General features: G+C 45.8%; 2 long non-coding RNA genes across 2 annotated transcripts; one reads left to right on the forward strand and one right to left on the reverse strand.

The window, feature by feature from the left end:
* Positions 1–2,473: 2,473 nt before the first annotated feature.
* Positions 2,474–30,714, forward strand: LOC142818700 (uncharacterized). The gene is made up of 3 exons (XR_012896296.1): positions 2,474–2,668; positions 3,234–3,580; positions 30,491–30,714. It is a non-coding gene; the product is annotated as an uncharacterized LOC142818700 (long non-coding RNA).
* On the reverse strand, positions 21,151–25,552 carry LOC142818701 (uncharacterized). The gene is made up of 2 exons (XR_012896297.1): positions 25,380–25,552; positions 21,151–21,299 (listed from the first exon to the last, which is right to left on the reverse strand). It is a non-coding gene; the product is annotated as an uncharacterized LOC142818701 (long non-coding RNA).
* Positions 30,715–72,089: the final 41,375 nt, after the last annotated feature.

Here is a 72,089-nt window from a genome sequence, read left to right on the forward strand (position 1 = left end):
AGGCTTATTAGTATTATTATTATTTGATGTTTCAGCTAAAATGTTTCATTCCCTTCCAAGAACAAGAGAAGGGAAACTATGTTTTGCCCATGTTCAAACAAACAAATCTTTAAAAAAGCTCCTTCCCCTATGTTTTGGAGCAGGAAATCTGGTGGGGGTGGGGAGGGTGTTGTGCTTTTTCACCATCCGTGTGAAAATTTCCCCAAATGTGTCCAGTGTAAGTGCCTCAAAAACAAAAATCCATTTGCACATGTTCAGAATCTGGTCACCAAGTGTTGCTTTTGTATTAGACACCCAGCTGATGTAATCAACCTAGCCCTGTTGATTTTAATGGAGCTATGCCAGTTTACATTAGTTTAGGGACTGGCACATAGATTTAAATAATAATCCCTTTAAAGCAAATGCAGCTTTTACCAAGGATTTCAATGGAAGCAGGATTAGCCAGATTTCAATGGGACTACTCATTTGGGCATACATTTGCAGAATCTACTACTACTATGTGCTGTAGTTAAAGACTTTTTAATGGCAACCTATATACAGTCCTATGAAACTGGCACAGAAAGGGGTGAAAATCCTTCTTTGACCTTTTTTACCCACTAGCAACTCTGCATAATTTCTTTTTATGACAAGGTATAATAAATTAAGCCTATGAAATGAAGGGGAAAGCTAACCCAGACCTTCTGGGATGGAAGAGTTGGAAGGTTTGGCCATACATAAAAAAAAAAAAAATTGGGAGAGGCTCTAAAATTTTGAGGATTTGGCATGAGCTTGGTTAATTCACCGAATATCTAAAATAAAGCCATGAATTTGTATGCAAGTCAGAAGTGGAGTCGCTGTTTGTCTTGTGGATAAGCCGGATATTGCAACACTTTGGCACATCTAAAAAGACTTAAAAGTTGAGATGCAGGATATAACAATGTTGTCAAATTGCCGGGTAAAAATCCAAGTGTTCTCCTGTTAAGCTGGATCTGTCTCTCTCTCCCTGAGAACACTGTGAACATTCTGTAAAAGACCATGCCATGTACCGCAGGGAAGAGATTTGACCCAGTTTTACAAATTGCTTCATGTCAGGCAGCGTCCTTTTTATTTACTTGGTCAGCAGCTTTCCTGAGCTCACCTGCAGCTTCCACGTTAGTCTGTAAGGGTATGTCTACACTAGCTCATTAGTTCAAGCTAGGTAGGCAAATGAGGGCAATCGGAGTTGCAAATGAAGCCCGGGATTTAAATATCCCAGGCTTCATTTGCATCTTCCCGGGCACCGCCATTTTTAAATCCCCCTTAGTCCGAACTCTGTGCCGCGGCTACATGTGGCACGGAGTAGGTAGTTCGAATTAGGATCTCTAATTTGAGCTACCGGTACACCTCGTTCCACCTTGAGGTGGAACGAGGTCTACTGGTAGTTCAAATTAGGTGTACCGGTAGTTCGAATTAGAGATCCTAATTCGAACTACCTACTCCGTGCCACATGTAGCCGCAGGCACGGAGTTTGGACTAAGGGGGATTTAAAAATGGCGGCGCCCAGGAAGATGCAAATGAAGCCCAGGATATTTAAATCCCAGGCTTCATTTGCAACTCCGATTGCCCTCATTTGCCTACCTAGCTCGAACTAACGAGCTAGTTTAGACATACCCGAAGGTGCCACAGGACTCCTTGTCGCTTTTGCAGATTCAGACTAACACGGCTACCCCTCTGATACCTGCAGCTTCAGTCCACTCCTGATACCTGATCAAAATGTCTTTCATCTTCCCAAAAGGCTTCTGGGAAAATGTCCTCTTTCCTGGAATAGAGGTAGGCAGAAGATCAGAGAAAAAACTGCAGATCAAGATGAAATGAAAGTAGAAGTGGAGTGAGCAGGCAAGGCGTTGGGGAAGGGGCAGGATAGGTCTTAGGCTCCACTTAACTTCTGACAATGATTTTGGACAGAAAAATGTGGAGGACCACTGGTGCACACCCTTAGTTCAGTGCTGCTCTTCATGTGTGTTATGCTACAGACTCATGAGTGTGGCTTTGGGGTCCATTCCCTTCCCCCCACTGCATCAATTCTCTCCAAATTACCAAGGAAAGTGGTGGCTTCTGATGTCAATGAAGACCAGATGCCTTGCTGGAGTGTGCTTTGGCTCACAACTCGCTGCTGCCCCAGATAGGAGGCCTGTGATATGCAGGGGGTCATATTAGATGATCTAATCAACTCCTATGGCCTTAAAGTCTGCAAAGCTGTGCAGAACTGAGTGTGGCACTGAGCAGCCTCTGATGTTCCCATGTGTAGCCTGCTTGATCTCAAAACTAAACATGGGTGAGTGGGGGGGGACCCAGGGGAGCAGCTCAAACATGCAAAGAGGCTGGCCAGGGACAAGACATTAGCCTTACAAGGCAGGAGTGGGTGTGGCAGTGACATCACAAAGGCCTTTTGCAGCACCTCAGTTTATTGGTTAAAGGAGGTTGGGAGGCGGTGACCTCACAGAGAGTCCATGACAACGGGCAGGTGGGACAGGCTGCAGGGCAGGGATGATCTTAGAGACCCCCAAGACTTTTCCTCAGGGGGTCTCCTGGAGGTCTGCCCTTGAGGACTGAGAGAATTCAGGGTCCCATACATGAGCACAAGCCTGTTGGGAGTTTTCTCCTTTTCCATGACTAACTGAGCTGGATGAAAGATGACCCTGAGGAGAAGGTAAGAGTTTCCGAGACATAGCATGATCCACCTGGTGCTGGCTAAATTAAACACACACAGAAAACACCAGGTTAGGGCCCCGCTCCAGGGTCTATTCTCAGGTACTAGAGATTTAGACAATTTATGTCATTGCATATTAATACAATAATGATTAAAAGTTCAAATAATATGAAAATACCTATGTACTTCCATTTATTTTGTAGAAGTGTAATGTTCCTTACAACATATACAAATAAGGTTGAAATATGCCCGTCCATTTAAAACCAAGCACCATAATGAAGTCCATAATTGCATGCACTGCAGTGTAAAATATAGAGATATGCTCATGCGTCATGCATAGTGGGCTAACGGCCGTTTTGACCGTGTTAATGACCTTTATGTGGTGCAATGTGGTTTTATTTAAAGTTTTATAGAGATAAAGATGTTAATTCTTAATGCCTATGCCACAAATTCCCAAACAAAATAGACATACTGTCCAAGTGGCCACGGATGCCTGCTCCATAGATTGTCTCAAGCAATTCATTTTCTGGACTGCCACTATTTATCATTTTCCTAACTCCCGTAGGAACATTGCTAAAATTGCTGAACAGTTTTGTTCATCTGCCTCCAATATTCAGAACTTCTACAAGTGGTAGAATTTTTCTGTGCCCTGCAGCCACAACTGGGTTTTTTTTTTCTGAAAAAAAGAAAAGAAAAGAAAAGAAAAGAAAAGAAAAGAAAAGAAAAGAAAAGAAAAGAAAAGAAAAGGACATCCTTTCAAAAAAGATCCCAAAAACGCCTTTCGAAGTGTTGTGCAGGAATCGACTTTACCCATCAATACAATACAGCTGCCTCCGGTGTGGAAGGTGTGATTTATAATCTGCCTTACATGCCTCTTTTCCTGCTATCCTCTACTTCCAAACATCTTGGCATGTAAGTTACACTTGTTTTGCATGTGCCAAATCAGGGCAAGCTACGTTGCTACGTACACCTGGTTTATGATTCATTGGTTCATCAATTACATTTTGATCTCAGTGGTGGTGTGATTCCAGAATACCCATTAACTCACCCCCATTAACGTTTGCATCATTATAGAATTCAGCCCAAAGTGTTCCAGTGGAGCTGTGGGTTTTTTTTACACCTTAATTGAATCACCTGCCCATAATCCAGGCCACCTTTTCTCCATGTTTTGTACTCATGAAGACCTCCCCTTCTCCTGGCTAAACTTAAAAAACAACTAACAGTTTTGCAGCACTTTAAAGACTAACAAAACATGTAGCTGGTATCATGAGCTTTCATGGGCACAGCCCACTTCTCTCTACCAGGGCTGGTCCGAACCCTTTTGGCGCCCTGGGCGCATGGCGCATGCGTGGGCCCGCCCCCCCCAGGGTGCACGGATATGCCCCCAGGGCGCACGGTGCATGTGCGGGCCGGCTATGGTCACTGGCGTGCAGCCCGGGGCCCACCTCCGGGGCGCACGGCACATGTGTTGCCCAGTCTGGCCCAGCCAGTGCTGCTGGCGTGAACGTCAGGCCATGCAGGGCCCCGCACATGGGGGGAAGGGCGCTTCTGGCTGGTGCCGCGGGGCCGGCGCTGTGGGAGTTGGGCGTGCGGCACCTGATGGCAGCTGTAAGGGATGCCGCGGGCCCCTTACAGCTGCCATCAGGCGCCCCCCATCGGTTGGCGCTCTGGGCAGCTGCCCGGCTCGTCCATGCCTCAGTCCGGCCCTGCTCTCTACATGGGCTCGTGCTGATTTCTACCGAAGGAAACATGACAAAACGCATGGACTTTCCCACTTCTGACAGCTCTTCCCCTCCCATCCCTTTCTTCTCCTTTGTCCTTGTCAGAGGCCGAAGTCTCTGGTCTGTTCTCTTCCTCTGTCCCTTCCGCTTGCTCGAGCACCTCCATTCTAGCTCCTGGTCTCCCTCACACCCATTCTCATGCCTTCCCTTATTCTTCCCCTTAGCCTTTCACTCCTCGCTGCTCTTCCCCTTACATCCCAAGCAAGCTTTGGTTTCTCCAGTCTTAAAAGCATCCTACCGATGCGTGAGGATATGGGGAGGAGCACATGCCCCCAAATAGCATGGCGGGGGGAAGAGGCCAGCCAGCAGCTGATGGGGGAGACTAATAGGGAGTCCGTACCCCCACACACACTCACTGGCAGCAGTGGGGCAAATGGAACAATGGCCCCAGCTCGCTGTGCTCCTCCGTCTGTGTTGCTCAGGGGAAGGGACGGGACCACCCTGCGCTCGCTCACAGGAAGTGGAGTGACAGGACCAGAGGAACAAAGGAAGCTGGGGCAGCACTGTGTCACTTGCCCCACTACTGCTGAAGAGTGTGGGGGTGGGAAGCCCTGCTGCTGGTGTTGGCCCCCAGCCCCTCTTGCACCCTGAGCTACATTGCTTGGGAGGGGGAGGGGGCCGAGCAAGGGCAGGGAGGGGCTGAGTTGGGTGGGGCATCAGTTGGAGGGGGTTGTCCCAGCACTTCTCCTGTCTGGGGGTCATGTGGCCCCCACTGTCCATCTTCACCAGTTGCCTTCATAGGCTGGGTATTATCTTTGTCTCATACGCGTCTCATACTGTCGTCTTAGCCAGGCTAAGTCTGGCAGATTGGAGAGACCCTGGGGACTGGAAAAGAGGAAATACAGCAGGCAACTACTAAGAGGGGGGAAGTGCAGACTAGTTGGCTGAAGTTTGGTACCGGGAAAGGTAATGGAGCAAATAACCAATGAAGCACTTTGTAAGCCCCTAGAAGGTGGTTAGTAAAAGTCAACATGGATTTGTCAAGAATAAATCACATCAAACTAACTTAATATCCTCTGGTAGAGTAACAAGCCTTATGGACAGGGGAAACAGTAGATGTGCTGTAGTTTGATTTTTTTAGTAACGTTTTTGATACTGTCTCACATGACCTCATAAGGAAGCTATGGAAATATAGCCTACATGGACGTATTGTAGTGTGGGTACACAAATGGTTGGAGAATATCAAAGGTCCACAGTTAAGCTGGAAGGGCATATTGAATTCTGTTCCATATCTTCATAGACGAGTTGGATAATGGCATGGAGAGTGCACTTAGACTGTGGATGAACTCAAGCAAGGACAGTTTGCAAGGACTTTGGAGGATAGGACTAGAATGCAAAATCATCCTGACAAGCTGTAGGGATAGCCAGTGGTTTGGCATTGGCCTGCTAAATCCAGGGCTGTGAATTCAGCCTTTGAAGGGCCATTTAGGGATGGTACTTGATCCTGCTGTGAGGGCAGGGGACTGGACTCAAGGTCCCTTCCAGTTCTATGGAGGTAAGTATATCTCCATAAAATGATCTGAAATAAAAAGGATGAAATGCAATAAGGGAAAATGCAAAGTACTCCACTAAGGAAGGAGTAAACACCAATACAAAATGGGGAACGGCTCCCTAGGAAAAAGTCGAGCAGAAAAAGATCTGGAGATTCTAGTGGATCACAAACTCAATACGAGTCAGCAATCTAAGGCTATGCCTACACTACAGAGTGGTTTTTTTTTTTTTTTTTTTTGGAAAAACAGCCATTTTTCTGAAAAAACTCATGGAGCAGCCACACCTCAAGCACGTTTTTGCACAAAAAAATCAAAAGAACAGAGGGGTTTTTCTGCATAGGTATTCCTCATTCTATGAGGAAGAACACCTTTTTTGCAAAAGAGCTCGTTCGCAAAAATGTGTGTGGGGATGTGGAAGAGGGTCTTTTTGTGCAGAAAGAGGAAAAAGCATAGGTGCTCTGATGGCCATTCTGTGCATAGCAATCGGAGCTTACTTCCGAGAAAGCATCCATGCAGTCTGGAGGCTCTCTTTCGCAAAAGCGCATTGCTTTTTCAATGCGCTTTTGCAGTGTGGACGCGCTCTTGTGGAAGAATTTTTTGCAAAAGTTCTCTTCTGATAAAAGCTTCTTGCACAAGAAGCCTACAGTCTAGATGTAGCCTAGCAGTGTTGCAAAGAAAGCGGACTCTGGGTTGTATCAGCAAGAGTGTTGTACATAGGACAGGAGATGTCACTTTTCCACTCTACTCTGCACAAGTTAGGCCTCAGATGGACTATATCTAATTCTGGGCACCATATTTTAGGAAGATGTGGACAAATTGGAGAAAGTCCTGAGGAGAGCACCAAAGATGATTAATGGTCTACAAACCATCATCTATGCGCAAGACTGGATAAAGTGTGTTTGTCTAGTCAAGAAAAGAGAAGACTGAGGGGAGGGACATAAAAACAGAATTCAAGTACGTCAAAGGTTGTTGAAGATATGGTGATAAATTGATCTCCTTGACAACGAAGGACGGGTCAAGAAGAAATGGATTATAGCCATGGAGATACAGGTTAGACTTTAGTTCAATTTTCTCAATTGCAAGAGTAGTTAAACATAGGAATAAATGGCCTAAGGAGGTGGTAGATTGATGAGTGGGTCTATATTTTAATCCCGCTCCTTCTGTATTGTTTTCTGCATTTTTATCCCACTTCTACCTGCAATATCTTTGAATCCCACTGTGACAAGCTGGTCTGGTCACACCACTCCCCAGAGAAACCATAGAGAGGTCCTCCAAGTAGGCAAGCATGGCAGCAGCTAAACCAGTTAGTCAGGGGCCAGGTAGGCCTACAAAGGGAGCTACAAAACAGAGCAGCAGTCACTTCAGAGCAGAACTTAAGGAGAGCAGAGCTCTGCTCATCTGAGAAAGTGGGTTTTCCCTGCCAAAGCTCGTGATACTATATATAGAGATATATAGATATATTTGTTGGTCTGTAACTTTAAAAACAATCATAGAATCATAGAATCATAGAATAATAGGACTGGAAGGGACCTCGAGAGGTCATCGAGTCCAGCCCCCCGCCCTCAAGGCAGGACCACGCTCCGTCTACACCATCCCTGACAGATGTCTATCTAACCTGTTCTTAAATATCTCCAGAGAGGGAGATTCCACCACCTCCCTTGGCAATTTATTCCAATATTTGACCACCCTGACAGTTAGGAATTTTTTCCTAATGTCCAATCTAAACCTCCCCTGCTGCACTTTAAGCCCATTACTCCTTGTCCTGTCCTCAGAAACCAAGAGGAACAAATTTTCGCCTTCCTCCTTGTGACACCCTTTTAGATATTTGAAAACCGCTATCATGTCCCCCCTTAATCTTCTTTTTTCCAAACTAAACAAGCCCAGTTCATGAAGCCTGGCTTCATAGGTCATGTTCTCTAGACCTTTAATCATTCAATGAGCAGTCTTGTGGCACCTTAAACACTAACATGGCTATCCCTCTGAGTCTTACTAACAAAACAGAAATTTTAGGGGGGAGGGGGGAGATTTGACAAGGTAAGGAAACTGTTTCCCTCTGCTTGTTTCATTTAAATTAAGTTGGTTAAAAGCAGCATTTTTCTCAGCCTAGTAAAGTTTCAAAGATGTACCAAGCCAATGTTCAGTTGTGAGCTTTTGAAAGAACAACCATAATGTTCTGTTCAGCATTATGACCATTTCAGAGTTATGAACAACCTCCTTTCCTGAGGCGTTCGTAACTCTGAGGTTCTGCTGCACTGCACTCTGGGGGTTTTGCCCATCTAATACCCTTCTGAAACAAAGTACATTTTACCCACTCCCGCTGTTATCGCAATGGGTCCTCGGGGTCCACGGGATCCTAGTCCTGCTGCGAGGTTCTAGGTCATGACACTCAATATTTGCTATCTCTAGATCTAATTCGCCTGTTTACTTCAGATCATTATCTTGTGCGTTGCTCGGTAGTGGAGGTTTCCTCCCTTTTCCTTGTTGATGATTACCATGCTCTCTGGTCTGTGTTTATAACGTGTGCTTACTAATAGTGTGGTGGCATACTGCTGCCAAGCTTCTTCTGCTAACAATAAGAAAAGGGAAAATTGATATTTATGGAGACTGCAGGGGTTGGCCGGGCTCTTGCTCGTGACTTTTATTGCAGCTGACTGCAAACTTTTCAAACACGAGGATTTGTATCTCATTGTGGAGTGCTGGTTTCCATTTCAATCTGGGTCCCATTATTAGGGCTTGGTTTACATTCGGTAACACTAGCCATGTGCAGAGCCACACAAACAAATATGAGATTTATGGCTGTAGCTTTCATGGACGGTATGTAAATCTCCATCCGTTTGAAGTGAGCTTGGAGGAGAATGAACACAAGACTTGGTCAGGTCAAAGGTCCATCTAGCCCAGTGTCCTGTCTTACAACAGTGGCCAATACCAGGTACCCTAGAGGGAGTGACCAGAACAGGGTAACCATCAAGTGATCCCTCCCCTGTCACCCATTTCCAGCCTTTAACAAACAGAGGCTAGGGTCAACATTCCTATCCGTCCTGACTAATAGCCATTGATGGACCCTGTTACCCCCCAAAAATTCTCACTGGAGACCATCCAGGGTTACACTAGTATGGGTTTATTTCCATACTAAAGAGGAGAGAGCAGCCACTAAAGGTTTAAACTAAAGAAGATACAGAGCTCTCTCTCTCTCTCTCTCTCTCTCTCTCTCTCTCTCTCTCTCTCTCTCTCTCTCTCACACGAACATGCACACCTCCGTTCATTCACTCCACACCCATTCATTCCTGCCCTTAGACACTCACACACTTACACAGGCATATAGGTTGTAGAAGGAGCCAAGGCATGTAGATCCTGGAGGGTCTTTCTGCTCATCATGGCAGGAGGCGAGACACTGGAGAGGAGTTTCTCAGGAGCAGGGGAAGGAACAGAGTGTCTCACATGTGGCCCCTCTCCTTAAATAGTATCTGATTAGCTCCTGTGACTCATTCACCTCATCATCAGGGAGCATGCCCAGACTTCCCTTTATCCAGCAAAAGCAGCAGTCTGTGATGACTCATCATCATGTGCTCCATTGTTCCCAGTCTTCTTCAAACACAAGCACTCTCACACTCAGGGGAGAATGCAGTTTAGAGCAAGTTACAGGCAAGGCGGCTGAGAGTTACAAAGATTACAAAGTTGCAGCTTACAGTAAGTTTCTAAGAGTTAGAGTTTGACAAAGATCACAATGAGTTACAAGGTTTGACAAAGATCGCAATGAGTTGCAATTTAAAACCTTAGATCTTACAGTTTAGTGTAGTTTCAGAAAATGCATGTTTATAAATCAAGTAAGCTCAGGCAGAGGCTTTTTTATACAATGGACCTAACCTCCATGAGTGTATCTAGTTCTTTCTTGAACTCTATTCAAGTCCTGGTCAACATCCTCTGGCAAGGGTCCAAACTTTAGTCCTCCTGAACAGGTATCATAACAACCCCCTCCTCCACAGGGGCAGCCTAGTAAAAAGCTCAGCTTACTTTCCCACCCCTGACGATCCTGTCTGGGCGAGGACAAGCAGTACTGGAGAGGAGCACAGTGGGAAGCTGGCATTTCTAGACCTTCTCTGGGGTGAAATGAAGAACCCTGTCTGAAAGACTATTCAGTCCAGCACCTTTCCTGAACAACTGTTGTTAATTTGAGATCTCGTGATGGCTTGGCATTGTGGTTTTCAGCTTGATGGTATTCTCTGGCTTGTTACATGCCCACAATGACAGTTCCCAGTCATCACCATGGAATGTTGGAATTCCCAGAAACAGACCAGGAACAGGCCACAAAATTTCCTTTAAGAAGAAAAGCCAACCCTTTTAAGAGCTAGTCTTTGCAAAAGCCATGTTCTTATCTTCTGAACAGATGCCTTGAGGATACAGGTCTGATAATGGCACAAGAAGCAATGGACTTAAAAACTAAAGCAAGGCAGCTTTGGTTGGACATTAGGAAAAACTTCCTACCTGTCAGGATGGTTAAGCACTGGTATAAATTGCCTAGGGAGGTTGTGGAATCTCCATCACTGGAGATATTTAAAACAGGTTAGACAGACACCTGTCAGGGATGATCTAGATCAGGGCTACTCAACTTTGGAAGCCCCGGGGGCCAGAATGATACTCACAGCACATGCCAAGGGCCACAACTTAAGTATGGTTGCGTATACATGCAAATATATGCAAATAGCTTCTTTCACACTGATGGGCATGAATACAAAGATTAAGGCAAGACTACACAATACACAGGCCCCATGTAAGTCAGTTCTGCTGATATTTATAAAATGCAACATTTACCCAATTTCCACCCATATAACAGCACTTTTACTGGGCAATGACGGTCCAGGAATTTAACTACTAAAATGTATATCAACAGAAGACTGTTATATTGACTCACCGTTGTGGAGCGTCTTCCCAGGGGAGGCCATGTTCAAAGGATCCCATCTGCGGGCCGCGTGTTGAACCCCATGTAAACCCAAACCACATAGCGGGCCGCAAACAAATGGGCCACATGTTGAATAGCCCTGATCTAGATGGTGTTTGATCCTGCTGGGAAAGCAGGGGACTGGACCAGATGACCTCTCGAGGTCCCTTCTAGTTCTAGTGTCCTATGATTCTATGATTCATGCTGAGGAGATAGTTTGGCTGGATGTGTCTTTGTACACAGTTTTAATCTTCCGAATTCAGAGAAAGGATATTGACATTGTTTTTACAATGCTGCTGCTGTGTTCTGCCTCACTAGAGTTCCTTTCAGTTTATGCTGGTGTAATAACAATACCTAGCTCCTATATGGTGCTTTCAGTGGTAGATCTCAGAGGGTGTGTCTAGACTATAGGTTTTTTTTTTAAAAGTGGCCTTTTTTTGAAAAAACTTCCCCTGCGTCTAGACTATCACCACGTTCTTTTGAAATTAAATTGAAAGAACGTGGCGGTTTTTTCAACCGCGGTAAACCTCGTTTTACGAGGAAGAATGCCTTTTTTCAAAAGTGCTCTTTCGAAAAAAAGGCATTCTTGAATGCAAACAGGGCTTCTTCGAAAGAGACATCCAGACTGCCTGAGTGCTCTCTTTCGAAAAAGCAGATCGCTTTTTCAAAAGAAGTGGTTGTAGTCTAGATGCTCTCTTTCGAAAGAGGCTTGAAGTCTAGACGTAGCCAGAGTGTTTTACAAAGGGCAGTAGTATGAGACACAGAATTCAAGAACACAAAGTTATGATCCACTTTCCAGTAATGTGGGAGACCAGGAGTGTCTAGAAATGTGGTACATGGCAACTCCGTGAAAGCTTTCATCTAAAAGCTGTTTGTTGGCTCTGAAGTTGGTATATTGCCCTGATAGACTTCTCTTGGGACGAAGTGACTCATAGACTCATAGACTTTAAGGTCAGAAGGGACCATTATGATCATCTAGTCTGACCCCCTGCACAGTGCAGGCCACAGAATCTCACCCACCCCTCCTAGAATAATCCTCTCACCTATATCTCAGATATTGAAGCCTTCAAATACTTTGAAGGCCCCAAGATGCAGAGAACCCTCCAGCTGTGATCTGTGCCCCATGCTACAGAGGAAGGCGAAAAACCTCCAGGGCCTCTGCCAATCTACCCTGGAGGAAAATTCCTTCCCGACCCCAAATATGGCAATCAGCTAAACCCTGAGCATGTGGGCAAGACTCACCAGCCAGACACCCAGTAGACCATGCATGTAGACTGGGCTCAGTAGAAGCTTCATCTGTCATGTAGGAAAGCAACAGGGAATTGTGGTGCTTCCCATGGGTTGTGGCCTCCCCGGGCTTGATCTCTCTGTACATTTTAGCAACAGGCGTGTGTTCCCTGGAGCATCCAGACTTTGTTCACAGAGCTCTGAGACTGACTACTCCCAAAGGAATGGTACTACTCAGCATACAAGAATCCACTCTGGATCCTGCTCTAAGTAATATAAAGTAGTTTGGATAGATGATATATATCTCATCTATCTCTATATAATGGGATATATGGAGATTATATATAAATATATAATATATAATGGAAACAAGAATCTGTTTTTCCTCAAAGAGCAGAGATTCAAGTGACAGCGGGTAAGAATATTGGCAACAAATAATTACAACTAAAACAAAATCAGAACGTACTTTTGAGAGCCTGAACTTAACTCGCAAGCTAGTCCCTTCTCTCTGACAAGATAGCGTAGCCCCAGCCTTACCCTCAGCATTTCCAGCCATGCTGGCGGGGGTCCCCTTTCGATCAGATTAAGCCCTCCCCCCCCCCCCAGCTGGACGTCACAGACTGAAAGATGCCAGGGGGCATGTCTACACTCGGAAATGATTGTGAAATAAGTTATTTCAAAATAAAAACTCCCAAAATAACGATTGTGAAATAAGCTTATTTCTCATAACAAGCAGGAGTTATTTCGAAATGACAAGCCCGCTATTTCAAAATAGGCTGGGTAGTGTGGACAGTCACCTTGTTATTGCTGAATAAGGGGAGTGATTTCAAAATAACTCCCTAGTGTAGACCCCAGGGCAGGGTGTCTCTTCACATCCCCGAATGAACCCAAACAGACTTTTGATGTTCACCTGAAAAGAGAGTTGTCGTCCCCCTTCCTGTTTACCTTTTCCTGTGAATTTTCTTACCCAGTCTCCACCAGCTCTGCTTTAGCAATTGACTTAGTATCCCAAAAGGCGTCTATCATGAGATCTACAAAACCTAGTAGTCCACCAGGATGATAAATGTCTTCCACCCTCTGTCTGGAGAACTGGAGAAGCACCTGCAGACATGTCACCTGTGACTTGTTTTAACCAGACACAGAGAACCTTGTTTTTGTGCATATACCTAAGGCCTCACACATTTTCTGTATGTGCGCCTCATAATGATTATGGTAATAGGATCGGGTTCCATATGAAGAGAGATTAAAAAGACGTGGACTTTTCAGCTTCGAAAAGAGGAGACAAAGTGAGGTTATAATAAAAGTCTATAAAATCATGATTGGTGTGAAAAAAGTGAATAAGGAAAATTATTTACTTATTCCCACAATATAAGAACTAGGGATCACCAAATTAAATCAATAGGCAGCAGCTTTAAAACAAACAAAGGAAGTTTTTCTTTACTCAGTGCACAGTCAACCTGTGGAACTCCTTGCCAGAGGATGTTGTGAAGACTAGGACTTTAACAGGGTTCAGAAAAGTGCTAGATAGATTCATGGAGGTTAGGTCCATCAATGGCTATTAGCCAGGATGGGTAGGAAATGTGTCTGTAGACTCTGTTTGGAAATGGGTGACAGGCAAGGGATCAAGTGAGGATTACCTGTTTTGTTCCCTCCCTCTGGAGCTTCTGGCATTGGCCACTGTCAGCAGGCAGGACACTGGTCTAGATGGACCGTTGGTCTTATCCAGTATGGCCGTTCTTATGTTCTTATGACCAGTGAGATATGTAGGCTTTCATTAGACACCCGACACCTTTTGGAGAACCCATGGGATCCCTGTTCCCCCGTGTACCTCTGTGTCATGTGTCCATTGGCATTAAGAGGTCTTTGGGACACAGGAGTAGCTGGCTTTGATCTAGGATTTGTCCTTGGCTGAGTTGTTTAAGGAAAGATTGATGAGCGAATAGTTTATTCTCAGCCAATTGAGATTTGGAAAGGTTTATTTTTCTGCTGCAATAGGACACGTTGTCAGTTTGACAGACGGTTCCGAGGCTGCTGTTTGCTGTGCTAACCTAAACAGTGGTGTTAGATCAGTCCCTGCTATTCCTGCATTTTGTTTGCTGCTTTTGAGAATGAGGCGGTATGATGGGGCGTCTGCCCAGCACTGGCCTAAGAAGGGTTAATTCCAGTCCTAGGAGAGGGCTGGGGCTGTGGAACAGGCAGCTGCAGTAGACAGCAGCCAATTAGGACCCAGCTGAGGACTGTATAAATAAAGGCTCCTGAGAGGAGAATCATTCACTCTTACTCCAGCTGGGGAGGAGGAGGGACCTGGCTTCCTGAGGCAGAGCAGAGTTGGGGAGGTCTGGCCTGACCCCATTCCCAGACCGCAGGTTGTGTAGATAGCTGGTAAATATAATTGACCAGATTCTCCAAGCCGATGCGGCTGGGGTAATCATTTATAGCCACTGTGCCTGCCCTCAGGTGGTTTCCATTTTACATCACAGATACATTGCACAAGGTGTGGGGAGGGCAGCATCGGGCTGTGGAGCTACGTGTTTGGAAAATGTTCTGGCCTCCTTCAGCCTGACGCTGGCTTAGATGAATTGAAGACAATCTTACAAAAATTAAGAGCCACAAATTGCACAGGGAAGAAGCTCTAGATTTTTCAAATAATGGGTCGAGTCATGCCTGTGGACCTTCCATCCACACCATCCAACTCATGTGTTTGCTTTGGTTTTCTCTGACTGCTGGTTGAAGGCGCTCACGGACACAGCTGGATGGTGCTCATGGACACAGCTGGATGGTGTTCTTGGACACAGCTAAATGAGCTTCAGTCCTACAAAAATATGAGAAACTCTGCTGCGTAGTAGGAGACAGGATGAGGTGTGGCCTGTGGGTCTGAGGTCTAAAGGAATCTGGAATCTTGAACTTGCACTAGGCTTCCTCTAACCCATATTCTCCTCAGTTCTCATCAAGTCCTGAGATTTCAGTGGGACCCCAGGTGATAATGGCGTGCACAGATGTCTCTGCAAGATTGGGATGAAAAGTCTATTCTCTACTGCCCACAAGGAAACCATGCAGAATTCACCGGGAAAGTCTATTTTCCCGCCTCTTGCCATAAAATACTTTTCAGACTATTCCATCCTAAGCAGGGTTCTTCTCTGGGGCTGTGACTCATCTATTCATGGCTGTTGGCATCTTCAACTGGCAGCCAGAGGAAACGGATGAAATCAAATGCTCCTGAAAACAAACCCTGGTGACAACTGTAGGGATGACAGAGTTAATAGGAGGGAGTGGAGCCTGAGTTTGCGGAAAAAAAATCAAACATTTGCTTGCTGGTCGTAATTTATTGCACAAGGGCTATATTTTTACTAGGGGACCTCATAAATAATACTTGATTTAACATTTTCAAGGGCTGAATGAGGAATTTTAAGGACCAGTGTGGAGGAAACAAGGTTTAAGGTTCACTCCCTTTAATTCCTTGCTCTTCGCACACTTGGCTCCCCTACCATGTAGAAATAAGTCATAGCTTGAGGGACCACTAGCCACTGGTCTATACCAGACACTGGTATCCTGTCCTCCTGACGATCACGTTCAAAGGTGACGTTAAGCCGATGTTATTTGTGGTACTCTGGGCACTTGTAGGGCCACTTTGGAGAAACATGCACTGGATGAGAGGCACCCTATGGACACCATGAGGCCTTCTCAGCTGGTGTCAATCAGTGTAGTGCTATGCTGGTGTAGACACCAGCTGAGAATCTGGCCCTCTGTTACATCAGCTTAGACTCTGGTGCTGTGTTCGGGCTTGTCTACATGAGCACTCACTTCACAGCCTGTCCCGGTATAAATCAGCCTTGCACTAGTCTGCTGCGTGCAAAGGGGCTATGCACTAATGTGTGCTTTAATTTACTCCCTGTTCAAAAGTGAGGAGAATCAAGGCACAGTAGTGAGCAGACGTGTGCTGCAGTGGGTACCACAGGGACACCTGGTGCAGGGCAGGCTAGTGTGGGGCAGACTACAGCCTGGCTTGCTGTGAAGTGAGTGTCTATTTTGACAAGCCCTTACACTCCAGGGCCAAGTTCTCAGCTGGTGTAAATCAGGGTAGCTTTAATGAAGCCAATGGAGCCGCTCCCATCGGCAAAAGAGGAAGCATTGATGCAAAGTCACCCTTGATATTTAGTTTATACCACATCACAGATCACCTCTGAACCTGGTCTACTTATTTTAAGGGACTCTGTGTTAGTGTCGCTCTGCTACTAAGGTGCTAGGCGACTGGGGAGGAGTTGCAAACATAAGTAACAAAGTGCAAGGAGATGTAGACTAAAGATATGTCTACACATCTCACCTCAGATATCTCTCTGTCACTGATGTGAACTGATTTCAGTGGGGTTTACACCAGCTGAAAATCTGGTCCACATTCTCTTCCTTCCACCATTCTCTAGCGTCTAGGCTTCCTCCTATGGAATTTGCACCCCTTTATAAATCATCTCTGAGTTTGTCCTTCATCGAAGAGGTTCATTGCAGAATCAGAATCCTCTCCCATAGCACTACTACAGGCAAACCCCTCGAGCTCCCTTCTGGCACTCGTAAGGTCTGCAATTGTCCCACCCCACCTATTCCATGAGAACAGGTGGGGTGTGCAGCATGCGTGCCGTGGGAACAATCTGGTGGAGTCCATGTTTCCACTATGATGGCTTAGGAAGAGCCCCAAGGTAGCCCCATGGCTGACTCTTGGAAAGATGGTGGTGGCTATGTAAGGAAACTTGGTCCTGTGATTGTTTAGCTGCTACACTGATTTAAGCAATAGAAACCAGGAGAGATGGATTGAGACTAAAATATCCTATTCCTCCAAGTGCCCTTCTTCAGTCAGAAAGGCCGAGATTTTCAAAAGAATAGAAGAACCTGAGAACAGCCATACCGGGTCAGACCAAAGATCCATCTAGCCCAGGATCCTGTCTTCTGACGGTGGCCAATGCTAGGTGTCCTCAGAGGGAATGAGCAGAAAGATAATCATCCAGTGAACCCTCCCCTGTTGCCCATTCCCAACTTCTGACAGAGGCCATTCCTACCCATCTTGGCTAACAGCCTTGACGGACCTATCCTACATGAGTGTATCTAGCTCTTTTTCGAACCCTGTTAAAGTCCTGGCCTTTGCCACATTCTCTGGCAAGGAGTTCCGAAGTTTGACTGTAGGTTGCGTGAAGAAATAAAAGAGCCCAAGGTAGTTAGGCACTCAGTTCCCATTAACATCTAATAAAGATCTGGGCACTTAACTGTAAGTCTTCTTTGAAAACAGTGGCCAAAATCTTGGTGGGAACCACCAAGCCAGCAGCCAGTCACAGTAAGTTAAGGTATGTCTATACTACCACCCTAGTTCGAACTAGGGTGGTTAATGTAGGCAACCGGAGTTGCAAATGAAGCCCAGGATTTGAATTTCCCAGGCTTCATTTGCATGTTGCCGGGTGCCGCCATTTTTAAATGTCCGCTAGTTCGGACTCCATGCCTGCGGCTACACGCGGCACGAACTAGGTAGTTCGGATTAGGCTTTCTATTCCGAACTATCTGTACACCTCGTTCCATGAGGAGTAATGGTAGTTCGGAATAGGAAGCCTAATCCGAACTACCTAGTTCGTGCCGCGTGTAGCCATGGGCACAGAGTCCGAACTAGCAGACATTTAAAAATGGCGGCGCCCGGCAACATGCAAATGAAGCCCGGGAAATTCAAATCCCGGGCTTCATTTGCAACTCCGGTTGCCTACATTAACCACCCTAGTTCGAACTAGGGTGGTAGTGTAGACATACCCTTAGTTCTAAGATGTCTTGGACATTTCAGTGGACGGATGGCTCCAGGGGTTGGGATTGGATATGACATGGTCCATCTCCGAGTCGTAGTTTAAAGCTGGGGTGGATCCGAAGCTTCTCCAATCTGTTTGGTCACCTGTGTGAAATGAGTCTTGATCTGCTTTTTAGTGCAGGGTGCTGAGCACACTTAAACCACCCTCTGACTTGGAGCCTCGTTAGCAGTCTCATCGAAGGCTCTGAATAGGCTAGGTGCCCAGCCTGCCAGAGGTGGGACAAGGTTGAGGCACATGAGCATGGGGGAAGCTTGCGATGTTCCTGCCTATGTTGTACTTCTTCTGTGGGCAAAGAGAATGCTGCAGTATCCACTGCTAGTCACCATCCTGGACATCACTTGTAGCTGAACTGGGGGGAAGAGGGGTGGTACCAAGTCATTGTCCCTGTGCTTTGCACTTAGTGTGAGATTATTTAAGGACTTTGCAAAGCCTCCTAAGAAGTAGACTGGTATTGTCTCCTCTTTACACTCAGCACAAAGAGCCAAGTTTACAAAGATCTCTAGGCACCTAAAGATGCAGATAGGTATCTAGAGGTACATCCAAAGGCAGGCTAGGTGCCTGCCTCTCACTGACATTCAATGGAGTTAGGTGTCTACTTGACTTAGGCACATCTGTAAATCAAGTGCAAGCTTCATTTGGCCCCCTTGTGCACATGCATTAGGATGAGAGCTGGGCAGGAAATATTTTCCCCTCTTGAATGAATTCTTGAGATTCCACCCCGTCCCCCCAAAAAGAAATCTCCCTTCTAGAATTTGGATGAAAGGTTGATCTAATTCCCCCCCCCCCCCCACCCCCCACAAAGTGATTAATCTGGAAAAAATCAGATTGGGCTGATTCAAATTTTTTAAAACTAGCTTTTGTCCGCCATTTAAAAATAACGTGCACCGTTTTCTTAAATGAAAAGTTGCTTTGAACTCGAACTGAAACTTCAAATTATCAGAAGGATACTTGGACGAATTCAAAACTTTTTTCAAAATGTTTTCGAGTGTCCCTGATTTGCTGAAACTGACCCTTTCCTGCTGATAGTTTTGGCCAGATGAATTGGCTTTTTCCATTGACAAAAAAAGTTCTGTTGGGGAAATTCCTACACACTTGAATTATGTTACTGTCTGTAATTATATAATTACCTACTATTTCCCCCCAAGACTCATGCCTCATTCAGTGAGTGAAGGGGAAGGGGCAGTGCAGGGAATTCTCCCTGGAACTCAAATTCTGAAGCAAGCCACTGGGGGCGAGTCCCGTAACAACCCCAGCAAATCAAACTCCAGGGGTTCAGTTCTGGAATTCAATGCTGAATGTGAGCAGATGCCTAGGATCCTGTAAAGCTTCTGAGATGGAACTAGAAGGGAGCAGAGAGGTATGAAAAATGTACCACATCTCAAACAGCCCAAACATGTTCTTTTGGGGCTCGATTTGAATGTTGGATGAAGGTTTGATTTCTTATTTTGTGTGAGCTGGTTTGCATGGCTATTGGAGTGGCATTCTCAAAGCCTTAATAATTAGGTGACAAGTTTCAGAGATGGAGCTGTGCTGGTCTGTTTCAGCAAAAACATTGAGGGGTCAAGGGCCACAAGAGTCCTCTGGGTTTCTTTATTAATAGTTAGATACTCAATCCAAGGCATCTTGTGCCTGCTTTTTCAGAGGTGTTGATCACCAATAACTCCAGAAGAACATAGTCAGAGCTGTGGATGCTCAGAACCTCTGAAATATAACCACTTTTCCATGGAGGCACTAAAAGATCTTACGAGACAGCAGGGGTCGCCAACCCCTCTCCTTAAGGTGTATAGGCACCTCTCTACCACCAAGCAATCATAGTAGAGTTGTCAATATGAGAAGCTCAATTCTGACAGATGAAGCCCATCCTGGGATCTAATTGGTGGAACTCTGGTGGTCTGATTGGTCCCCTGCTTATATATAAACCATGCACAGGAAAAGGGAACGTGCCCATGCAACTGGGTTTCCTATGGTCAGCAGTGCTTCTTTTGTGCTACCTGTTCTCAGTGCCTCAGTGGTATAAAAATGAGTAGTCCTGTGGCACCTTAGAGACTAACAAAACTATATAGTATCATGAGCTTTTGTGGGCAAAACTCACTTCCTCAGATGGTCTTGAGTGGAGAAAAAAAAAGGGGGAGGGTCACAATTAATACCAGAAAAAGAAAGGAGAGGAGGAAAAAAGTAGCTGTAAATTGTAGTGTGGTGCTAATGAGGCTAATTGAGGAAGTACGGGGCTGGAAGTGTCCCATACTTAGCTTTTGAGGTCAATGGGGTCTTGAATGTAATGAAAATGGGTTTTATAATGGGCCATCCAATTCAAGTCTTTGTTCAAGCCCCGGAGAAACTGTCAAATTTGCATATGAAGGTCAATTCCGCATTCTCTTTCTGTACCTGGCTTGTGAAATTCCTTTGTCGCACTGATGGCTGGGGGAGGATAGCGCTGCAGTTCAGACGGTGTTAACGATTGGCTGCCCCGGCCTACCTGTTCTGCCTAAGGCCCCGCCCCTTCTGAGGGTGAGGAACCAGACTCCCCCTCTCCTGCACACACCTTGCCAGGGGGCTTGTGGAAGCTGTCGGCCTCCTTGCCTATGATAGGTAAATGTTATTGTTCCCCGATTGGATAAGTATAGTTCTTATAATCAAGAGGAGGACTTGAAGAAACCACTGGATCTTTGGAGAGGGAGCCGTTTACGGAGAGGCATCAGACCTAGAATAATTAGGCTACTGCAAAACAATAGTGTCTGGGTGCAGAGTGAGAATGTAACTTTCTCTTATCGAAGCCCTGGCAGGCATTCAGCCTGTAGGCAGAAATCCTTGTGTGACTCGCTCAGTTCCATTTATGCTGGGGCGTTGGCAATGGATTTTGGAAACTGTGTGACTGTCGCCTCAATTAGCAGTGCATCTCGGATGACACTTCTGGTGCGAATATTAGATTATATGAGACCAAGCCATCGCTTTCCTAAGCTTTTGTGCAACTAGAAAAGCAAACTCGAGTGGCTTGAACACAGCCATAGTGAAATCATTTGTAAATTAGGAGAACAGAAGAAACACGGTTGCCAGGTCTTGTCATCGTCTGAGGCTAGTTTGGTGGCATATGTGGAATAAACTGGTGATCTATGCTCAAGTGGATTAAAATTAATGAAAGATGTGTGGCAGAATCCCCTACAGTGCTTTGAGGCCTTGACTCCCCGTGTCTGGTGTCCCTGCTATAAAAACCACCAACCTGCACCTTGGGAAACGAGCGGGAGCTTCCGACTTTGTAGATGACCATCAGATTTCAGATTCTAGGACTGCCAGTGTGACGAGGAGGGCTGCTATTATTTGAACACTGATCTTCTATAGCATCTCGGAAGAAATCCTGCAGAAAGAGATCTGCAAAGTGGACCACAAGTTAAACATGAGTCAACAATCTGACGCTGTTGCACAGAGTTAGGAGCAATATTCTGTTCTACTGCAGGAAGGGATCTAGGGGTCATCGTGGACCATGAACTAAATATGAGTCAACAGTGTGACACTGTTGCAACAAAAGCAAGCATGATTCTGGGAGGCATGGGCAGGAGTGTGGTGAGCAAGTCTCGAGACGTCATTCTTCCGCTCTCCTCTGTGCTCATTAGGCCTCAGTTGGTGTCTTGTGGCCAGTTCTGGGCACCACATTTCAGGGAAGATGTGGAGAAATTGGAGAGGGTCCAGAGAAGAGCGATGCAAATGATGAAAGGTCTAGAACAGTGGTTTCCAACCTTGTTTATACCGCAGACTGGCAAACTCATTCAACATTTTTTGCTGGACCGACATAGAAACAGTTGCATATTCATTGTGGCAATTGATTTTACACAGTCACGTGCCATTTTGCATTACATCTGTCCGCACACAATGAATAACCCACCACTTCTCCAAGTTTGTCCACTTTGTGAGAGCCATCATCCTTCTTCACCTCCCTCCCACCTCATTCTCCTCGCCTCAGGAACCCCACCCCCAGCGCCTGGACACTGGTTCCCGAGCTGTCCCCACCCTCAGCACTACCCAAGGAGAGTCCAAACCTCGCCTCGCTCTTCCCTGGCTATTGGCACCCAGCCCTTGTGCGCCCGGCTGCCCAGCCTGCGGCCCTGCGCTGTCACTTATTGGCCAGACCCCGCTGCAAGGGGAAGCGGAAGAGTAGCTTGTTGCTGTAGCTGCCCGAGCTCACCAGGATCATGCTGTGTGCTCTTGCCCATCCCCCACGTGCAGCTGGCCTAAGTGGTTTCTCTGAAGTATAGCTCCCCCCTGTGCTTGCTGCCCCCCATGGCCACTCTCTGTATCACGTCCCTTCTCTATGTCCCCTCCCTTTCCATGGTATGGAAAATAGTCCCATTCTTGGCACTTCCCATTTTTTTGGCACCACTAGACCCTGACCTTACTTTAAGCTGCCTGTTGAAATGGGTCATCCTAGCTCTTACCATTCAAGAGGAGTTCTTGACCAAACAGACTCTGGGACAGACAGACAGACAGACAGCTGCACATTTCTAAACCACATAGATAGTTTTATTAGTTATACTCCACCAGAGCCTAGGGGCTGAACTCAGATTGTGTTTGTACAATTCCTGGCAGAATAGGACTATGGAGGAGAGAGCCTGTTTCTCAGGCACGATCCAAGAGCGGTGGAATGCCACCTGGCTGCTTCCCACAATTATTGTGCAACAAGTGCTCCTTTTCCACATCGCAGTGAAGAGGTTGCAGGTGCAAAGTGCCACTAACTTTGCCCACAAATGCTGAGAAAATAATGTAATTCTACCCTGGCACAAGCCGCCATTGTTCATGGTTTTCCCCTTGTGAAATTTCCATTGCCAGTAGCACAGCGACATTTAACCACATGAGCCACAAAAGCAGCCTGACGTGGAAAACTGGTAGTCGGGTTACTTGACAAGCCTGACTTTTGTCGTCTTGGAAACAATTTGAGTGAATACAGAAACATGCCTCATGAAATCGCTGAGACCAAACACATTGCACTAAGAGAGGAGCCCCTTTCTCCCTCCGCTGCTAAAGGGGCTGCATTCCTCTCATCAGCGATGCCAAGGGGCGAGGGAAGAGACCTCAGTGGGTGGTCTCGGAAAGCCAATGGAGCAATGTTGACTGGGTTGTAAGGGAAGGATAAAGGAAAGGATCCAGTTGTGAAACCTTTGGACCTCTATTTTCCAGTTGCAGATTTCATAAAACGTCCTGCTCCCTCCGCTTAAACTTCTAATGTTTCAAAGGAAAGGCTTCAAACCAGCGCTCCATAGGCCTGATCCTGAAAACACTGCACTACGTGAGTAGTTTCCACCCACATTCAGAACTAAGGCCACGTCTATAGGAAAGGGGAAGGTTGAATCACAGAACACTAGAACTGGAAGGGACCTCGGGAGGTTATCGAGTCCAGTCCCCTGCCCTCACGGCAGGACCAAGCACCATCTAGATTAGCAGGTCTCAAAATTGTTAGGCTCTGGAGCCCTTTGCATGCGTAAAAATTTATGCGGAGCCCCAGCGGTCCACTGATTGTATGTGTTGTACCTATCAATGTTTCCTGTTTGGCAATCTCGCGGAGCCCCTGGAGATGTCTCGCGGAGTCTTGCGGCTCCACGGAGCACAGTTTGAGAAACACTGATCTAGCTCATCCCTGACAGATGTCTATCTAACTGCTCTTAAATATCTCCAGCGATGGAGATTCCACAACCTCCCCAGGCAATTTATTCCAGTGTTTAACTACACTGACAGTTAGGAACTTTTTCCTAATGTCCAACCTAACCCTCCCTTGCTGCAATTTAAGCCCATTGCTTCTCGTCCTATCCTCAGAGGCCAAGAGCGTCACGAGGCAGACAGTCTCTCCTGCCTCAGAGCCTACTGGAAGAGTCCAAGAGGCAACAGGGCAGTCCCTGGGAGCTATAGCCCAGGGTGGATTGACACATTGCCTTGTGTTTGAGGCAGTGCCTGAATTTAATGTTCAAAGAATGAAACTGCCTGGAAAAAGAGACTCGGTGGGGCCGTGAGTGTTCCATGGGCTTGGGCGACAGGCCAGCAGAGTTGAGGAAAATCTGTGTCATGCCACAAAAGGGTCCACGACACATGCCTCATGAGTCCCTTCAGGGCATGGACAACTACCATGGACCTCAGTAGCTTCTCCACCATGAACAGAGGCCGAGCTATAGGACTTGGACTGCAACAGGATGCTGCAAATACCATTGGGCCTCTGCTACAGAGCCCCGGGCCAGATTCTGCCCTGGTGTACAGAGTTACAGCAGTGTGACTGAGAACCAGCTGGCTTCATGCTTTCAAGGCCCACCCTTCCGATCTTGTCTACATCCTCCAAACACTGCCGCCTGCACTGAAATCACCCGGTGTGTCTGAAGTAGCATTAAACATATCAGGTCCTTCCATTGGCCCTTCCAGACCTCTCCGGGAGGGACAGCAAAGGTGACACTTCTCGGAGAGATGACTCACATGCTTGCCATGGGCAGGAAATCAACTATTCCATAGACCTAAATCCCCAGCTAGCTGGCCAAGAAGCTGTACTGGCTCTAACTGTAAAGGCGGCTGGTAACCTTCAGTCAGAGGTGAGAGGGGTTGGGTAGCTGCCATGCTGGGAGGTGCCCCTCAGAAACAGGGAGAGAAGTGAGAACATGTTAACATTGAGAGAAAAGGCCACTAAACACCTCACAAACACGAAAAACACCTCACAAACACGGAGCGAAAGTGCGAACGCTGGCTGACACATCTCATGGCCTACCCGCAGAATAAAAACAGAGGGGAGGCCTGGTAACCGGGTGCTACAGATTGTTAAGCACTGGACCACATCACACTCAGTTACATCATCTCACTTCCCAAATGGAGAAGTGCAGCTCTCAGTTTAACTGTGTGGACACCTTGAGGACTCTGCTTCTCAGGCACTTTGGAATTAGGTGCCTGAGTCTAATCTGAAGACTGGTGTTTGTGTAGCTGGTGAAATAGCTCAGAGAAGGTCTCCTAAGGCCTTACACCAACAATATCGAGCTCTTATAGGGAGCTTTTCATCTGCAGTTCTCAAAGCAAATAACACTGCCCCCATTTTACAGATGGAAAAACTAAGGCATGGAGTGGGGAAATGACTTGCCCGAGGTCAGCCACCAGGCCAGCAGCAGAGGCAAAATTTGAACTCAGGTTTCCTGAGGCCTTTTCCAGTGCTGCTTCTGTGGAGTCCACTGTACACACCTTGTGTGAACCTGCTTAGACAATACGCGTTGTGACCTCCGCCCCTGACTCTGCAAAACCCTTCCATGCCTCCTTGACTTGAAGCATTCAAGCTGGTAATGGGCCTTCTCCTGTGCTTAAAATTAAGCCTATCCTTAAGCGCTCTGCTCAACTGCCCAGAATTTGCATCTTGTGTGACCACACCAGGGTCCAAAAGAGATCAGTTTGGTCCACTGGATGAATCATTTTGACCAATATTGCAAAATTGTCACTTACCATAATACATCTCTGGAGCTGATTTATTCCATTGTAACTGGCTCCTAGAAATCCCTTTCCACCCCTTCCGTGTCTTTCTTTGATACCGGATGTTTTCTCTCCTCATTTGGCCCTTTTCTCCATAACTAACCTTCCACCTGCCTGGCTTACTTCAAGTCTTGGGTAATGACTTCAGCAGGATAGCCCTCTCGTAAGTAGCAGCTAGCAGCATGATGACACCCAGAGATCAGGATTTAATCAGTCTTGACTGAAGGCTGCAAATGATTCACTCCTGTCAGCACTGGGCAACACAACAAACAGCTCTCCAGCAAATCACTTAAGCAGAAATATGTTGGCATGTTTCTATAGCAACTGAGGAAAAATATTTCACGCCAAAGTCCATCTGCTGTAATACAGAGTGAGATCCGGCCAAGGAACCCATCATAAATTAATCTTAATTTGCCAATTTCGTTTTGGAAACCTCACACAGAGACATGCAGACAAAGAGGCAGGGCATAGAACGGTAGAAACACAATTGATCTCAGATACAGGCTGTCAATTAATCAAAGACTGGGGCGTTAATTTGAGAGGAGATGATTATTGGAGGGGCAAAAAATGCTCAGTCATTTGAGAGGTATCCGTTTTCATTGCTGTTTACTGATCAGACAGCTTCACACCATCTCACACTCAGGGTGTTTGGAAACAGACTTTGTATGCTTCCCAGGCGCCAAGTAGCAAGTATCCAAACTTATTTGGAAAAAAAACCAACCCCACATTTTGGTTTAATTTACTTGTAAATCCATTCAGCTGTATAAAATCCTTTGTAGAAGTCATCAAAGTGGGGAGAACTGGGGGAGGGGGAAAACAACAACAATGTGATAATTCGGACTGCGCTACATTTTATTTTCGGCTACGTCAACACTTCAAAGCCGGTGGGAGTTGTGCGAGGGAGATCTGGAGCATTTTATGGGGTGCTTTGTTTGTAACACAGACACTGTTGCCAGCTTCAGATCCTCTTGCACCACTTGTGTTCTGCCTGCCAGTGTTTTGTATGCTTTGTCACTAGCCGCTTTCCATATCTGATCGGGCAATTTTGTACAGCCTTGAGAAAATAAATAATGAAAAAAGGAATTTTACTCTCGTTCAGCTAGGAAACATTTAGTCTCACATCCTAGAACAGATGCCAGGTCACCATGGTTATGCTAAGGGGAAGAGAAGTCAATCCGATGTGGATTCGGTCATCAGACGCTTTTTTATGCAACAGTCAACGTTGAAAACATTCTCGGGAAAAGTCAGATTTTTGTGCTTTCTCACAACACACGGTTTTGTTTCTGATGAGAATTAAAAAGATGTTCATGCACAGAGTTGGCATGCATCATGCTGGAACCAGTGGGTTTTCATCCGCACAATAACTTCATCATGACCCTTTCTTTCTGATTCTTGGCCCATCATTTTTGTCAACTGACCGGATGAGCTCTTGTTTTTATTTCCACTGTAGAAATGCACTGTCTGACAGGTGAAATGTTAAGTCAACAGGTAAATGAGGGACTGGAACTGCCTTCATGAAGAGAGTTTGAAAGATGCAATAGGCACCTGAGAAATCTTGGAAAAGTTTGCTTTATATTTCATTTGAGCTCCCCTGATCTCCACCCTCCTGTCAGCCCCAGTTGTCCTTATCAATATCAATCTCCCTTCGGGTATGTCTACACTAGCCCCCTAGTTTGAACTAGGGTGGCTAATATAGGCATTCGAACTTGCAAATGAAGCCCAGGATTTAAATATCCCGGGCTTCATTTGCATGTTCCTGGGCGGGCACCATTTTTAAATCCCCCTTAGTCTGAACTGACTGCCCACAGCTACATGCAATGAGGTGTAACAGTTAATCCAAACTAAGGATTTAGTTCAGATTAACCTCTTACTGCCACGTGTAGCCGCGGGCAATCAGTTCGAACTAAGGGGATTTAAACATGGCGCCTGCCCGGGAACATGCAAATGAAGCCCGGGATATTTAAATCCAGGGCTTCATTTTCAAGTTCGAATGCCTATATTAGCCACCCTAGTTCGAACTGGGGGCTAGTGTAGACATACCCTTCCACACAGGGAAAGAAAACAAACTACAAATAATCGTATGATAAATTTTGACTTTGACAAAGTTGATGTTTTTATTTAAAAAGAAAAAGGGCAACTTTTTTGTTGTTAATTGATTAAAATAAGCAAGTGTCTGATTTTCTATCTGCTTTGGGATCCCTTTGCACTGATCTGTTGGAAAAGAAGAAAACACCTTGTTAGCAGTTTAAAAAAATGCACATATAAGCCAGACAGCTGCTTAAAGTCTAAATTTTCTCATTCTCTGCTAGAGCAAGTATTTCTTCTGATGTTTTTTGTTGCACAATGACTGTTAATAAGATTTTCATATGATTCATATCATTTGAGTAGTAGGGGAATTATTTTTTGCCCCCTCCTTATAGTCAATGTCCTGTGCTGTTTTCTTGAAATTGTCAATGTGTTTCATCTCCACTTAAAGCCATTGTACTATCTGGAATGCTGGTTTGAGAGTGTCAGACCTGTTGAGTTGTCACATTGGAATTAAAAATGTTGCAGCTGCAGAGAAAGAAGCATAAAACAGTCTGCTAAGCACATTTGCTTGCAAAAAAATGCTGCATTCTATTTTACTTTGTGGCGATCAGAATAATTAGGGATGAGTGGGTCAGGAAATTTGACTCAACAGACTGGTCCCAGACCTAACTAGTCTTGAGCAATGGAAGAAGGGAAATGTTACGGCATTTCATATGGATGAAGTTCCCGGATTCAGGCATTATTTAAAAGTTTTTGTAAATCGGTGTGTAGCACATGAATGAAAGCATTGGAATGTGGTTTGACACTGAAATAGCTACTATAAAACCTAGTCAAATCTATAGCCTTACCCAGATACATACAGTAGTTTAACTGCACTGCACAGAGTCATGCCATTGCCAGGTCTACTTTAAAAGGGAAGGTTGAATCAAGATACGCAATTCAAGATACATTAATTACGTAGCTAGAGTTGATGTACCTTGTTTCGAGTTTCCCCGCCATCCTTACAATGGGAGGTCGATGGGAGCAAATGCTCCCAGCAGCTTCCCTTGCTCCTTGCAGAAGCAGGAGTACCTGCTGCCGATTGGGAGAGGAGGTTCCTTCTGAGTTTGATTTAGCAAGTCTTAACTAGACCTGCTATGTCAAACTCCGGAAGATCAATTGTGGCAGCATTGATCTTCCGTTTAGTGAAGACATGGCCATGAAGACATGTTTAGAATGCCTAAATGAATAACCATTCTGTGAAAGTCAGACTGAGATGCAGGGAGAAACTGGTTCTGATAAAAGAAGAACCAACTCACTCCAGTTAAAACTGAACTGAATCTTACCTAACTTTGAGCGGCTTTATCTTGCTCTCTCTTTCTCAGAATGCAGCACATTTGTTCACTGCTTGTGTTCTGCTCAGTTTAATACACCCTCCCCGCATTCCTGATACTATATAATTATGATTTATAATACTATATTTAAGCGGTGAACCGCATACAGGCTGGGATTTCTAAAGTCTTTATGAATGTGGTCTTGGATATAGATTCCTAATAACTTTAAAGGACTTTAGATCTATCTCTAGGGGACGGATCCTCACCTGTACATCAGCATAGCTCCATTAGGGTCAGTGGGTCTGATCCTCAACTGGGTTACACCAGTTTACATCAGCTGAAGGGAGTGGATTTTTGCTGGTTTGTACTAGCCGATGATGTGACTCTATGTCTCTGATTAGAGGCTACCTGGACTGTCACACAGCTGTCTTTTGGAAATCTCACTGTTACATCCAAAGTGACCATATAACAGTGATGGCATAATCAAGGGGGTCGAACTTGATCTCCTTTAAAAGTGCTGCCCTTGACCACTTTCCAAAATCATGGAGAGTCCCCCCCCAAAAAAAAATTATTGCCCATCCGTGGTTTAGGCTATCCTAGATAGGTGTTTATAACAAGAAGCTACTATATGCAAGGCTATTCCGGATGAACATGTGTCGGACTCGGGTTTTCTAGCTTGGTATTCTGGACTAAAAACCTTCAGATAAGCTTCGAATCTTCTGACGCTCAGCCATCACTATCTCAAATATCCAGTGTAAAATACGCTGCAGTGATAGGTTTCAAGTTTTCCAGAGGTTTACCGGTTATACCAGATTTTCTTCCAGCATAAAATCCTGTTACAAGGCGGCTCTAGGTGAATGGGACATTTTACAATGTGCTATTATGGGAGCTCAGTAAACTTTTAGAAACTGTGTTCTTAAAAACTGGCTGTTTAGAAAGGAAAACAGGGATCCTGGAGAGGATGCAATATAACCCGACACACTTTATTGCAGCAGCTGTTTGCTTTGTTTATAGCCCCATTTGACTTTTTTTTTAATCTGCTGTTTTATTTTGACATCATCACCACCTTGCTTGTAGCTAAATGGACCTGTTAACGAAGACTCTGCAGACAGTGAGGGTAGATCCCAAAGCCCATCTGCAGTCAAGGTGGACTCAGATGCTAACACTACCCACCATGTATCAATGTGTTGGCATCCATGGGCTGATGCAGCTTTTTCCAATCTAGTCACCTTTTTCTCCCTCTCCCTGCTAGCAACCTTTCTCTATCTGCCCATCTCTCTTGAGTGCCCTCTCCAGAACCAAACCAGCACTCAGTCTGGGAGTATCTCCCTGCTCTTGGTACTGTATCAAGGTGGGCTTGAGTGATTGCCTTTCCCCCTCTCTCCAGTAGAGGGCTCCCCAACTGAATGAAGTCCATAGCTAGAGCCGGGCAAAACCCTTTTTGCTTCTCTGTCAGTTCCGAAAAACGGGGAAACCATTGTCTTTGTCTTGGGCTGAACTGGCTTTTGTTTCTTTTTTAATTTTGGCCAGTTGAGAAGTTGTGGCATGTGGTGTGTGAGTGGGGGGGGGGCGTTTAAGTCAAACAAAATATTTTGTTTCAATGTTCACTGTTTTAAAATGTTTGTTACTGTTTATTTCTTAAATAAAACAAGAGGAGACCGTTATTTCAAGTTGTAATGTGTCTTCTGAAAAGTTTCCATATTTTCCAATGTGTTTATTTTTCTTCTTTTGGTTTCATTTCAGCCCAAACTGCTTGACATTGACTTTGAGGGATGATTTGGTGTTGTGGAATCTGCATGTTTCACAAATAAAAAATGGATGCAAAAAACAGCGTCCAGCCTTCGCCGCTGCCTTCCCCGATCCATAAGGGTCACTATTGGCACAGGAAGCAGATTCACCATGCTCCTGCTTTCTTACTTGATGCCTTGTGACAGATGGCCCCTGTGACATGCTCCCCTGTCTTTGCCTCCGCCCATGCTCTCTTGCCTCCTAATCTGAGCAGACTCTTTCATAGACTTCTTTCATTGGAGAAACTGAAGTAAATGGCCTGGTTTTCAAAGCTCTTTGAAAATCAAGCCAGTAGTAACTTGTCCTAGAGCACAGCAAGTCAGTGCGAGTTGGATACAGAACCCAGAAGTCCTGACTCCTGGTCTTCTGCTCTAACCTCTGACATACTCCCTCTATTCATTGACCTCTCGAGGTCCCTTCCAGTCCTAGTATTCTATGATTCTATGATTCATCGTTTCCAAGCCCAGAAGAAGACTAGACCGTTGGGATCCAGTCTGACCTCCTGCATGATGCAGGGCAGAGAACTGCTCCCTGACAATTCCTAGAGCATCTCTCTTTAGGTCGGGGACCATCTTTTTGTTCTGTTTGTACAGCCCCTACCGCTGTGGGTTCTGGTCTGCAATGGGAGCTGCGAAGCACTACTGCTATACAGATAGGCTATGTCTAGACTGCAAGCCTCTTTCGAAAGAGCGCGTCTAGACTACACGCGGAACTTTCGAAAAAGCGGCTTGCTTTTTCGAAAGAAAGCACCCAGCGAGTCTGGATGCTCTCTTTCGAGGAAGCCCTATTTACATTCAAGAACGCCTTCTTTCGAAAGAGGAACTTTCGAAAGAAGGCGTTCTTCCTCGTAGAATTAGGTTTACCGCCATCGAAAGAAAAGCCGCGTTCTTTCGATTTAATTTCAAAAGAACGCGGCTTGTGTCTGGACGCACGTGAAGTTTTTTCGAAAAAAGGCTACTTTTTTCGAAAAAACCCCTGAGTCTGGACACAGCCATAGAGAGTAAATAAGGCCCTGTTTCTACTGCCGTGTTTGGGGAATGGAAAGGAGGTAGACAGGCTGATTGTGTCCTAGATAATCTGTTAGGGAGTCAATGACACGTAGCTGGGCACAATGTGTGTGTGTGTGTGGGGGAGGGGGGAATCAGCCGCACCCTCCCCCCTTAAAAAATCTGTAAATTAGTGAAGTTCAGTTTTATGGTCCCACAGAAGGAGAGGTTGGGCTCCTGGAGGACATGTGGGACATAGGAAATGCTATGTGGTGCTCAGTGATTATGGGGGTGAGCATGAGATAAATAAGTAAACTCCTGATAAGGCTGGTTTATGAACAATCTGTGGTTCTGAGAGAACTAGCGAGGGTTGGCTCAAGAGAACTAACAACACAAGCGCCTATGGTGTCACTCCCAGGGAGCAAACTCTGTTGGATTCAATTACTCATCCTCCTGCAAACCAAGTTTGTACAACGGTCCACTGGCCAGACAAATGTTCACACTCCACAGTTACCCAGCCTTGGCGTGGCTGGTCTCTCCCACTGAGAACTCTCTATGGAGAGTCGACGTATTCTAACTTAGTTTGTGAACGATGATCCTTATATTTTTCATGGAGAAACTGAAGTAAATGGCCTGGTTTTCAAAGCTGTCTTTGAAAATCAAGCCAGTAGTAACTTGCCCTAGAGCACAGCAAGTCAGTACGAGTTGGATACAGAACCCAGAAGTCCTGACTCCAGTCTTCTCCTCTAACCTCTGACATACTCCCTCTATTCATCACTGGAGGTGGTCTCCAAGGGTGAAAAGACTGTTTGATTATTACCTGCTTCCTTTGCTCTATGTCTATACGCTCAATCTGTTTTGGTTAGCCACAGCTTTTTCCTGTTATATAAATTTTCATAATTGGAATTGTGACATGTTTACCTCATAAGTTTCCCATTAGTTCTCCGGTTTCCTGTATGGCCATACATCTGCTTTGTGATGGTCAAACTGTTGGGTGTATAGTCCTAGTGGGAAGCTATTCAAAAGCCTTTTCCTACCCCAAAGGAATATGTCAAAGCATATCTCTGTTTAGAGGACAGAACATGCCATGGGATTGTTATTTCTATATATGACATGTTTATTAACTCATCCTCTTCTTAGTCATGGTTTTGGCTTGTCGAATGTGATTTTTGTTGGGTGGATACTAGAGCTGCTGCTGAATGATGGTTCTGGTTCTTTGGTTTAATACAGCAGGAGTAACAAATTAAATTTAAGTTGAAATACAACTTCACGTAGAAACTCCTTTTACAATTGCTCAGATCTTTCTCAAGTGAAGTTATTCTGGGGATAACAATTTTCATGGTTAGTATGTGACCAGAGGCAAATTTTACTGAAAGTTTTCGGCTATTTTCGGGATCTCTGGGCCAGATGGTCAACTACTATAATTTGGTGTAGATTCATGAAGTTAAACGGAACTACCCTGATTTACAATACCCGAGGGGCTGGCATTCCAGGTATAATTTACATAAATCTCTCCTGTGTGTTCCCATTGGAAGGACCGTGTAAACAGAACTCAGTGATAGCTGAACTGATTTTGTTCAAACCTGGCCTGTATTGTAGATTTCACAAAGATTTAAAGAACAAGCTAGTTGGAAGGTAACGTCTAAAATGAATGAAAGAAATTATGAGCACTCAGATGCATTCACAAGAAGATTTTCTGGCTTGTGCCTTTAATTGATGGCTAAGAATTCTGGGGCAGCAAATATGGAATGGATTGTGCTGAGGGTTTTATCGGTTCACTCTCAGTAAACTGGCTTTCAGTGCTCATGTACTTAAATCTAATTTGCTCCCGCCGTGATCTTTAGAAGTCAGGAAAACCTTGCAAACATGTCTGCAAAGTCATCACCACTGTTGTTAATTGGTGACTTCCTCATGTTTGGTGTCTCAGTGTAAAGTAATAGGAATAGAGATGGCTAACTTCTAGTCACACATCTGTCACTAATTGACCTTTGCACTTTACAAACACTATTCAATTAGAATTTTCCCCAGGTAATAGATAAATATTATCCCCATGTTATAGGTGCGGGAAAGCTTAGAAGCAGCATTTATGCCCTGCTCTGTATCTCTACAATTTAATTTTAAATCTTTCCATGCTGTAAGATGGAGAAAAGTCTTCTACTCACTACTGTTTTCCATATATCTCCATTTTGATGTTTCTTAAAGTGTATCACAGGTAGAATGTGTAAATCTGAGGTTCTGCCCTGTTTCTGAGACTTTGACTTGTGTCAACTTGTTCTTTGTAAATTATATGAATGGCAAATTTAGTCCTTCATGTCTGTGTGCAAAACTTTAATGATTGGGCTTTAATTTTTTTTGTTACATAGTCTCAAGTTGCCCAGTTTATGTAGCTACAAAGCTGTAAGATGGGTTGTTTACAAACTGTCCTCTTCAGTGGTGGCTATTAATTATTTCAGGTATGTGGTTGATGATTTCAGTCACATGGTATTCTTTTACTCCTTGACTAGAGGAGTGACACTTTTTAAAAATAGCAGAATGTTGTATAATGAACGAAAACTAATTCACGATTAATAATCTTTTTTTAATGCATACATTCTTTCATTGCGTACTAATCCTTTATGCTGAATGCAAATACAGGTATCTACACGAACAACTGTTCCCCAGACATTTGTATGAACAAAACCCAGCGGGCAACATCATTACTTACATGCAGCATGAAATGTATCCTTATGCAGAAAGCCCTAACTAAATCTGCATACCATAGTTCATATCATAAAGCTTTCCTACCTTTGCAAGTGGCAAGTGATGTCTTTCTATTTACAACAGGAAACAACTTAATATGGAAGTACCTGAATCTTTCTTGTGTTTGAATGCTTCCCTAGGAGGCCAGAGGATTTGCTAGCTGTTTTGATGAGCTGATGGTTTTTCAAGGTGACATGACCTTAGCATCAGTTTAATCACTGAGTAAGTGAACACATCACCCGTTGCAGTGGGAGGGAGTTTCCCTTGTGGCATAACAAGGCCACGATCAAGCTTCTGAAGGTGGCACTTCATAGGAATATGAATCTGAGAACTTCATCGAATCCTCGGGCTGGAAGAGACCTCAGGACCAGAATGTCTATCTCAGTTCTGCCATGAAGAAATGGAAACAAGGTGCCACTTACATGAGCCAATGAAGAATGTATCTGATGTGGGTGGTAACAATGGCTCTTGCTATTCAAAATATTTACTGCACATTTATTTGCATTGTCCATACACGTTTTCCTGGGATCAAGAGAGAGGGGAAACACACCAATTCAGTGAACCATTTTCTTCAGCACGAAGGCTATTAAATGACTATTCTACAGCTGAAGGAGAACTGTCTCCAGAAGTTTGCCAAACACTTCTGCAATTTTCTTCATGATCTTAATCATGGCCTCAGATCTTAAACAGTTGACAGGATCCCAGCAGCAAGGGGGATGCGGGAGAAGAAAACCCACTCCGATGTTTTGAATAGGGAGCTGGTTTGTGGGTTTCATGGGATTTCATCAGAGGTCTGATCTTCCCAGCAAGATATATTCGCAGTGCAAGCAATGAATCCCCCAAACCCACAAGTGCCATGAAGTCAACCACCATGTGGTTTGGCTTTGAGTAGGCCAATTTGTCAGTTTGTTTTAGTCAACGGGAATAATAAAGGAAATAGCCACACTGATACAGAACATTCAAGAGACTCATTCCAGATATTCCAGCAAAAATAATTTTACCCTCAGCTCAGGAGTGCTTGGAATTCCCTTGGCCTCTCACTTAGATTGTAATTCTAGTTCTTGTGGGTTTTTGCAACCTGTATTTTTCAAAGTGCTGGCATAGTGAACGTAACTCACAGTCGAGGAGTGTTTTTTTGGGAATTGAAATTGGGTTTTGGACTCCAGTCTGAATATTGCAATGGATTGGCTAGCAGGTGCTGTAAGTGCACGAAAGTCCTCCAGTAGATGGAATTGCAACTACATAGCTGTGTATCAAAGGCTTCCATTGTTGGCATTTAGTGCTCTTTATTTAGATTATGGTTGGGACTTGGGGTTTTGGAATGGCATGCTCTACGATCTGTCACTGCTATTGTCATGAAATGCCAACTGTCCACAGTGCATGACGTTCATAGTGTCACTCCTCTCACTCACCAAACATTTATAATGACCTTCCCCTTCGGAACAGCAGCCTTCAGAGTGGGTGGCAAAATTTTGACGTGTTCCCCTTTTGAGGGCTGTTTGGCTTCTTTGCCTTTCCAAGCCAAAGGATGCATGGTTTTAGTTTTATAAATAGAATTCACAAAAAGGATTGCTGCCTACCTTAGCGAATTGCTCTTGAAGAATGAATTAGTAGACTCCTGGCCTCGTTGAAGTCAACAGCAAACTCCCATTGACTTTGATGGGAATATGATTTCACTCAATACGTTTTTTCTACTGACTTATTCCGGTTTTGAAAATGCTTTATGCTCCCCAATTCATCTCACACTAATCATTCACTAGACAATCTCCTATTCTTTGATTCATTTGTTCTTTGATGATAACTAAAAGGGCACTTCTCTCCCAGGCAGCAAAATAGAAAGATTTTGGCTGAGAAGCCAGCTAGGAGACAAAACTGACGCTATAGCAACTCTTTGGAACTGCAAGTTTCTGGCCTTTCAATTCCTCGCCTTCCACTATAGTTATCCAAATTATTCATTTCCCTCGTGCCTGCATGAATATAACTGTTTAGGGAGAATTCTTCAAAGAAATAATCATTAATTTTACAAACAACTATTTAAACAGCACACCAAGACTGAATCTGTGAACTCATTGCTTCAGAGATATTACGGAGGATTCCCAAGAAGACTGGACATTTATGTGGATCACATGAATGCCCATGGCTAAGGATTGTTCAGAAGACAAGAGTTTTAATAGGGACGTAATTCCTCTGTCTTCAGAGTTTAAGCCAGTCACCGAGAGTTGGGGGATAGGAACAAATTCTTCCATGATTCTTCACTGCCCAGTTTCTTGCAGAGCTGGTTGTAAATCTTAAAACAAAACTGTTTTGTTGGAAAATGCCAGTTTGTTGAACCCAAAATCTTTATCAATCCCAGGATGTTTCTGCAAAACTTTCGGTCACACGAGAGCAGGGTCCCAACAATGCCTGCGTGCTTGGCACGGGGAACCTACCTGCTCGTAGGCTGTCCAGGATGTGGTCTTCCAGGGTGTGTGACTCCAGTAGCCCCACCAGAGAAGGGCTTCCAGATTCCCTTCCATGATGTCAGGAGCTTGAAAGCACTAGATCTAACAGGGCTTGTCTCCCAACCCCACAGAAAAGTGCCTAGAAGACAGGAGAAAATTGGTGTATGCCAGGATTCCCAGGTTTTCTGAATTCCCTGTTGCAGAGCAGGGAACCTGGAAATGTGGAGATGGGCTTCTTGAATGTGCAACTCTAGGGCAGTTCCATCACATAAATGGCCTGTCCCCGTCAGGGGGCCTTAGGTCGTCTAGACTCCCAGACCAGCTGCATACAGTCAATTTTACGGCTGCTATTAGCAATGCCGATTTCACTCCGCATCTGTTGGGGAGGAGGGGATGACCGAGGGGTGTATTTCATTTGGACATCACCATGGGTTGGTTTGTCAGAATCAGGTTTTTTCAGGATATCCAGTTCATGGAAACTTTCTAAACATGGAATTGTTGTGATCCAGACCAAAAGTACATGTTGAAAGCACAGCATTGTCCCACGAACCACGTTTCACCCCACTTCAGTTCCTTGCACCTTCCTCTGGAGCAGAGGGAATTGACCGCAGCTGGAGACGAAACACCGGACCAGCTGGACCAGTGCTCTGATCAAGTCTGAACATTCCTATTTTCCAGAAAGGTTGTTGAATACGCTCCCTGGCTACGTCTACACTGGCATGATTTTCTGGAAATGCTTATAACGGAAAAGTTTTCCGTTAAAAGCATTTTTGGAAAAAGCGTGTCTAGATTGGCAGGATGCTTTTCCGGAAAAGCACTTTTTGCGGAAAAGCGTCCGTGCCAATCTAGACGCGCTTTTCCGCAAAAAAGCCCCGATCGTCATTTTCGCTATCTGGGCTTTTTTGCGGAAAAGAAATCTCTGCTGTCTACACTGGCCCTTTTCTGGAACAGTTTTCTGGAAAAGGACTTTTGCCCGAATGGGAGCAGCATAGTTTTTCCGGAAAAGCATTGATGATTTTACATTAGATCATCAGTGCTTTTCCGGAAATTCAAGAGGCCAGTGTAGACAGCTGGCAAGTTATTCTGGAAAAGCGGCTGATTTTTCGGAATAAGTGGCCAGTATAGACACAGCCCCTGTGTCTGCAAGGATCTAGAAATTTGCCAGTAGCGTCTGAAAGTTGCTTCAGGGAGGTGCACTCCACGGGAGAATTAAAACCAATGAAGAGTTCCTTCTAGCTACATTTGATGCACTTATTCCTCTGACTTCAAATTTACACCGTTATGTTGTACTTACATGATCCATTTAGAAGTGGATGACTGTGTAAATGTAAAGCCTCCTTTTGCGGTCTTTAAAACTGAGGGCATCTTGAAAGAAATGTCTTGAAAAAGGCTCCAGGCCACGTTCACGCTTCATGTGCAAAGCCACATGGGAGCAAAGTGCTGCAGCTTATGGACCTAGAGCTTTGGATTCTGGGAATTCTTTGCTGTGTTTTCATGCTCGCCTGCTCTCCAGCCTTTTGAAGTTCTTGCGGGACTCAAGAATTGAAAATAAAATGGACTTGAATCAGCAGTTCTTCAAGCATGGTCCACCCAGATCCCACTCTAGGCATGCGTGCATCCCTGTGAAAGGGTGTGCCAACCCCACTGCGGAGATTAAGCTTGGCCACCTGACCAAGAAGGCCCCGCCCCTCCTGCCCTGTTGGGCATGCTCCAACTGGAGGCCAGCTATAAAAGCCTGTGGAGCAGCTCAGTACGGGCTGACCGCGGACAAGGAAGGAGGTGCTGCTGGAGCTCCTGAAGGAGAAACACAGGCGCACCCAGATGCAGTTGCCCATCAGCAGAGAACCTCCAAGGAAGTCAGGCCATGGAAGTGGACTGAGCCATGAAGAGATTATGAGTAAATAAGGGGAAAATTTATATTTATTCACGATCAGGGTATTTTTTCTTTGTTTTGATTGTTTGGTTTAAGCTTCTCGGTGTAAAATCTGTGTGCTCTCCTCCTCCCCTATTCACTAGCTAAGCTGTACCCAGAGATACTATGATCTCTCTCTGTTTGTTTGTTCTTCTCAGTTGCTCTGTAACACCTAACAACCAAATAGGCTTTATTAAGGAAAACTTTTTATTTTTTGTTCATAAAATCATCTTTTTAAGGTGGTGATTTGATTCTTATGTCCTGGAAGGGAACAGGTCTGTGTGGGTGCCTGCCTAGCCTGAGAGGTCAGCTATCAAGACACAGTTGTTTGCTGTGTTCTCTTTTGTTTCTTTTTATTTCAGCTCTCTTGTGGCAGAAGAGCTTGGGGTAGCAATGGGGAGGTAACTGAAGTATTCCTTCCTGGTTTTTTTCGGGTTCTTTAAAATCACTTGATGGTGCCAGCCTATTTCCCAGAGCCAGTGCATCTGTGAGACTGGGGAGGCTTTTTTTGTTTGTTTTTTTTGTTTTTTGAAAGCAGAGGCTATAGAGGCAAGGTATTTAAGGTCTTTGCCAGGCCCCCACCTTCTGCACTCAGAGTGCCAGAGTGGGGAACCGCCCTGACAGCAATGAATTCAATGGAGCTGCACCAGAGATGGATGTAACACAATTTCTCTAACACTGGTGCTGATCGTTCCAACCTAAACATTACCCCACCCAGCGTCTGAGCCGCACAGAGAATGTGGAGATGATTCAGCATGGAGAGCAATGAGAGGTCATCACGCACTGATTCCATAGCACAGGATGGAGCTCAAGCTATTCTTTCCATTGTCGGGGACTAAAGCAGGGATGCCAGTTAATTTCCATAGGCAAATGGGTAAAGGGTATTGCTGTACGAATCTGGATTTAGGAGGCTGCCATAGGAGGTAGAATTCTCCTTGGATTGTCAACAATACATGTTTGCAACATGGCATGGTCAGCAGAGTGGCTAAGTGAAAGGAGAACCTCACCCGACAGCGGTTGTAGTCTGGGGCCTGTTGATGAAGCTACTGATTAACAATAAGCAGATTCCTTTGATCCCCGGGAGCTAGTTCTCTCTGTTGTGCCTCAAAAGACTAAGTTCCGGTTCCACTCAGACACCACTGCAGTGGACAGGGTGTAAGCACCTAAACTAAATAAAACAAAATAGAATCACAGAACACTAGAACTGGAAGGGACCTCAAGAGGTCATTGAGTCCAGATCCCTGCCCTCATAGCAGGACCCAGTACAGTCTACATCATCCCCGACATGTGTGTGTCTAACTGGCTCTTAAATATCTCCAGAGATGGAGATTCCACAATCTCCCTAGGCAATTTATTCCAGTGTTTAACCACCCTGACAGGAAGTTTTTCTTGATATCCAGCCTAAACCTTCCTTGCTGTAATTTAAGCCCATTGCTTCTTGTCCTAACCTCAGAGGCCAAGGAGAACAATTTTTCTCCCTCTTTATAATACCCTTTTAGATGCTTGAAAAACGCTATAATCTCAGTCTTCTCTTTTCTGAATTAAACAAGCCCAGTTCTTTCAGTCTTCTCTCATAGCTCATGTTTTCTAGACCTTTCATCATTTTTGTTGCTCTTCTCTGGACCTTCTCCAGTTTCTCCACATTTTTTTGAAATGTCATGCCCAGAACTGGACACAATACTCCGAGGCTGTGTCTAGACTGGCAAGTTTTTCCGCAAAATCACATGATTTTGCGGAAAAACTTGCCAGCTGTCTATACTGGCAGCTTGAATTTCCGCAAGAACACTGACGATCTCATGTAAGATCGTCAGTGTTCTTGCGGAAATACTATGCTGCTCCCATTCGGGCAAAAGTCTTTTTCCGAAAGACTTTTGCGCAAAAGGGCCAGTGTAGACAGCACAGTAGTGTTTTCCACAAAAAAGCCCTGATCGTGAAAATGACGATCGGGGCTTTTTTGCAGAAAAGTGCGTCTAGATTGGCCATGGACGCTTTTCCGCAAAAAGTGCTTTTGTGGAAAATCATGCCAGTGTAGACGTAGCCCAGGTGAGGCCTAATCAGCACAGAGTAGAGCGGAAGAATGACTTCTCGTGTTTTGCTCACAACACTCCTGTTAATGCATCTCAGAATCATGTTGGCTTTTTTTGCAATAGTGTCTCACTGTTGTCTCATGTATAACTTGTCATCCACTATGATCCCAAGATCCCTTTCTTCAGTATTCCTCCCTAGACAGTCGCTTCCCATTCTGTATGTGTGAAACTGATTATTCCTTCCTAAGTGGAGCACTTTGCATTTGTCCTTATTAAACTTCATCCTGTTTACCTCAGACCATTTCTCTAGTTTGTCCAGATCATTTTGAATTTTGACCGTATCCTCCAAAGCACTTGCAACCCCTCCCAGCTTGGTATCATCTGCAATAGATGCGAACAGAAAACGGACATCTCTTTTGTTGACCATATGGGTCAGAAAACACACAAGAACAGCGACGCCTTGAGATGGGGTCCTACTGCAAGAATGGGCAGCTGTAAACTGAGCATATTTGGTCTTCAGTGGCTGAAGCAATAACCCATAAGCAAACCCATGGTGCCATTTTGTTTCTCCACTGAGTTGAGTCCCGCTGGCAACAAAACAACCTCCGTGCGCGCTGTAGAAAAGCATGTGTTGGGAAATGTGTTCATGCATATGAAGATTGCCCCATGCTATTTGGTAACCGAGATCTTGGGTTTTAACTACATCATGGAGCAGCATCATAGCTTCCTCCCCCGACTTTCAGACTTTGGTGACTTGGTAGCGCCTCTTATCCCTGAGCCGCCTCCTTTTTGCAGGCCCCTCATCCCTTTGGGGCTCGTAGGCCTTCTTTCCCTCTTTTCTCTCTCTCAAAATGGACCCCAGCTTCCAGCCCAGTGCTGAAATAATGATTATCAACAAACGTCAATAGAGAGACACAGTGGGTGAGGTCATACAGAAAGCTTCTTTCTCACCAACAGAAGTTGGTCCAATGAAAGACATGACCTCAGCCACCAGGTCTGTCTAATATCCCGGAGCCAACACTGCATACGAGCTTCATTAGAACAGGCAAGTTCCATTGCTTTTTCCACCGGGTGTAACACCAGGCCTGGTATGAACTGGAACCCTGTGTTTGTTTAGTGGATACAAAGGATGGGCCCAACCCAGTTAAACCTGAGATGGTTCAGGCATGTCTGGCCCACCTGGCTACAATTTACATGGCATGGTAAGCGCAGAGCAGAATATCACTTCACTCAGACACCTGCAAGTGCTTTGGGTTTGGTCCAGCAGTCCCAAGGCAGGCTCTGAGACAGTTGGGTTTCAGTTCTTTCCTTTTTTCTGATCAGTAAATTTGGCCTGGCTCCCATTTTAATTTAAAACATGCGGCCCTTTGCAGCTTTCTGGGCAGTCTGAATCTTGCTTGCACGAGACATTCCTAATTGCAGATTCCTTGGTAAGAGAATTGCTTGGGGCTATATTGCAAGTGCAGGCTTAATTATTGGATGTAGTGCAACCACCGTGCAAACCACTGGTGCTTCAGAGCTGTGTGTGTCTAATTATACCTGTCCTCATGCAATTCAGTGTGGCTAACTTTTGGCTCTTAATTTGCTTTCAGAAACTGGATAGAAAAGTCAGAGTGGGTGGGGAGGGGGGAAACCTTAATTTAAAAACAAATTATTAACTACAGATGGAGTTGTGGCTTTATAAAGGAATGTCCTAATTGGGTGTTATAATACAGCTAACAAATATTAGGTTGCTTACCAGGTTTGGGGAGGAGTAGATGGATTCACTGCTTTCTTTTCTTTTCCTTCTGTTGTTTCCTAAATTAAGAACTGTTTAAGAGAAGGCCTTGAATGTCACTGTTTTGTTCAGCGTTTGTTCTAAATTCTGCTGAGCATGGCTTAATTTCACAACTCTGAGGGCACATCTACATACGCAGAGGATTGACGCTGCTGTGATCGATCTTCCGGGATTTGATTTAGTGGGTCTAGTGAAGACTTGCTTAATCAAACTCAGAGGGAGCCCCCATCGGTGCTGGTACTCCTGCTCCTCACGGGGAGTAAGGGAAGCTGATGGGACCGTTAGCTCCCATCAACCTCCTGCTGTAGGGACAGTGATTTAAGGTACTCCCGTTAGCTCCCATCAACTCCAGCTGCACAATTAACGTAGCTGGAGTTGCATTTCTTAGGTTGACCTACCACTCTAGTGTAGACCAACCCTGAGAATCATAGGGGTATATAATGAAATAGGGTATTTTTCTCAACTTTTCTGAATTGTAATAGTCTCACAGAGCCCCCCTAACAAGATCAGACCTCTCCCCCCCGGCCCCCGCCTTGCAGTAGGTGCTGTACAGCCACAAAGTAAAATGCTGTCCTTACCCTAAAGATCTTGCGATCTAAACAGAAAGGCAGACAAAAGAAGTGGTAACCATTTTCCTTGCTATGGACTGGGAGGTTAGCCATGGAGATTGACTTGCGCAGAGCTAGAATCCCTATCTGCCAAGTGAGTGATTTGGCTACACAACTGTCCTCCTAGGTTGTGTGTTGGCTTTTATCTGGATTCAACAGAGACTGGTGTCAAGGAGCGGCTATTTGAAATCCAACATACTTGAATGGAAACGGGCATAGCCAAGCATGTCAGCAGTAGGGTTTCTAGACTGGACTTCACCCTGCACATCAGGGAGGCTTAGAAGCTCATTATGAGGCTTGTGGCCTTTCTCTCCGTAGGTCACGCCAACAAATCCGATCAGAGGCAACTGTGTCTGCAAAGCGATCATCAGAAGCGTGGGAGATCCATCTGGTTCCCAAGTGGACAGCCCAGAGTCCACCCTCACGCTGGGCATGAATTGTCAACCTTGTTGGCAGCCTCAGCAGAGATGTCAACGTGGGGCGCTAGAGTCTGACTGAACCTGCCCACCCAAGGCAGGGCCCTTCGATGCTCACTGCTCATGCTGTTCGTAATCCATGCACACAGCTCTCCTCCACCTCACGCTCCTCGTGGTTATTAAAATTGAGAGGGACGCGTTATTTTTTTCACTGAGCGAGCCAAACTCCAGGGGAAAGGGACTTGGCCCGTCTTCACTATTAATTGAAAAATCAGACAGCACTTGGGTTTTCCCCTGCGTATCAGGAAGCCTGTCTGGTATGAACTAGGGAGTGAAGGGCGGGAGTCCTCTTGGGGGCCAAGAATGCAGGTGGGGAGGGTCTGGCTCAAAAGCAGAAGAAGGAAGAAAACAAATCCATCCTAATTTTTCCTCAGCTTTCGGTTGCACAACTCGCCCATCAGTAGCAAGGGAGCCAAGGTTTGCTGACCTGAACAGCGGGATGGAGCAATAAGTAAAGGAGGAGGAACAACTTCCCGATTCTGTCACGCACCACCAACGTACTGGGCGCCAGTGTCGGGCATTCCTGTCCTTTCCTGCTCCCACTTCTTTATGTCTTAGGCCACCTCGAACGGGAGAAAACTGCCTGGAACTCTCCCACTTCGAGTTCAGTTCTCCTGCACCTCAGGCAGGAGGATTCTATGCTGAAATCCACCAGGCCTAGTTACTTTGGATCCAAGTTCTCAGGGGCCACAGAGGAATTGGAAGCCTTGTTGGATGGTGCGACGGGGCGCCTGCCCCGCACTGGCCTGAGAAGGGTTAAATCCAGCCCTGGGAGAGGGCTGGGGCTGTGGAGCAGGCTGTATAAATAAGGGCTCCTGAGAGGACAACAGAGACTCTTGCTCCAGCTGTGGAGCAGGAGGGGCCTGGCTGCCAGTGAAGCTAGAAGCTTCCTGAGACAGGACAGGGGCTAGATCAGTGGTCCCCAACCTTTAGAGGTTCCCGGGCGCCCGGGGGGTGGGGCCACTCACGCGCCGGGCGCCCAGGGGGCGGGGCCACGCGTCCGGGGGCACGGCAGGGGACGGGGATGCCTTTGCACCCAGCGCCGGCATGTGCCCCAGGGCCGGGGCTGGGGCCGCCCAAGCGCCATGGGCCCGGGGCTGGCGCCGCCACCCGAGTCGCGCGCCTGGGGCCAGCACTGGTGCCGCTTGAGCGCCGCACGCCCGAGCGCCTGCATATGCCCCGAGCACCGCGCACCCGGTGCCAGTGCATGTCGCACACCTGGGGCCGGCGCCTCCCTTGCACCATGCACCGGGGGGGTGGGGCTGGCCCAGGTTGTTGGCAGGCGCCCACAAATGCCCCGGCGGGCACCATGTTGGAGACCACTGGGCTAGATGGAGCTTTGGGCTGACCCAGTCTGACCATCCTTATGTTCTTAACCAAGCCCAGAGGGGTACCTGGCAGGCTGCAGTCACACAGAGACACGCCGGGTGGGGCCTACATGTTGGAAGGCAGCCCCGGCCGGAGGGAGCTCCTTCAGCAAGGTGTTGGAAGGCTCCCAAGGTTGCCAGGCAGCGCTGACAGAGGCTTCACCCCCCGCAAGTCTGGATTGTACCTGGTGCATCACAGTGTAGCAAAGGCAAGGACCCAAGGAAGGGCTAGAATTTGCAGCCCTGGGGATGGAGAGGAAACAGCGTCATTTGGAGGCATGGTAGGAGATACGGCAAGACTTTGCAGTACCTGGAAGGCAGGAGGGGTAGGTCTACACTGCACTCTAAAATCAAAATGACGTATCTTATTTGGATTTTATTTCAAAATAGGTTATTTTGAAATTTGGCGCAGCTACACGGCGCCCAATTTCTAAACAAAGCACTATTTTGAGACATCCCTTGTTCCAAGCAGAACGAGGTTTACAGGGATGCTGAAATAGCACGTGCATTATTTCGAAAATTATTTTGAAATATGGGACACGGTCCTTGGATGTGGGGTAGCTATTTCGGAATTCCCCTCCAGTATCCTGAAAGAGCCTTGCAGTGTAGACATACCTGAGGAGAAGGAAAGAGACAAGCTGGTGATGACCATGGTGATGATCTTGGAGCACAGGGAAGGCAGCAGGCTGGTCAGTAATTCTGGGAATGGGTAAGTTTGAAGTGGGGCAAACATCCAAGAGCTGGAAGTTCAGAGTGAAGAGGTAGATTTGGAAATCCTCGGCCCAGAGGTGACAGCAGATCCCAAGAAACCTATGAGAAACACATGATTTAGAAGCTGCACGTATTTCACTACCTGCCCATAGCTAGCTGCAGTTCGGATCTGACTGCCTCCCCAGTAAACCACTTGCTGTTCTCTGTGAATTGTATTTTTACTGCTGGGCTCTTTCCGGTTAGCACGCGTTCACCCAATCTGATTTTTTACCTTTCACATCCTTCGGGTCTTAACTGGTCTGGAGGAGCATTGAAAGCATATGTCTCTAAGACACACAAAGGCAGTCTAGCTCCGTAGCAAAATGATCAAGAGACAGCTGAACAATAAAACACGACTGAGGCAGCGAAAACCGAAGTGTTAATTATTTATACTTGTTCTGGACAAATTAGAAGGGCATTATGCCCCACAGCGATGCACGCTCATCTGCTGGATTGTGTTCATCATTGTGGGTGATGTAGCAGTGCTCAAAACAGTTCCAAGAGACAGCAACAATGTTTGGAAACAGATAGCAAGATTTTATGTATTAGCAACAGTAGTTGTAAAAACCACTTGCCAAGTGTCATAAATTGGAACGCTTTACGAACGTACAGTCAGCCATTCCCTGACATCAAGATCATACTGTCGAGGAGGTGAGAGGAGACTGCAAACACAGTCTAAGCAGGCAAAGAAATTGAAGTCCCAGCCCCACTGAAATGGCAAAACTCCCATTGACTTCAATGGGGCCAGGATTTTGAACGTAGTTTATTGTTGCTGGAGAGGGGGAAAGTTAGAAGCCTATTTAGTTGACATATTTAAGATGACAAAGGCTAGCACCAAGATGATCTGCCCTTCCTTTGTAAGCTTTCAAAACAGGGCAGCAAAGGGGCACTTAGTGAAACTGAGGGCAAGTGTATCTACATAATAGAACATTTGTTGGCCTTTGGCTATGCAGCCTGTCGAATCAGCTGCTGCTGAAGGGCATAGAGTTAATAGTAAGATTTGAAAAGAAACTGCACAATTTTTTGCTTGGCAACAGTTTTTGCGGTTCCTGGATATGCATTGAGAGGGCAGGAAGAACAGGGCTTGTAGTTAAGGTTTAGCGAGAATCTGGTTTCAGTCCCTGGCTCTGCCACTGAGTTGTTATGTGACCTTGGGCAACTCGCTTACCCTCCATCTCATTTCCCCATCTTGAAAGCAAGTCTAATAACATTACTTTGCCTGCTTAGACTGTGAGTTCTTTGAGTCAGGCCTCGGTTTGTGCTAGCCTCTTTACAGTGCCTACACTGATGAAGGCCTCTGAGTTCTGGTGCAGAGGGGTGAGTCCAGTCACTTTTTGCTGTTGCCACTGCCAGCATAGAATGCGAATAGCTCCAGGATGATGAGCTGCTGTTAAGTGTTATACTTCCATGGGCACACACCAAAATATAATACATTAGGGTCAAATATTTTTTCAAACTTGGATACTGAAAGAAGATCTCATTGAAAGCTTCATGTTATCAGAACCTCGGAAAATCAGGGCATGCATTTTGGATGGAGAGGCACGTCGGTTTCAAATTTTCATCCAGTTCGCTTTACAAGGGTCTGGTTTAAGCTTAAACCCATGCAAGAGACACAAATTAGTTATGGTAAAACCTTCTCACTAAGTCTCAGTACTACCCTGTTTTCGTTCTATGAACTTATACACCATTCTAGGTTCCTTGGCAGGGAGTTATCTCCTTTATGAAACTCCTGGCCGGCACAGAGTGTAGGTGGAAGGGAGGAAGGAAAAGGAGCGGAGCTGAGACAGCTGGGCTAAGCAGATTTCTAGCTGCACAGCTCCACTGCCGTCTTTATCTTTATTGAAATTTTTTCTGCATGGATCATTGGAGGAGCGCGAGGACTTATCTTGCTGTTCGCTCAGAAGCCGTAGTGATGGCCAACAGTCACAAGAAGACCTCCGGGGAAGCTACATTTCCAACCTGGATGAAACAAACGAGCCAGGCATAGCCTTCAGGAAATTCACCAGAAATCCCACCCATCCCCATTTGAAACAGAGATGGTTTATGTCTAGTGGAAAATATGCAAACACAAAAAGTGGATACAATGGAGATTTTGGGGACAGAAAGGAGAAAGCGATTTCAATCAGCTAAGACGACGTCACTTGCATTCATCCAACAACTGACACAGTAATGAGCGTAGGGGAAGATGAATTTAATGCCATATAGGCAAACAGAATAATACCGAGGGGACTGGACTCCTTCTCGCATTACAGGAGTTATTCCGAGTCTCCGTTGGTGGGGGGGATGAGAATTCAGACTTCGCATCAATAATTACGAACAGGTTCCCAGAAGTGCTTAAGTAACTGCTCAAGGTGACTCAGTTTATGCTGAGCCGCGTTCCCATGACTCTCAAAGATCAGCTAACAATCGCTAAACAGTTTCCAGCCTCCCATTCCCCCAAACTTTCTGCTTCATTTCCACTCTTGGATGCTAGAAGCTATTAGGATGTTTTGCCAACATGAGCTATGCAGTGAAGCAATAAAGAATATTTGATCCTCTCAACATTTGCAGATCCTGCATCTTTCCCCTTCATTATTTCCCCATTAGAAACAGAAGGAATGATTTGCATGAAATAACTTCTTAAAAAGTTAGGGAAAATACATGTGTGTGGGGGAAGGGGGGCGTGTTTAGATATTTTCATGTGAGTCCTGGGCACCTGTGTTCCCTGTAAGTTAGGCATTTGGCCACCCAGGACAGATTCAGGTACCACCCAGCTGATTAGCAGGGATCCCACAGCTGCTCAAAGCTGGTAGCATGTGCTCCTATGGGTGGTGCACACCTGAACTTTCCTTGGTGCAAATAACAAAAAATATTCTGCACGTGGATGGAAAATATTAGTGGGAACACCGCTGGACACAACAGGACTTGATCCTCTCAGAGAGGCTGATTATATTACAGGTTGGACCGCCCTGGTCCATCCTGCTTGAGACCTGACTGGTCTTGGATAAGGGATTTTGCCAGACCAGGGAGGTCATTTTGGACTCCTGCTACCGGGTGCGCCTCTGGTCCAGCCACTGGCTTTGTGGCTGGATTTCTACCTCTTGCTGGCAGCCATCGCTGCTATGTCTCCGGGACCATGGGACAGCCGCATGCCACGGCTCCCTGCCTCACCGAGCTACTGTGGCTCCCAGCTCTGCCAGACAGCCATGTGCCAGGTCCCACTGCCACATGCTGGATGGCCCTGCCGTCAACTCACTATGGGCAGCCCACTGCTCTGCTGACTCCCAGGGATTCTTGCTGCTGGCCTTTCACCGGAACTCTCTGATCCTGCAACATCTGTGCCGGACCAGAGAATCCCAGTTAAGAGAGTTTCAACCTGTACCCTATTTTTGCCAAGGCCAATGGGACTAATTCTTCATTTGCCAGGACTTTGTGTAGCCCTGGTGCAAAGTGTGTGTAAATTTTCCCATTCTGCTCTGGGAGGAGGGAGGGACAGCTCAGTGGTTTGAGCATTGGCCTGCTTAAACCCAGGGTTGTGAGTTCGATCCTTGAGGGGGCTATTTAGGGATGGTACTCAATCCTGCCGTGAGGGCAGGCGACTGGACTCAATGCCCTCTCGAGGCCCATTCCAGCTCTGTGAGATAGACCTGGACAAAGGGCCTGGCAGTGGAAAAACAAGGTCCAATAGACTTAATTTTGGAGTAAACTGTGTAAGGGTGGCAGGATGAGGCTCAACACGATTATTTAGGGTCATCTAGGTGACTCAGCAGCAGTTGCTCTTATGCATTTTTGAATACACGGTGAACAATCCTTCATGACAGAGGTGCTGTCAAGTATACCTCTCAGTTTTGAAATCCTGTTACAAATGGTTCTTTTTTCCCAGCAACGGGTAAACATCAAGAAGCCAAAAATGCATATTAAAACTTTATAATGCAACAACACTATTTCATTGTTGCCATGGTTTTGTGTATACAAATGATAACAAAACAACCCTGGTGAACTCCAAAAAGCAATCCGTCACCAGACGGGAGGCAGGAACCATTTTTTAAAAAAGTTTCCCAGTGCAGGTAGTATTTCTTTCAAGCCAGCTGGATTTGGCTTGCGTGCAGCGCTCTGTCACGGTAATATTTTAATCTCCATGCTGTCAAACCTCCTTCGAGCCAGAGGGTTTGAATAAAATGAGCGAGAAGAAAAATGAAAGAGAGATGCTCCTGTTCCGAAGGCAAACAGACTCAACGAGTCTCGTTTCGTGTGAAAAACGGGTGGTGTCCTTTGGGTAATCATAGAATCATAGAATCATAGAATAATAGGACTGGAAGGGACCTCGAGAGGTCATCGAGTCCAGCCCCCTGCCCTCAAGGCAGGATCAAGCTCCGTCTACACCATCCCTGACAGATGTCTATCTAACCTGTTCTTAAATATCTCCAGAGAGGGAGATTCCACCACCTCCCTTGGCAATTTATTCCAATATTTGACCACCCTGACAGTTAGGAATTTTTTCCTAATGTCCAATCTAAACCTCCCCTGCTGCACTTTAAGCCCATTACTCCTTGTCCTGTCCTCAGAAACCAAGAGGAACAAATTTTCACCTTCCTCCTTGTGACACCCTTTTAGATATTTGAAAACCGCTATCATGTCCCCCCTTAATCTTCTTTTTTCCAAACTAAACAAGCCCAGTTCATGAAGCCTGGCTTCATAGGTCATGTTCTCTAGACCTTTAATCATTCTTGTCGCTCTTCTCTGCACCCTTTCCAATTTCTCCACATCTTTCTTGAAATGTGGCGCCCAGAACTGGACACAGTACTCCAGCTGAGGCCTAACTAGTGCAGAATAGAGCGGCAGAATGACTTCACGAGTTTTGCTTACAACACACCTTTTGATACAACCTAGAATCATATTTGCTTTTTTTGCAACAGCATCACACTGTTGACTCATATTCAACTTGTGGTCCACTATGACCCCTAGATCCCTTTCCGCCATGCTCCTTCCTAGACAGTCGCTTCCCATCTTGTATGTATGGAACTGATTGTTCCTTCCTAAGTGGAGCACTTTGCATTTCTCTTTATTAAACCTCATCCTGTTTACCTCTGACCATTTCTCTAACTTGCTAAGGTCATTTTGAATTATGTCCCTATCCTCCAAAGAAGTCGCAACCCCACCCAGTTTGGTATCATCTGCAAACTTAATAAGAGTACTCTCTATCCCAATATCTACATCATTGATGAAGATATTGAATAGTACGGGTCCCAAAACAGACCCTTGAGGAACTCCACTTGTTATCCCTTTCCAGCAGGATTTAGAACCGTTAACAACAACTCTCTGACTACGGTTATCCAGCCAATTATGCACCCACCTTATCGTGGCCCTATCTAAGTTATATTTGCCTAGTTTATCAATAAGAATATCATGCAAGACCGTATCAAATGCCTTACTAAAGTCTAGGTATATGACATCCACCGCTTCTCCCTTATCCACAAGGCTCGTTATCTTATCAAAGAAAGCTATCAGATTAGTTTGGCATGACTTGTTCTTCACAAACCCATGCTGGCTATTCCCTATCACTTTATTACTTTCCAAGTGTTTGCATACGATTTCCTTAATTACCTGCTCCATTATCTTCCCTGGGACAGACGTTAAACTGACCGGTCTATAATTTCCTGGGTTGTTCTTATTCCCCTTTTTATAGATGGGCACAATATTTGCCCTTTTCCAGTCTTCTGGAATCTCCCCTGTCTGCCATGATTTTTCAAAGATCATAGCTAAAGGCTCAGATACCTCCTCTATCAGCTCCTTGAGTATCCTGGGATGCATTTCATCAGGACCTGGTGACTTGCTGACATCTAACTTTCCTAAGTGATTTTTAACTTGTTCTTTGTGTATCCTATCTTCTAAACTTACCCTCTCTCTGCTTGTATTCACTACGTTAGGCACACCTCCAGACTTCTCGGTGAAGACCGAAACAAAGAAGTCATTGAGCATCTCCGCCATTTCCAAGTTCCCTGTTACTGCTTCTCCCTCCTCGCTAAGCAGTGGGCCTACCCTGTCCTTGGTCTTCCTCTTGCTTTTAATGTATTTATAAAAGGTCTTCTTGTTTCCCTTTATGCCTGTAGCTAGTTTGATCTCATTTTGTGCCTTTGCCTTTCTAATCTTGCCCCTGCATTCCCGTGTTGCTTGCCTATATTCATCCTTTGTTAGTTGTCCTAGTTTCCATTTTTTATATGACTCCTTTTTTATTTTGAGATCATGCAAGATCTCCTTGTTAAGCCAAGCTGGTCTTTTGCCATATTTTCTATCTTTCCTACTAGTAACTGATTCATTTTTAGATTTTCCTGGAACATTCCCGAGTTTCTAAAGCCAAAAGCTTGGGAAACTATATTGCCACACATCTGTGGTCTTCTAGGAACTTCTCATCTATGGCTTAGGGCTGTTCAGAACTTCACAACAGTAATAACATACATAAGAGGCTGGAGACAGTGAGGGGCAGACAAAAATCACCGCCCATGCGATGCTGAAAAGCTTGTTGCCTTGGGGCTTGGATTCTCTGACCTCATTGCCTACCCAGGACTGAGCCAGGGTCTACATCAAATATGTTCAATCGCAATCACACGATTACAGCACAAGTCCAGACCTGTGTAACAACATGTAGCGCCTTAAGGAATTGATAGGACTATGATTATTCCTTCGGTAGGGGACACGTGCCCATCCATTGCCTTCGGTCTTATAAATTCATTTGCTCCTTCCCCACTTCTGGATTCTTGGAGTCGAGAGCCAAAACACCACTTAATTTAATTCAGGGGTGGGAAATCTAAGGCCCGGGGGCCAGATGTGGCCCCTGGCTTGCCTGGATTTAGCCCCTGAGCTTAGGGCCTCTCCCCCCAGTATTGGGGATCCCACGCTGGTGCTCCAGCTCCCTCACCACCTCCCCGCAGTCCCCGTCCCCTGACTGATTTTTCTGTGGGTCAGCGGCCCCCCACCCAAAAAAGGTTCTTACCCCTTTGGTGCAGAACTCTGTACAGCTAACAAAGCTTCTGTCACCTCTTGGCTAGTGCCCTCCAATGTTTCCTTTAGCCCCGCCCCCACTGAACAGGGGTGGGACGAGGTGAACACACGACGGCCAGACTCCCCGCCGGCACCCCTGGCTGCAGTGCCAACGTGCTGGGTATCCCCAGGGGCTCCCAATGCCTGATACAGACTGCCCCTCCCCTCATGCCCTACCAAGGCACATTTGGTTGTAACACGTTTCACGGCAGCCCAGCCCTGGAGGGAGGAGTCGGAGCGTGAATCAGCAGACGCAGGGCGCTCTGAAAGTGCTGGGAGGGAGGAGTCGGGAGTGGGAGGAGGAAGGGGCAGACAGGGGGTGCACAGGCTGCAGGTGGAACCCCAGTGGGCTGCATGTGGGTAGACCGCCCCAAAGAAGAGCCGTAGGGCAGTATGCGCAAGCTTGTAATTGCAACAAGTCCTAGAACGAAGAGCGAATCCCCGGAAAATCCTTCTCTTTTAAAGACTTGTGGACCACATTCCCAATTGTTTCAAAGGTTGTTTGTGAACTGGTATGCCCTGGTATATATGCAGAGAATGTGGCTGCATTGGCGAAAGTCCAGCAGAGGGCAACAAAAACGATTCAGGGGCAGGAGCACATGACTTATGAGGAGAGGCTGAGGGATTTGGGCTTGTTTCATCTTCAGAAGAGAAGAGCGAGGGGGGATTTGATAGCAGCCTTCAACTCCTTGAAGGGAGGTTCCAAAGAGGCTGGAGAGAGGCTGTTCTCAGTGGTGACAGACGGCAGAACGAGGAGCAATGGGCTCAAGTTGCAGTGGGGGAAGGGAAAGGTTGTATATTGGGAAAAACTCTTTCCCTAGGTGGGGAGGGAAGCACTGGGATGGGAATCTCCATCCCTAGAGGTTTTTAAGTTCCAGCTTGACAAAGCCCTGTCTGGGATGATTGAGTTGGGGTTGGTCCTGCTTCAGGCAGGGGGTTAGACTCAATGACCTCCTGATGTCTCTTCCAACCCTACGCTTCTAAGAGAGAGAGACTTAGCAAATGTTTTCCTTGATAGATCTTGTCTTATAGATACAACTCTGTGTAATATACATACGACATATGCTACCATGTGTGGGTGTGAAATATATATTTCTGTCCTGAAAAACTAAACTCTAGTCGGTACCACCACAGAAAGGTAAGCTAAGGCACAGGAACGGGAAAGAACTACTGTACCTAACATTACCCTATTGCCTTTCCAACCCCATCGCGCTGCCCTGGAGTTTCAAAGAACCACAAAGTTAGGAAAGCAGTTAGTTTCTAATCTTTATTCAGATTAGATCTAATCTTTATTTATGCTTGACAGATGCCCCTGGGATGGGTCCCTTTCACCTGTCCTCACTTCTTGACAAATTTTTATCATTCCCTCCCCCCCTTACCTCCGGGCAGAAAGCATGGTGCAGCTCTCCACATATTCACTTTAGCCAGGGAGCACCCTAAACAAACTGCTCGCAATAAACACACCCTTCCTTTCCCAGGCAAGAGGAAGAAAAGTGGGACCAATCCTCTAGCTCCCGGGTTCCTTTCCTGCCATCACTTGCCGGAAGCATATGACCTAATCAAAAGACAAACTCAGCCCTTCAGACTGGAAATCTCGTCTCGGCGCATCAGGTTGATTCCAGAGGTGTAATCCAAGGCACATCCTTTGCAGCGTGGCACGGAGTCCATGCATAATTTAGAAATAATGAAAGATTTGGTTCCTGGGGAGATCAAGCTTACGGTGCACATCTGCTAAGCACTGGAGGAGTTCCCCAGCTGTCATGTGTCTTTCTTCAAACAAAGCGGGTGGAATACCAATTTCAGAGAGCAAGTTTCTTACTCGTAGAGGAACCAAATGGGGACTTGTCTTTGTAGCACGCTATGACCATTCATAACAAAGCAAGAATGATCCACAAAAAAGTCCTGTGGTCTTGTCACCCACCGAGAAGCCATCATTTCAACAGGGAGGGGATGGGTGGCATTGGCTTGGAGAATCTGGTATGAGTGTTTCCGCCAGGGGGGGTCTTTGATAAGATCTGTGTGGAATCATCCAGCTGACCCTCATCCTTTGGTTCACAGGGCATGGAAACGAACCAGGTTTGCTTGGAAGTTCGAGCTCAGTGAACTGAGGCTTTCAAGGACCTCCCCGTACAGCTACTGCCTCGTCCCAAAGAGCCCCCTCCCCATGCACTCCTCCTCGTTTGTAGCAAATGGCACTGAGAAAAAGCAATCGACATCATAGGCAACACACAATGAGTGTGAAATAACAAGTGATGAGTTTGATCTCCCTGGAAACCAGACCAAGCTGAGATTTATGCTGCTCAACACATGGGCAGTCATCCACAAAGCCAGCACCATTCACGACCAGATCACAGAGGAAACTCCCAGACTGTCGTGTCTCAGCAAAACCTGGCTGAATGACTCATCTGTCTGGCCGCTCAGTGATTCATGAGGAAGGGAGGGGATCAGAGGGTTCTTTTCAAATCTGACCTTACATGGGAGAAAGACATCCCACAAAGCAAACTTTGGAATGTATCTAGGGCAGGAGTCCTGGGGCCGTGTGTCACTAGGTCCCAAAGGGGAACCAAACTGTAATACTGAAGTCTCTGAAATTCATAGTTCTGGACAACTCGTGTGCCTCCAGGGATATAACATCTCACAAGTTGGCTTACCACAGAGCTAGGCTTGCTGTCCATTCTGGGGGAGGGGAAGAGGTTCATTTTCAATTGAACTAAAAACAGCGTGAAAACAGTTCAGCAAACCACAAAGTTGAAAAACGTTGCTTAGATTTTGAGCATTTGTAATTTGAAAGAGGAAAGGGAATTTTGAAGCAAGCCATTCTGAATCGTAAAATAGAACAACTGGAAACATTGAAACGAAATGGTTTTGATTCGATGTTTTAAAATTGTATTTGTTTTCATCCAAAACAATCCGGTAAAAGCAACACACGTTTGCAAAATATTTTGGTGCTGCCAAAGCTGCACTTGTTCACTGAAAAAGAGTTTTGACCGATTTTTCCCCCAGCCGCTCTGGCTTAGTTTCTCCTTCACACTATTGCCTTGGTACTCCAGACAGATGTACCTGGACCTAATCTTAAATAAGGAATGGACTTTGAGGCCTGGTAACGACCTTCCTTCCTTCGTCCAATCATAATCTACCCCAAGCAGAGTTCGATGTCTATGCCAGAATTTCTTTAGAACTTTTCTGGTTGCAACGTTTACATACGCTTCAAAAAGAGCTTGTTGATAATGGATTGTATTACTTATTGCTTCAGTCCTCTGAGTCAAAATGCTAAATGATTTGGCAGCGCTAGCCAGTTAGCTCTTATATCAATTAACAAGTCCCAACAATAAGCACATTTTGTTGATGGAGTTAGCCTAAAAAGTCAGTTTGCTGTTCCAAATGGTTATGCTAAGGGGGCAGAAGAGACCTCACATTTGCGTTAGTCACCAGTAGCGTCTCTGTTTAGCGCTGAATGCACATATTCTGCAGTGCCCCAAGATAAAAACATCTGATGCTGTAGATTGTTCATGCGTAAGAGACGTGAGCTTTGGGGACTGCTGGTATTGACAGGAAAGTGTATTTCTTGAAATTGCCGATGGTGTCTTCTCACTTCTCACCTGATTGCCCTGCCACGGACCTTTCGGATTTCATTCCCCTGTCCTTGCACTGAGTCAGTGGAAATTGACTCCCTGAAGTTAAAACATTTGGACTCAGCTCGTCAAAGGTATTTAGGTGCCCAACTACCATTGAAATCAGTGGGATTCAAGTCCCTCAAGATCTTTGAAGATCTGGGCCTTGGTCTTTAGCTTCTGGCCCAACGGTAGCTGCAGTGATGAGGTCTCCAGTTCATTAGAATCTAGACTGAGATTATAGAATCATAGACCACATGGGACCTCGAGAGGTCATCAAGTCCAGTCCCCTGCTCTCACGGCAGGACTAAGCACTGTCTAGAGCATCCCTGGTGGATGTCTATCCAACCTGCTCTTACATATGTGATGTGATGCTGTTTGGAACAGTGTGATGCTGTTGCAAAAAAAGCAAATATGATTCTAGGTTGTATCAACAGGTGTGTTGTAAGAAAACCCCTGAAGTCATTCTGCCGCTCTACTCTGCACTAGTTAGGCCTCAGCTGGAGTACTGTGTCCAATTCTGGGTGCCACATTTCAAGAAAGATGTGGAGAAATTGGAAAGGGTACAGAGAAGAGCGACAAGAATGATTAAAGGTCTAGAGAACATGACCTATGAAGCCAGGCTTCATGAACTGGGCTTGTTTAGTTTGGAAAAAAGAAGATTAAGGGGGGACATGATAGTAGTTTTCAAATATCTAAAAGGGTGTCACAAGGAGGAAGGAGAAAATTTGTTCCTCTTGGTTTCTGAGGACAGGACAAGGAATAATGGGCTTAAAGTGCAGCAGAGGAGGTTTAGATTGGACATTAGGAAAAAATTCCTAACTGTCAGGGTGGTCAAATATTGGAATAAATTGCCAAGGGAGGTGGTGGAATCTCCCTCTCTGGAGATATTTAAGAACAGGTTAGATAGACATCTGTCAGGGATGGTGTAGACGGAGCTTGGTCCTGCCTTGAGGGCGGGGGGCTGGACTCGATGACCTCGAGGTCCCTTCCAGTCCTATTATTCTATGATTCTATGATATCTCCAGTGATGGAGATACCATGGAGATAACATGTGCTTGATTTCAACTATCATTTCACAGGGAGGAAATACTCTGTAGCCCATTACTAATGATTTGAGCCTTCCAGTCCTTCCCCCTCAAAAAGGTCAAAAATTCCCAAACTAGCAATAAGCTGGAAGCCAGAGAGCCATAAATAATTTGTATGAATTTGGTGCCAAAAATAAGTCCAAGCCCCCTGGTGTTTTACCTGTGAGGGTTGTCAGCTTATTGAGCTGTGCTCTTTTCGGAAAACCTGCAGTTTCCACTTCAACCAGGCTTGTGTACAGTAAAGCATTTTGGGACTTGTAGTCTGAATCATACCTCCCTGTTGATAAAGTGAGAGCATCCGCTGGCCATGTTTCAGGACTCTACAGTCAGTTTGGCTCAGGGACCAGACTTTAGCTAATGCCCGTGTAAGTACATCTGTGGCACAGGATGTGCTCTGTCCAGATTCGAAGGCAGTGCTTGTTTCTTTTTTTTTTTTGAGTTTGTGATCAGCCATGACAAATGGATACTCCAGATTTAGCCACGGGTTTACGAACTCTCTGCTGCCAGCCGACCTCTCATGCTTGGCCCGCTGTTAACTTACAGCATTCTGCAAACACCTGGGATTGCTGCAGATGATGGTGCACATTTAACTGCTGGACCAGTCTGAAAGTGGTGGCTCTAAATTTAGATGGTACCTATGAATGAAACTTGAAACAAGCTGTGCAAGAAATTCCTCCTGCTAAAACCGGCACCTGGCGGAATATGTGATGTAAGACTAACGCAGGCAACGCCTATGGAGAGGTTACCGTGCGAATTCTTTTTAACTTCCAGATAAAATTATTAACACCATTATTTTTATTTCTAACTATGCAGCCATGCCCTTTTACAAAAGCTTTCTGCTTCAGGCCTGCACTCCATTGGGTGCTCTTAGATGCACAATTGTTCCTTGTGGCTACACTCTTATTTGGTTGGTTCAGGATTCAGGAAGATTCAAGGAAACAATGACTAGATATGATGGAGACGCAGGGAATGCAAGAGGATTTTTGACCAACATTAGGAGAATCCAACGCAAAGCCCGAACCCATAGCTCTTGCTGATGTGAGCTGATCCATTGACCTCAAGGGGATACAATGAATAATCCCTACACTGTATCCTTTTGCTCACAACACATATCAGTGTATTGTCCCAACCCTCTCCCCCTTCCTTGGCTGATCATTTATCGTTAGACATTAACAAAGACAAACATCAGAAGGAACTTCCTAGCTCTTCCTCCCAGCTATTCATGTCCCTGCGTTGGAACTCAAGAGACCCACTTGATTTGACTGCCAGAGTGAATCAGCAAAACATCCCAGTGCCTTCCCGGAGGCCTTTAAGTCTCACACCTTGTCATGAGCACTTACACGCTTGAGTACCTCAGTTGACTCCACTGTCATAGTGATTTAGAAAAGATCCTTTTATAGAATGATGTATCAAAGTGCCTAAAGCATCACCGGATCAAAGAACAGTTTGCAAACACTGTAAGCCAAGTTGCTACTGTCTAGCACTTCACAGAACTGTCAGATGGGCACATTTCAGATGTTTCAGCTAGGAAAGAAACAGTTAATAATTTGGATGAAGAGCAGAAAAGCACCATGAAAATTCTCTGGACCTGCTGAGTCTGCAGAACAGAGCTGGTTGTCTGGTACTTCCTTGTTCCATCTGGGCTGAAAATGCCATAGCAAACTTTTTGCTGTACAGGATGAATCGCTCTAGTCCGGCACCCTTGGGATCTGACAGGTGCTGAGCTAGAGAATTTGTTGGACCACAGGAGGTCGATAGCGTCTAGCAGCATTACCTACACTTCCACTGCTTACTGGGCTCTTAGAAGACATGGAGGGGTAAATTAGAGCTAAAGAACAGCACAGAACTGAGAGTTGTAAACAAACTTTATGGGACTGCAGGAGACTTGGCCACTCCCACGATAAGTGGACATCCAGTTAACTAAAACCATGCCTAACCATGCGTGTTGTCAGATCTGAGAGTGCCAGCCTAGGGAGGTTCAACCTGTAGTTAGTCCGTATGGAACCCTGTGGGATAGAAACAGGAGAAAAATGCAACTCTCCTCCCCCCCCCCCCCCCCAAAAAGAGATTCTGAAAACTTTCAAACGTTCAACCTCCTTTGAGCTGTGGATGAAGAGTGAGGTCAGTTCCTATGTTATCCAGGCAGGCCATGCCATCCCTGGAAGTAGAGTGGATCTGCTGGAGGAGCATGATTCTCTGCTGCCCTACAGCTTGGATGATTGTTTCTACCTGTGTAAGAAGCTAACCTTCAGATGTTGTGGCATTTGACACCTACTTGCATCTGCCGAAGTGGGTCTTTGCCCACAAAAGCTCATGCTCCAATACATCTGTTAGTCTATAAGGTGCCACCGGACTTCTCGTTAAAAAAATGTAGATAGCATCGGAGATCATTAGTTTGGCTGGCATCAAGGCTCATGTCATCGAATCTCAGAACTGGATGGAACCTCAGGTCATCAAATCCAGTCCCCTGCCCTCATGGCAGGTCCAGGCACCGTTTTAGACCATCCATGAGAGGTGTTTGTCTAACCTGCTCTTAAAACTCTCCAGTGATGGAGGGTGTAAGTTAAAGTGCGATCAGTGGGCTACTTTTCGTACAGCTCCTTCATCTCCTTATCCTTCTTGGACCTGAATCGGATCTCACAGGAGTGTAGATGGGGCAATGCATTTGAAGCCTGATGACTACACAGGTATAAAGCTGGGGGGACCTTTCTTTAGGCTCTCTGCCTGTTGTCCAGTTGTGTTCACTCGAATTCCCAATGGAGCGCCTAGATGAATGGCCGTTCACCCAGATGAATAGAGGCTGGACAACAGACGTCTAGCACCGAAGTGTAGCGCGCAGGATCGCAACTAACACAGGAAGGGGGACTTCAGCGTAGCAGGCCTCAAAGCCCGAGGGTCACTACAGATTTACATATTGTGCCATGGGTTGTCCCCCCCCCCCCCCCCCCCCCATACAAGGTCTTTCCCAACTCTGTTCTCTCTGATTTGGTGGTTTTGAAGCTACGGGACAGGGAAACAACGCTGCTTCTCATGCAACCGTATTTCATCGAGCCTTTCTTTGACAGAGGAAGCCTTTACCCTCCCTGTGCTTTCCCAGTGGGTCATGTGGCTGCCATGTGATTCTGTGACCCTTCAGATCTGTGGGGTGGCACATGAGAAAGGAGAGGCAGGGGACGGGAGGCGCGCATTCCAGTTGTCTCTGCAAAGTGTTAAAGGGAGAAAACGCATGTGCGGGGGGTGAGGAGCGATGTGCAATGCTTTCATGTGGTCTCCAGGCCTGGGGAAGCCAGTTGTTTGTCTGTATGTGTTTAAAATGACGCTGCCATTTGGAATCTGGCTGTCAACGTGCTCAGCTCTCCTAGCGACCCTGGGAACAAGCTGCGGAGGGACGTGGCTCCGGTTTGCTTGCGCCCTGACCCACCCGGGAATGTCACACCCTTTTGGAATCAGGGATTGCCTACTGGCTCCTCCACATACGTGGCAGCCTTTGCCGCAGAGATAGCTGGAGCTGCAGGCGGCCTGTTTCAATCAATGGAAATCTGGAGGAACCCCACCAAACCTACCAGTTACTCTAGTTTTGCGCTAGCGTTAGCCAGCCCTCAGGGCACCACATTCAGGACTGACTCAGATCATGTGCCGGTGCAAGGGAATGAAATCTAAACCTGAGGTAACGTGCGGAGAGACCAGGGCTACTGGGCATGAGTCAGAAATGAGGAGAAACTGGTAAGACAAAGTGATGTGTCTGTTTGGCATTCAGGAGGGTGCCCAAAAGCAACAACAGAGTCCCTGCCTCCTACCCCCAGCATGCCTTCTCCCTCTCCCCTTATCTTAGCCTGCCTGTTTGCTGAACCACACATGCTGTCTACTCCTGAGTTTTCAGCCTCAACCAGTCACAACAGGATGCTCTGAAAACCCAACCTCATGGCTGAAGTCCCCAGAAGACCTGATCTCGCTTTTCTGCTGTGCTAGAGACTTCCTTCCTGACCTTGGGCAATTTGCTTATCCTCTGTACCTCAGCTACCCACCTATAAAATGGGTGCAGTGATGTGATCCTGCCACATGGGGGTGTTAGGGATACACATGTATTGTTTGTAAGGCACGGGTGTGCAATGGGTCCCTAGACCCAAAGACAGAGCTTCTGTTCTGGTCTCTCTCTCTGTCCCTCCTGGATGGGCAACATCCATTTTATAAGTGACTTCTGCCACAAATAAATTTAGTTTGGCTGCAAAGTGAGCTTAGTTTCATGATTCTAGACATCTCAGCTATGGGCTTGCTCTGCCTCCCACCACTAACTGGGCAGAGAAGGGGTTAACAGCCTTTACAGAGGAAGGAGGCTGGGAGAGTCCAAGCCTTCTCACTGCCCACTGGAGAGTGGAGAGCCCAACCTGAGCTCACTAACAACCTTATCTAAAGGTTGTTATGGGCTCTGTTATAGACTCCAGTGGGCTTTGGATCAGGGTCCCCCAGGCAGGGAAAGTTATAGGGACTGTGAGGAGGAAAGACGGAAGCTCCTCCTACCTCAAGGAGCAAATGCAAGAAGTCGTCTCCTCGAGCGAGCCCTGAGTAGGAGGCCCGACAACCGCCGGGGGCTGACTGCTTTAGTCTCTCTGAGGTGAAGATGCTTCTTTCCTTATCCCCTGGATGACACCCATCAGTCAGCCTGGGCCCTTTGTGCCAAGCTGAGGGAATCGGTGTTCACCACGCTCTGTTAGTTGGTTGCACACTGAAAGACACCTGCCTGTAGAAAGACAAGGTGGTGAGCTATCTTTTATTGCACCAATGTCTGTCGGTGAGATAGAGAGGCTTTCGAGCTACACGGAGCTCTTTTTGGGGGTCTGGAAAAGGTACGTGTGTCAAGAGGCACCATTTCTTCTTTTGCCTAGAATGCACTCGGCCTCGCCTGAGCTTTGCTACTTGAAAAGGGCCTTCAAACTGCAGGGCACATGAATGTTTGTGTGTAGGCCTAATGGGATCCTATTCTGGGTCAGTAAATGGTTTGCCAAGAGATGCTTGTGTTCAAGGAGCTCCATAGAGAACCTTTCAAAACCGAGCTGGCTCAACAGATATAAGATGCATATTTGAATGCCAGTCTTCCTATTTTGCCCTAAGAGTATCCAAAACTGTGCACAAAAATGGAGGTTTGTAAAGTATAAACCTGTGGTAAATCCATGGAACGGATGACGGTCCATGCTGGAAAACAACCCAGTGGAACCCGGCCACTGTCGGAAGACAAAAGACACTGGGCTAGGCTGACCTTTGGTCTGACACAGTCTGGCCATTCTTATGTTCTTAATTTGCATTTCAACCGTTAAATATGTTTACATAAAAGGTTTAGAGTAAGAAGTCGCATAGGAATTTGCTTTGGGTTAAGGAGTTGTTATTAATGCTGAGTATACGGCAAAAGTTCCGGAATTTATGTTCCATTCAGATAAGCACCTCAAAAGTATGCCTGTTGATCTGAACCATTTAAAATCTGTCTGTCATCAACACTGAGGGGTGGTAATTCTCGTTCATACTTCACTGGAAAAGCTGAGGGTGTTCAGAGCAGCGAGTTTGCTTGCCAGAAAGAAAAGGTAATGAGATTAACCAGGGCAGAATTGGCTTGGGGAAGAAACAATCACTTCCTGAAATCTCCGTGTTAAATTGTAATTGGAACTGGAATGTTTTGTGGTTGGCACTCAGGTGTGCACCAGGGCAAAAGTGACACAGTAAAATGCCAAAGCAGAAGAAAACACAATTAGTTTCAGTTGCGGCAAAGTGAAGAAACCAGGCGAATTGCATCCAAACGTTTGTTCTTGTGTTATTCCTGAACATGTTGTCAAACCAAAACTGGATGTTTTCTCTGCTTTGAGTCAGGCTAAGTTTGTCAAGGCTGATTACAGGGGTTTCCTTTTGCAACAGAATTTTGATGACACCCATGTCACATTCCAAGGAGCAATCCAGACCTATGAGAGGCCTGTGTCACTACCTGCCTTGTAACCCCGGGTGCCTCGGGATGCTCTGCTGTAGTTGCTCCCAATACAGGCCACTTACAGACAGCCTACCAGCATGTAGGACACGCTCTGAGAACCTGTGAACAGCTACAGCTTGGGGCCAGCAGCTCTGGCATGGTGGCCCTAAAAACACTCCCACTCCTTAATTCTCCACAAAACTTGTGCTCTGCACTGTCCAGCCCCTCCTGGAGGGCTCTGATATTAGATGCCCATTGTCCCAGTGCCAGGGGTCAATCTATAACAGATTGTTGTTTACTAAAATGCAGATCCTCCTGTGTCTGCTCCCCTTACTTTGCCAAAGAATGGCCCACTTGATAGGTGATTGCCAATCAACTTTGAAACCTGGCTAGGGGTGCCACCTTGTCTTTTGTCTTTAGTAAACCAGTTTATTTCCCCATCACAATGGCTGTGTCTAGACTGGCCAGTTTTTCCGGAAAATCAGCCACTTTTCCGGAAAAACTTGCCAGCTGTCTACACTGGCCGCTTGAATTTCCGCAAAAGCACTGACTTCCTACTGTAAGAAATCAGTGCTTCTTGCGGAAATACTATGCTGCTCCCGTTCGGGCAAAACTTTTGTGCAAAAGGGCCAGTGTAGACAGCTGAGATTTGTTTCCCCCAAAAAAGCTCTGATCGCGAAAATGGCGATCGGGGCTTTTTTTGCGGAAAAGCGCGTCTAGATTGGCACAGACGCTTTTCTGCAAAAAGTGCTTTTGCGGCAAAGCGTCCGTGCCAATCTAGACACTCTCTTCCAAAAATGCTTTTAACGGAAAACTTTTCCGTTAAAAGCATTTCCGGAAAATCATGCCAGTCTAGACGTAGCCAATGTGTCTGGTAAACACCTTTTAATCATAATTTCACCTTATGTTCATAACTCTTGCGTGTCGACATTCCACAAGAATATTGACGCTCAGTGTGTTGTTCATTTTTAAGTTGTCTCTTGCAAAGCATATTTTGCACCAAGATGATTACAATAACGTGTAGGCCATGAATACTGAGATGCTTTCAGCAGCCTTCTGGTCCGTTGGTTTTCTGGGCAACACACAAGCTTTCGCAAAGCTATAGACCAGAGGTTCCCATATTTTGGTTGTGACCAGAGAGGAAGTGATCTGACAATGTATCTGGCAGGTGAAAATATCACTAAGAACAGCCCCACTTTTCAAAGACGTTTCTAATATGACCTTTCAGAGTAAACAGTTGGTGGTGTTCCCACAAGTAATTTATGGGATAATCACAGGGGAGGGAATTGTCCTACATGGGGTCCAGGAAGTGATCTCTGTTTTACAACATGGCTCACACTACGAAAATATTAGAAAACTGCTGCCAGAGACCACAGCAGTTTTATTTTCATCTTTGCCACGTGAAATTGGTGTGTTTCCCACCGCACTGAGAAGTGCCGCCCTCTCTCTTCCGCAATTCACAGCTCCAGAAAGTCCCAGCTTGCAGGTCCATGGAGAAGTGCTCCTCATGTGTCACCTCTCTGCCAACATGCAAGGGAGGTTTTACGAGAAAGGGCAGGGCAAGAAAAGGCTGGTGGATGTGTAACTGCGGATGGATTCCCTCGTGTAAATCGTCCATCCAGAGAGCCACAAAGGGTACTTCTTTCTTCTCGTAGCTATAGTAACCAAGGAGTGGCCTTTGGGAGGAGGCTCCTCCTCTTCCCCTTTAGGCTCCTCCCCTTCCTGTCTAGACCCTGGTGAGCCTATTACTAGGGCTGTAGGCAGGCTCTATTTCTTAAACAGCAAGCAAGCATTTCATTGGTCTCCATGTGTCTGCCTAGCTTACAATAATACAGTATGTCCTTTTTTTAGGGAGGGGGTATTTTTTGGCTTACAGGAAACTCCAGAGTTGCACAGAGCTGGCCAGCAGATACTGGCTTCGTAATGCAGTCAGAACAAAAGCATTGCACAACCTGGCAAGCCCTCCTCTCCAGTCATTGGGATCTATGACCAATGTAGCAAAATCCAGTAAAAAATAATCAATTTTAGGGATACTCCTTGCTGTACTGCAGTAATGATTCACATCAAATTTAGACCCTGGGTTAGAGATTTGAGAATATCCTTGAGACACATCCTGGGTTGGCATAGGGGTTGGGAAACTCAATTGAAGAGGTTTCCCCCACTCTCTAACAGCAGCGATTCTGTGGTTCCCTTATGAGCAGGGACTCTGCTTGCATGCACAAGGTGAATCCATTTGTAGGCAGTTTTCAGGATTTTCCTGCAAGGATCTCTCTCTTCTATTTTTAAAGGGTGTCAGAACTCCTGAAGCCCTTACTTATTTTTACTTAGGTCTTTCTCGGGCCCTCTCACACTTCAGTCACCATAGGTGGCCGTGTGTGTAAATCATTCCCACACAGAATTCTGAAATATCTGAGAAGCAGGGTACTTAATCACTGCCGTGTCGACAGCCGCACTTCTTTGGTCTGAGAGCTCTTCACATGGCGCGGCAGAGTCATTAATTTGATTCAAGGCCTGGATGGAACATGCACTATGGGTACACGGAGGATGTTTCCTGTACCGCAAGCTGGGTAAGCGCAGGAGAGGAGCCCATACTTTCAAAGAGTGCCCTGTCTCTTTATAAAGAGAATTATTTGCAGAGGTGTTACAGCTGCGGCTAGCATTCCAGCGCTGTGCAATTAGCCCGGCTTCTGCTCCCGCTCCAACCTTGGCGCCTCCCTCCCCGTTCCACAGAGAGTGCTACAGAGCAGAAAAGATGGTCTAGGGCAGAGTTTCTCAACCAGTAGTACGAGTACCCTTAGGGGTACTCAAGAGAAGTCTGGGGGGTATGTCAAGACAACTGAACTTTGGAAAAAAAAATGAATTTTTGTTTTAAGTTTTACAGAGCTTTATTATTTTTGTACTTTTTACACCCAAAAATTTCATTGCCTGCCTGGCCACGATTAAGTCATTTAAACAAATGTGTTGCAATGGTAGAAAAAAATGTGTGTGTCTGAAAACTGTAGGTACTGGGGGTACTTATATATTTTTTTAAACGGAGTACTTTATAAAAAAAAGGTTGAGAAACTCTGGTCTAAGGCTGTGGGCACTAGCCTGGGAATCAGGAGCCCTGCTCTTCCCTTCTCCGATACAGACTTCCTTTGGGACCTTGAGCAAGTCACCTAGTTTCTGTCTGTGCGTCCCCTCCTATCTGTAAGATGCGGATGGTAGTATTCCCCCCACTGCTCAAGGATATAGTGGGGCTAACTCCGTTCAGAAAGGTGAAGTGTTTGGGATACTACAGCAAAAGGAGCTATACGCACATCTCTAGCTAGATGTTACCGGTTTGCTGGCTGTGATTCATGGCTGCTGAACACATCTTAAAACATACCGAGTGTCCTAATAAACAAGAGCCCAGGACAGGGTTAAGTACTGATCCAAAACACCCTAGTTCCTATAGATGCTGTCTTCTGGATAAGACTTACAGCTGATTATTGATTACTAAAGATCTTTCAATGCTTTTGTCAAAAGCCCGAGCTCAGGCGTCTGGGATAAGTTTCAGGCTGACATAACTATATGCTGCCTACCTAATTTCCAGTTGCCTTTTGACTACATACAGCATTTTTTTACTGCCTGCCCTAACCATCTCATGTCGTGTATTTCATCAGTGTTAAATTGCTACTGTGCTCTTTTCTAGAAGTGGCGGCATTTCAGTGAGGTGTGATGTGATTTCTCTATGCACTTTCAATCTGCAGGACAGACTGCAGACTCAGGGCATGGAAAGGACTGTATAAATTTCAGTTATTATTCTTGATGCAAGAAACTATATAGCGAGGGTGCTCTTTTCAGTTGGTTTCAAAAGAGATTCATTAACAAATGAACAGAACAAAGTACAAATTTGTCAAAATTAAATGGCAGTCAAGAGAACAGACTGTCTAAGGGAACAAGGCAGTTCAGAGAGTTCTCCAGCAGCCTAAACACATGACAGACCCAAGCAGCTCCCAACCCTGCCAACACAACTGCTTGTGGTGTCTGCCAAGAAGCCAGATGCTACTGCTGGAAAAAATATCTTCCACAGTTTGGCATGAAGATTCTGTGATTGCAATCCAAATGGGAGGGGATGGAGTGGTAGAATGTAAGTTCAGTATTTAGCACCCCAGATCTGTGCAGCCGCCTTTGAAGGAGGAGGAAAAAAGTTCAAGCAAAATATTTTTGCTAAAAATACGTTTGGAGAAATGAACTTTTTTTTAATAAAAAAACCCCAAAGTATTAAAACAACGCAGACTATTTCATGTCCCTCTCAGTTCAATGAATAGAACAAAAAAAGATTGTGGATTCTTTTCCATAGTAAATTTTGTTAAAGAATATTTTCATAAAGGTCAAAGTCTGAGTTCTTTGTCTCTCCTGCTGTTGCTAATGGAAAATTCCCTGCAGATAGCATCCCAGAAAACTCTCTGCACCCAAGACAAATAGAAATGGGTCTGAACATTCCCAAAGTTGGGGAAGTTTGAATGTGGATCCCACGGTTCCAGCTAGACCTTGTCTTTAATGAACTGGCCTAAACTTTTCAGCTTAGAAGAGAATAGATTAAGGGGGATGTGATAGAAGTCTATATAATCATGACCGGTGTGGAAAAAGGGAATAAGGAAAAGTTATTTACTTATTCCCACAATATAAGAACTAGAGGTCACCAAATGAAATGAATAGGCAGCAGGTTAAAAACAAACAAAAGCACATTTTTCTTCACTCAGTGCACAGTCAACCTGTGGAACTCCTTGCCAGAGGATGCGGTGAAGGGTAGGATTTTAACCGGGTTCAAAAAAGAGCTAGATAGATTCATGGAGGTTAGGTCCATCAATGGCGATTAGCCAGGATGGGTAGGAATGGTGTCCCTAGCCTGTTTCTCTGGAGGTAGGTGACGGGAGGGATCACGTGAGGATTACCTGTTGTGTTCCCTCCCTCTGGGGCATCTGGTATTGGCCACTGCCAGCAGACAGGATACTGGGCTGAATGGACCATTGGTCTGTCCCAGTATGGCCGTTCTTATGTTCTTATGAACTCTATCCAAACAGATCCGGAGCGTGGGGCAAGTCTGAATCCAATCACATTTCAAATGTTGCAATTTAAGCCCATTTCAAAAGGCAAAACGACAAAGTCCTGGCACATCGATTCAGGAGGCTGCCACGTGACCCCTGGTACACTGCAGTATTTTTTCACATCCCCATTTCTGAACATTGTGGCTAATGTCTTTGAAGTCCATGAGTTTACCAGGATTTTGAATTCCCTTCTGCTATACCTGACCTCCTCATGGCTTTGAGGAACACGGCCTGCTTTAGGAATGTTTACAATTACTGTGAGAAATCTGGACTGATTTGATCTCGGCGATGTGCAGATATGAAGAGGAAAATCTGGCCGAGGACGTGTCTGTTTCCGAGGTATTGGAAGACACTAAGCCCTATCTTTCCAAAAGCATCCTCTCCTTTGGAGCACTGATTTTGGGGATGACCAACTTGAATCAACAAGGCCCGGTTTTTAGAGGGGTCGCGCACCCTCAACTATAAGAGTTGGCAGCCCTCGGCACTTCTGAAGATCAGGTCTGTAGGTCTCGATTGGTTCCTCGTGTTTCCCTCTCTGTCTGGATCCATCTGTTCAGGACGCCCATTGGGGTTCTATGGGTGGCCCATGAGATGTTGTGTTTGTTGTTGCCCATGATTCCACTGGTTTCCATCCTCACAGTTGGGTTTTTTCCCTACTAAAAGCTGAACATTTTGTCTTCTCATTAGATCCATCAGTATGGGCTGGGGAGGGAGGGAAGGAGAGAGGGCCAGCTCTTCTTCTCAGCTTGTGGTGGGCAGGGAAATGGAAGCCGTATCTGGAAACACCCGTAGAGGTGCCCGGCCCTTAGCGCTCCAGCATAGCAGTGGAGGTGAATGGAAAAGCCATGCCATGCACTTCGGTGTCGGCGCGCCTGTTCCCATGGCCCCATGCTCTCCCGCCAGCTGGGTGCCGCAGGTGGAACTTTTAATACAGCTGGTCAGGGAAAGGGGTGGAAAGAATGGAGAAAATCAAGCCAGCAGGCTAGTGGATAATTATGGCCACTGAGACTGCAGTTCAATCAGCAGAAATATGTCTTTATCCCGGCTCTGAATTCATGCTGCTGGGTTCCTTGTGCTAACTCCTTGTCTGCACGGTAGGGTCTCTCGTTAGGTGACCTGCCTCCCAATTAAGCCACACACCTGCACTCACTCTAGCTCCAGCTCACGGCCTGCCTGTCATTAACCTCCTCCCAAGCCCGAGCCAGGACGCCGACCTACGACTCCATGTACTTTCAGACTCCCTCATGACCCATTTACAACATTCCCCAGTGACACGAGAATCAAGCTGATCAATCCACGTTACCCAAACCCTTCATTCTGGGCTGCTACCGTCCTTTTCCTAAATACAGTATACTTCATCCTCCTCTTTTCCCTCAGACATGGCCACTGGAGAGCCATGTGTTGGATAGAGATGCAAGCAAGCTGAGCAGATGTAAGCAAACCTCTTACCTGTGACCCATAACACTTCCAGCAATGGGCCTGATTGAACCCTCAAATGTGACCACCCTCGAATGAGGAAGGTCTGGTCCAGATCCAATCTTTACCGTTGCCCCCTCCCCCAGTCCAAAAATTGGCTGAACCAAACTCACAGCGTCAAAACACCCCCACATTCTGGGAGAGGGTGGATCTGGAAACCAAACTGCGCCTCACTCCCAAACAATGCAACTTATGAAACAAGAGTGTGAATTCCACGTACAATCTGTCCAGCTGCCTGAAGCGAAAAGACTCCAGCCAAAGATATTTCTCTCTCTAAACAAGGTTTCCAAATGCAGTTAGTGAGCCTGGAATGTTGCACTTTTGATCATCCCTTATATTTGATAAACCTTCACAACACACTGCTGTTAGTTTGTCAGTCGTAAACTGCTGTCTTTGTGGGCTGGTGTCAGGCCTTTTCCGAGCGATAAAAAATAGCAACGTAACTGTGCTTGGTCGTAGGTACCTCTGTAATAAGATCTGTCATCACCTGCTCCTATCTGTCAGAAGGTAAAGAAATAGATTGCAACAAGGCAGAAGGTTAATGGCTTCTTTCATTGCCATTTCTCCATCATCCTCTCGTATATGGGACCAGTAAAACAAATATATATTGGTGTCTACGTTGATCCAAACTTGGAGCTCTGAGATGTGTGGTAGAGTTGCACTTTTTCATTTTGGACTAGATAGATTAAGTAATCCTTTACTTGGCTTCATCAGGAGTACTTACATTATCACGGCTTCTCTCTAGGTTGAGCAAGACGTTAATAAACCAGGCACCTCTCTCAGGGTGTGCCTACACAGCACCCTAAACTTGAAATAAGATATGCAATTTGCGCTACATGAATTGAGTATCTTATTTCAATGGAATTTCAAAGGAGGCTATTTCAAAATTTGGTGCATCTGCACAGCGCCAAATTTCAAAATAACACACTCTTTTGAGACATCCCTTTACCCTTGTGGAACGAGGGTTACTGGAATGCCAAAATAGCGTGCCGAAACAGCCGGCCTTTGAAGCATGCCGAAATAGCGTGCCGAAACAGGCGGCTTGTGAAGACACGGGGTAGCTATTGCGGGATACCTCCAGTATCCCGAAATAGCCGTGCAGTGTAGATGTACCCTTACAGAAGTCATTCAGCCATACAGACTTCTTGTCAATATACACATGAAAGATTGCCTTCATGTTTAGTTGACTAGACAAAGAATCATTTACCACGTTTGCCTTCCTGGGAGGTCAACTTATGTCAGGATCTTCCCTGAAGCAGTTCCATCTATCAGGTCCGTCTATGGCACAGAGATAGCTCTGGAGAAGAGAAGATTGAGGGGGGACATGATAACAATTTTCAAGTACATAAAAGGTGGCTGCAAGGAGGAGGGAGAAAAATGTTCTTCTTGACCCCTGAGGATAGGACAAGGCGTGGGTTTTAACTGCAGCAGGAGCGGTTTAGGCTGGACTTTAAGAAAAACAGTTTCTTAAAGCACTGGAATAAGTTACATAAGAACATAAGAACATCCATACTGGGTCAGACCAAAGGTCCATCTAGCCCAGTAGCCTGTCTGCTGACAGTGGCCAGCACCAGGTACCCCAGACGGGGTGGATTGAAGACAATGATCAAGCGATTTGTCTCCTGCCATCCCTCTCCAGCCTCTGACAAACAGAGGCCAAGGACACCATTTTATCCCCTGGCTAATAGCCTTTTATGGACCTAACCTCCATGAAATTATCTAGCTTCACTCTAAACCGTTGCCTAGGGAAGTTGTGGAATTCTCCATTGGTGGAGATGTTTAAGAGCGGGTTAGGCAAACATTTGTCAAGGATGATCTAAATAATACTTCATCCTGCCTTGAGTGCAGGGACTGGACTAGAAGACCTCTTGAGGGCCCTTCCAGGCCTACAGTTGTATGATTCTAGCATTGGGTTTCCAGATATCATAAGGAAGCATCATCTACTTGAACTGCAAAAGACGTAGCTTTGGTTTACACACACCAAACATTTAAGGCATTGACAGTGGTCTCTTTTCACGGAGCGCATCATTTTATTTAACTGGTATAAGTCACTGAGGGTGCGTCTGGACTGCAGGTTTTTTTTGGAAAAATGGCCTCTTTTCTGAAAAATTTCGCTTACGTCCACACTGCGATTGCATTCTTTTGAAAGAAAATTGAAAGAATGCATGGGGGGTTTTCCGACATTGGTAAACCTCATTCTATGAGTAAGAACGCCTTTTCCGAAAGAGCTCTTTTGGAAAAAGGCGTGTGTGGACAA

This window comes from Pelodiscus sinensis, chromosome 17 (genome assembly GCF_049634645.1).
Source record: "Pelodiscus sinensis isolate JC-2024 chromosome 17, ASM4963464v1, whole genome shotgun sequence".
Classification (NCBI taxonomy): Eukaryota; Metazoa; Chordata; order Testudines; family Trionychidae; genus Pelodiscus; species Pelodiscus sinensis.